General features: G+C 41.9%; 5 protein-coding genes, 1 long non-coding RNA gene and 1 other non-coding gene across 10 annotated transcripts in view; 1 reads left to right on the top strand and 6 right to left on the bottom strand.

Moving 5' to 3' along the window:
• The first annotated feature begins 361 nt into the window (after positions 1-361).
• On the top strand, positions 362-6,993 carry LOC106608597 (ependymin). The gene is made up of 6 exons (XM_014206628.3): positions 362-607; positions 933-967; positions 2,274-2,402; positions 4,097-4,286; positions 4,481-4,574; positions 6,440-6,993. The coding sequence occupies exons 1-6, from the start codon at positions 541-543 to the stop codon at positions 6,576-6,578; spliced, it is 654 nt and encodes a 217-aa protein (XP_014062103.1). The 5' UTR covers positions 362-540; the 3' UTR covers positions 6,579-6,993.
• A 5,069-nt stretch (positions 6,994-12,062) lies between these two features.
• Positions 12,063-17,122, bottom strand: LOC106608596 (ubiquitin thioesterase OTUB1). Its single transcript, XM_014206627.3, has 7 exons — positions 16,886-17,122; positions 16,193-16,260; positions 15,706-15,804; positions 13,549-13,667; positions 13,326-13,410; positions 12,984-13,178; positions 12,063-12,634 (listed from the first exon to the last, which is right to left on the bottom strand). The coding sequence occupies exons 1-7, from the start codon at positions 17,040-17,042 to the stop codon at positions 12,437-12,439; spliced, it is 921 nt and encodes a 306-aa protein (XP_014062102.1). The 5' UTR covers positions 17,043-17,122; the 3' UTR covers positions 12,063-12,436.
• Positions 17,123-18,964: 1,842 nt separating this feature from the next.
• On the bottom strand, positions 18,965-19,642 carry LOC145879998 (uncharacterized). The gene is made up of 2 exons (XR_014392873.1): positions 19,437-19,642; positions 18,965-19,190 (listed from the first exon to the last, which is right to left on the bottom strand). It is a non-coding gene; the product is annotated as an uncharacterized LOC145879998 (long non-coding RNA).
• A 152-nt stretch (positions 19,643-19,794) lies between these two features.
• On the bottom strand, positions 19,795-32,123 carry LOC106608595 (glycogen phosphorylase, muscle form). Its single transcript, XM_014206626.3, has 20 exons — positions 31,639-32,123; positions 29,404-29,505; positions 28,972-29,050; positions 28,723-28,826; positions 28,382-28,513; positions 28,182-28,293; positions 27,841-27,923; positions 27,422-27,565; positions 27,012-27,104; positions 26,713-26,859; positions 24,907-25,070; positions 24,652-24,766; positions 24,427-24,528; positions 24,166-24,313; positions 24,024-24,082; positions 23,067-23,208; positions 22,702-22,909; positions 22,223-22,357; positions 22,051-22,117; positions 19,795-21,388 (listed from the first exon to the last, which is right to left on the bottom strand). Exons 1-20 carry the CDS (start codon positions 31,879-31,881, stop codon positions 21,236-21,238), a joined length of 2,532 nt encoding a protein of 843 aa, XP_014062101.1. The 5' UTR covers positions 31,882-32,123; the 3' UTR covers positions 19,795-21,235.
• A 6,084-nt stretch (positions 32,124-38,207) lies between these two features.
• On the bottom strand, positions 38,208-50,685 carry LOC106608594 (splicing factor 1). Of its 2 annotated transcripts, XM_014206625.3 has the most exons (12): positions 50,294-50,685; positions 49,718-49,849; positions 47,557-47,632; positions 45,023-45,175; positions 44,451-44,540; positions 43,269-43,452; positions 42,819-42,934; positions 42,601-42,708; positions 42,058-42,238; positions 41,576-41,834; positions 39,730-39,888; positions 38,208-39,652 (listed from the first exon to the last, which is right to left on the bottom strand). In XM_014206625.3, exons 1-12 carry the CDS (start codon positions 50,547-50,549, stop codon positions 39,321-39,323), a joined length of 2,046 nt encoding a protein of 681 aa, XP_014062100.2. In that variant the 5' UTR covers positions 50,550-50,685; the 3' UTR covers positions 38,208-39,320. The 2 variants fall into 2 exon arrangements, with proteins under 2 accessions (XP_014062100.2, XP_045577518.1); XM_045721562.2 differs by lacking the exons at positions 47,557-47,632; positions 50,294-50,685 and having other exon boundaries at positions 49,718-49,848.
• LOC123743888 (small nucleolar RNA SNORA17) lies at positions 42,308-42,439 on the bottom strand. The gene has a single exon (XR_006770740.1). It is a non-coding gene; the product is annotated as a small nucleolar RNA SNORA17 (small nucleolar RNA).
• A 7,413-nt stretch (positions 50,686-58,098) lies between the features above and the next one.
• The window catches only part of LOC106608592 (RNA-binding protein 4.1), a 3,561-nt gene continuing 711 nt past the window's right edge, over positions 58,099-60,948 (bottom strand). The window contains exons 2-4 of one of the 3 annotated variants that reach the window (XM_014206621.3): positions 60,324-60,748; positions 59,067-59,931; positions 58,099-58,823 (exon numbers count right to left, since the gene is read on the bottom strand). In XM_014206621.3, the coding sequence (XP_014062096.1) occupies positions 59,087-59,931; positions 60,324-60,735 (1,257 nt within the window). In that variant the 5' untranslated portion in view covers positions 60,736-60,748 and the 3' untranslated portion in view covers positions 58,099-58,823; positions 59,067-59,086. Of the gene's footprint in view, positions 59,932-60,323; positions 60,749-60,948 lie in introns of all 3 variants that reach the window. The other 2 variants (XM_082977389.1, XM_014206622.3) reach the window with 2 other exon arrangements.

Below are 60,948 nucleotides of genomic sequence, written 5' to 3'. Positions count from 1 at the left end.
CTGTGATACAAACAAGTATTCATAGGAACGTCTTTTTGTAGAAACGTACCTATCACAACATAAAAGCCATATAAAATGCCATCTTTACCAGTTGTGAAGTTGTAAATACCATGCTTTTGTTTTATTTTACCGTGCTTTTGAACTCGTTGAGAAACGCTGATTCCACAAGCTGCGTAAACCATAAAATAAAAGTACAGCTATCATGCTTGTAAACTAATTTTAGTGTCCAAAAACCATATTCATATATTTATTTTATAAATACTTCTTTGTTGTTGCATTTTTCTCAGTTGTATGTGGTAAATTCCCACTTCCCACATGGTTATGAACACAGCATTAGCCTGGCCCATGGAAACATATTATTCTTTGGTCTCATAGGACAGGGGATTCTGGGCCTCTCTCGTGAAAAGGAAAACCTGAATCCAGTGCTGGCGCAAGGATCTGGAGCCTCAGTATCGTACTGTTTATAAGGAAGTGACTAAGCGCTCCTGCAGCAGTCAGTCTGCTTATTGGTGTGTGTGAGTGTGTGGAACATTTGGAAGCATGAGGACCTTCGTGTTGTTGATGTGCCTTGCAGTGGGCTGCCTGGCTCAGGTACCTCATACGTGCAGTAAGTAAAAGAAAGAGTGTGTGTATGTGTGTGTGTGTGTGAGAGAGAGAGAGCAATTGTGTTGTAAATTGAGTAGTAAACCTAAGAGCTGCAGTGTTATGAATGCCAGCCTCCAGTCAAAGATTAGTCACTGCGTACAGTATTTCTCTGATTTAACACCTGTACTGTACAGTACTTGTACTGTAGGCAGAGCAGAGCTGGAAAAGTTGGTAGATGTTTTCTTCTATGTTTATACTGTATAGGTCCACCTTTACGGCTAAATTGTGCATTTAACACAAGAAAATTGATAAATAATTCACTTATAAAACACCTCTCCCTCTCTCAGGGTCTCCCCCTCTTCTGACCGGAGCCCTCTCCGTGGTAAGTCTGTGGTTTGTTTCTCCACAGTAGGTGGGAATACATGGCTATGGAGTTTCCATGATGATAATACCAGAAGGAATATTTTGACATATAAATATAGCTGTAAATATAAAAATATATATATTGATATCCTGTCTTGTAAAATTACAAAATCAAAAATACTAATTTGGTCACAAAAAAAGCTAAGCAAATAAAAAAGGAAAGCAAATGCTGTATTGATATGGCAATTACTACATAATTTGCTATAATAATGATATACTCTGCTATAATAATGATATAATCTGCTATAATAATGATATACTCTGCTATAATAATGATATAATCTGCTATAATAATTATATAATCTGCTATAATAATGATATAATCTGCTATAATAATGATATAATCTGCTATAATAATTATATAATCTGCTATAATAATTATATAATCTGCTATAATAATGATAAACTCTGCTATAATAATGATATAATCTGCTATAATAATGATATACTCTGCTATAATAATGATATACTCTGCTATAATGATGATATACTCTGCTATAATAATGATATAATCTGCTATAATAATGATATACTCTGCTATAATAATGATATACTCTGCTATAATAATGATATAATCTGCTATAATAATGATATACTCTGCTATAATAATGATATAATCTGCTATAATAATGATATAATCTGCTATAATAATGATATTATCTGCTATAATAATGATATACTCTGCTATAATAATGATATAATCTGCTATAATAATGATATAATCTGCTATAATAATGATATTATCTGCTATAATAATGATATACTCTGCTATAATAATGATATAATCTGCTATAATAATGATATACTCTGCTATAATAATGATATAATCTGCTATAATAATGATATACTCTGCTATAATAATGATATACTCTGCTATAATAATGATATAATCTGCTATAATAATGATATACTCTGCTATAATAATGATATAATCTGCTATAATAATGATATAATCTGCTATAATAATGATATAATCTGCTATAATAATGATATACTCTGCTATAATAATGATATAATCTGCTATAATAATGATATACTCTGCTATAATAATGATATAATCTGCTATAATAATGATATACTCTGCTATAATAATGATATACTCTGCTATAATAATGATATAATCTGCTATAATAATGATATACTCAGCTATAATAATTTTATACTCTGCTATAATAATGATATAATCTGCTATAATAATGATATACTCAGCTATAATAATTTTATACTTTGCTATAATAATCCCTGTCACACTCCTGTCCTTTCAGGCAAATGAGAAGTTTTATGCAAATGCAAAATACACCTATGATGCAATGCTGAAGCGTATCCGCTTCAAGGAGATCGGCTCTTATGAGAACAAGACATTCGGCGTTGATGCCCTTCTGCTCTTCAGAGAGGTAACAAACACTTATTCCCAACAATAACCATGTATTCACAATAACAACCATTTATTCAACATACCGGTACACAGAAATCCCAGTCATGCTAGGGCTGTCAAACCATAAAATGTTTTTAATCGAGTTAATTGCAAATTCCAAAATTTGCTCAAAGTGAGCTGTAATTTACGATTTTCATACAAAAACGTCTTAATTTTGTCTAATGTAACGGTTCGCAGAATTAGTTTTTTTGTTAGTTTTTTTTTTGGGGGGGGGGGTTAGGGCAGCTTTAGTATTGCAAATAGATTGTGGCTTCAATCAATGTAATTGTCTGCATCATTTTCAATCCCTCATATATTTCTTTAGTAAATATATGTATATAAAATATATATTTAATATATTTTCCTTTATTATTTTCACCTAACCCTACCACCCCTCCCCTAATTGGAGTAAACTATTGGACAACAACACTCAGGCTTCTACTTCCAGTTTATACATACTGTATTTTACGGACACAGTATATTTTACAATAGTTGTCTTTTGTTTGTTTTTAGTCCCACACTTCAGCTAACTTCAACCCCTCCCATCTATCTCTGAAGAACATCCAGTTTTGATTTCTATTTGTCATTTATTTTTCAACTGTGCTGTGATGTTTCACAAAAGTTCTGAATCTTTCTATTCTCATAGTTTCCAAAACAGCATGGAATACAATTAAGTATGGGAGGAGTACTAATTGAAGAAGTGGCAGAAACCAAACTATTGGGAGTGCAGCTAGACAACTGCTTATCATGGTCGTCTCAAATAACTCATCTATGTAAAAAAAAAAAACATATTAAAACAGCATGCATAATCAGAAGGATAGCTAAATATTTACCAGGAAAAATTCTTAAGCAAATAACACAAGTATTAATTGAGAGTCAAGTGAACTACTGTTCTGTGGTCTGGGGAAATGCATCATCAAGTGAAGTTAGGAAGCTGCAGATTGCACAGAACAAAGCAGCAAGGATTGTTTTACGGTGGAGATATGGTTCTTCTGTTGCAGTCATGCGCAATGTTCTTGGTTGGTCATCATCAAAAACATGCTTATTTTATTTCATAATATACATAATTTAAAACGGCCAAGTTCTATTCACAACGGTATTCAGTTGGTAAGAGACAGACATTCCGTAAATACTAGGCATAGATTGTCCACCATCTATGCGTTATCCAGACAGAAAAGAGAAATTTCGATTTAGAGCAATAAAGAAATTGAATAAATTAACTGAGCAAACCAGAAACCTTTCAATATATAAATTTAAACATTATTTTAAAACCATTTAAATATAATACATAGAAATGTTGTGGGACTATAGGAGATTAAGAATCAATATTTTTTAGATTGAGTATTCATTGGGTTATTATGTTAGTATATTATGTATGTTTGTAATAGTGTGTTATATGTGAAAATGTGTTCGTATTATAAATTGTATTTTAATGTTTAAGGACTCTTGGAAGATTAATCCAAATGGGGACTAAAAGAGATTCAAATCAAATCAAATCAAATCTACAGATTGTAAATTAAAGATAAAACATTTTTGCTAAGAGTATTATTATATTATTGTTCGATTGATTATGACTTTTTAAATCACCCAGCAATGCTATTTGCAGAGTTAGCTCCAGGTAAATGTTGCAATTCTAACATCATATAAACCAGCTTTTCCTCCGACTTCTTCCAGGGTGTCATGTATACGATTAACCACAGGAACAAAACCTGTAAGAAGGAGAGGCTGAAGAGGGAGGACTTCCACCCTATGGAGATCCCTGCCGATGCTGCTCTGCTGGGCCAGGTGATCTTAGGGAGCTCCTCTGGTCCAGGACAAGGTCTGCTGGTCAACACCTGGTATGGAGAAGTTGCAACCCCAAGTGGTAAGGAAATGGACAAGGCATGCAGTTTGTTAAATGTTTGCCTTTTATTTGTGGCCTTCCTCTCTCCGAGGAATACCAAGAAACATTCCTAACAACAATTTGTTGCATGGCAATTCAGTTTTGTGATTCTGTTATCAATCACATTTCTACTCACTGATTGTGGCTTTCTGACTGTGGATCAATTTTATCTCCAGGTGAAGACAAGTGGATGAGTACCTTCACTGAGTTTGGGTGCATACCTGTCAGCTCTACATACTACACGGACAAGACCGGCTGGATACTTACAACGTTAGTGTGTCTATTATTGGGCAGTGAATTAAATATGACAGTTTTTGTATATATAGTACCAGTCAAAGATTTGGACACACCTACTCATTCAAGGGTTTTCTTTATTTGTACTATTTTCTACATTGTAGAATAATAGTGAAGACATCAAAACTATGAAATAACACATTTGGAATCATGTAGTAACCAAAAAAGTGTTAAACAAATGAACATATATTTTATATTTGAGATTCTTCAAAGTAGCCACCCTTTGCCTTGATGACAGCTTTGCACACTCTTGGTATTCTCTCAACCAGCTTCATGAGGTAGTCACCTGGAATGCATTTCACTTAACAGGTGTGCATTGTTAAAAGTTAATTTGTGGAATTTCTTTCCTTCTTAATGCGTTTGAGCCAATAAGTTGTGTTGTGACAAGGTAGGGGTGGTATACAGAAGATAGCCCTATTTGGTAAAGGACCAAGTCCATATTATGACAAGAACAACTCAAATAAGCAAAGAGAAACGACAGTTCATCATCACTTTAAGACATGAAGGTAAGTCAATATGGAAAATTTCAACAACTTTGAAAGTTTCTTCGAGTGCAGCAAAAACCATCAAGGGCTATGATGAAACAGGCTCTCATGAGGACCGCCAAAGGAAACGAAGACCCAGAGTTACCTCTGCTGCAGAGAAGTTCATTAGAGTTACCAGCCTCAGAAATTGCAGCCCAAATAAATGCTTCACAGAGTTCAAGGAATAGACACATCTCAACTGTTCAGAAGAGACTGCATGAATCAGGCCATTATGGTCGAATTGCTGTTGAGAAACCACTACTAAAGGACACCAATAATAAGAAGAGACTGGCTTGGGCCAAGAAACACGAGTAATGGACATTAGACCGGTGGAAATCTGTCCTTTGGTCTGATGAGTCAAAATGTGAGATTTTTGATTCCAACCGCCATGTCTTTGTGAGACGCAGAGTAGGTGAACGGAGGATCTCCGCATGTGTGGTTTCCACCGTGAAGCATGGAGGAAGAGGTCTGATGGTGTGGGGTGCTGTGCTGGTGACACTGTATGATTTATTTTGAATTAAAGGCACACTCAACCAGCATAGGTACCACAGCATTCTGCAGCGATACGCCATCCCATCTGGTTTGCGCTTAGTGGGACTATCATTTGTTTTTCAACAGGACAATGACCCATAACACACCTCCAGGCTGTGTAAGGGCTATTTGACCAAGGAGAGTGATGGTGCTGCATCAGATGACCTGGCCTCCACAATCACCCGACCTCAACCCAATTGAGATGGTTAGGGATGAGTTGGACCGCAGAGTAAAGGAAAAGCAGCCAGCAAGTGTTCAGCATATGTGGGAACTTGATTTGTTTAACACTTTTTTTGGTTACTACATGATTCCATATGTGTTATTTTATAGTTTCAATGTCTTCACTATTATTCTGCAATGTAGAAAATAGTAAAACTAAAGAAAAACCCTTCAATGAGTGGTGTGGTCTGTCCAAACTTCTGTCTGGTACTATATATATATATATATATATATATATATATATATATATATATATATATATATATATATTCACATATGTGTGTATTGTCATATTTGACATCAATACGTGGTCTATGTAGTCTTTGTTTCATATCCTCATTCTGAGAAACTTCCTCAGTCCATTATGTGTTCCTGAAAGCAATCAAAAGAATGTCTTAATTCGCTTGTGTGATACTTATGGAAACATAGAATCCATCATTTCATAATAATAAAAGTGTTATGAATTATTAACACTTAACTACCCTCAAGCATGGATTTGACTGTTGTTAAATCTACAGATATCCATTATGTTATAATTATATAATCTTTTCATTTTTTTACTCACAGCTTCTTCAACATTGTTGTTGGGATCACGGACCCCCAGGAGTTCTTCCCTCCTAAATTCTGTCAGGACGCTAAACTGGATGAGACTGCAGAGGCTGCCAACTTCTACAGCATTTTCAAAAACCTTACAAAATATTCCTGAAGGACATTGTCTTTCATTCTCTTATGAGAATTTTACACAACTATTGCTTCTTTTTAGCCTGAGATAAAAAGCTTATTTTTTTGAATTAATTCATAAATATAAAAACGGACTGTGTTAGTGTAGGAAAAAGGGGTAAAACACAAGTTACAAAAAAAATCTAGTACTGACCATGTTACAAGTCAGTTGCACTGAGCATTATATGTAAACATTACCATCGCAAACGTTAATTTCTTTCCTTACTACATATGGGCCTTGGAAATGTGTACTTGCATTGTGAACTGTCCTTCTGAATAACCTATTTTCAAAGGCAAGTCTACAGTCCGGGTTAGGGTTTGGCCGGGGTAGACCGTCATTGTAAATAAGAATTTGTTCTTAACTGAATTGCCTAGTTAAATAAAGGTAAAATCAAATCAAATACCGTAATTGTTTCATAGTATAGTGGACAGCTAGCACTTCACAAGACCTCTTCATATTACGTAGACATAGAAGTAAAAGTCCAGATAAGAGACTCGGTCAGTTGTTTCAAGAAATGACTTATTTATTACGTTCACATCTCATTCATGTCAAAACTATACTCACTCCCTGACTAAGGTGCAATATGGAACAACAGACAGACTTCAACAATCAACCAGCTACTGTGCTACAGGACGGGTTAACGTGGTAGCAGTAATATGTCACTCCCCTTAGCTCCTCCACCTCCTGCACTCCCACATTGGCAGCCATCCACCGTGGCTCCCAGCCTTCTTTTTCCAACCACAACATCCTGGCATCAGGGTCATCGTCTGAAAACCGGAGGTGAGACCCAGAGTTCCTCAACGCTTCCATGTACTGCTTTAGCACCTGGCTGGCCTTGGCTCCCCATTCCCTAGACTGTAGCAAGGTATCTATGGTGCACTTGTCTAGAATGAGGTCCAGGCTCTCAGAACCAAGTCCAGCTTAGAGGAAGGGTTCTGAGGTTGCATGGCTTTGGTTGCTCTGTGTTCCTCCATTAGGCGCACAGCAATAGGGGAGATGTCAGCACAGGTCATCTGCACTGGCCAGGGAGAGTCTTTGTGTATGCAGGGTCGTAGGCCAGAGGAACCACAGCCCATGTCGAGGACGCTTAGTAAGGCATCCGAGTTGGGAATGTGGCATGGGCAGGATGAAGTGCCGGATTGAGTCAAAATCAAAGAACCATTCAAAGGTCTAGCTTTTGTTTTCTGTAGAATCGGTCCCATGTTGCTTTTTCGTCCATGTTGTTGATAAGTTAGTAGGGACAGAAAGGTGAATGTCAGGGAGAAACCCAAAACATACTGGCGGTATTATATAATTCTCATAATGTCAGTTTATAAACCCTTAAAGCAGGGTTTCCCTACCACTACACAGCCGATTCAAATAACCAACTCATCATCGAGCTTTGATTATTTGAATCAGCTGTGTAGTGCTAGGGCAAAAAACAAAATGTGCATTGGGGGCAGGACCGGGTTTGGGAAACACTGCCTTAAAGGGGCAATCTAAGTTGCTTCATCCATTGTTGGACTTTTGAATTAATGAAATGTGCCCATTGATTCTTGAAGGATCATTTATAAATGCCTCATGAGCTTAGTTCAACTGTTGTACCCCATCAGAACCCAAAATATAAGCTTGTTTCACTCCAATGTTTGTAAAGTAAATGTAAACAAACACTATATAGCCTCAAAACATGGTTAAAACTATTGTCACGAATTCCCTGCAGGTAACTATTATCTCACAACCCTTTCAAGTTGCACACTTCTCTCCCTACCAGAGCAGGAAAGTCTAGGGAAGGGGTGTCAAACTCATTCGATGGTGGGCCAAGTGACTGCAGGTTTTTTGTTTTTCCTTTCAATTAAGACCTAGACAACCAGGTGAGGGGAGTTCCTTACTAATTAGTAACCTTAATTAATCAATCAAGTACAAAGGTGGTGCGAAAACCTGTAGACACTCAGCCCTCCTGTGGAATACATTTGGCACGTGGTCTAGGGGTAACATAAACCAGCCTCTCAAACACTCTCTGGCCTGTGTGACCTGGGCCCTGATTGGTTGCTAAGAGGCACATTGTTTGGGGGCAGGTCACCTGACAGCTCTTCTGACTGTGCAGCTCTTCTGACTGACTTTCTCAACAGAAATAGCTGAATAGATAGCAGGTAAGCTAGATAACAGTATTTAGCTAGTAGCCAGAGGTCAAATGGAATGTGTTAGTGTCTAGGTTGCATCAACTTATTTTACGAAACAGAAAGAAATGGAGACATACTTGTTAGACTGGGTTGGTGTCTCACGTGATGTTATGATTCATTTCCCTAACCTCCTTGGCTAGATTGTCAGTATGTTTAAAATCTCACTGCTCCTGTAGCTACATACTGTGTGCGCAGTGGTGGACGGCTGCGCATGCGTCAACCAATGAAAACAAGTATGCAGTACTGTGGAGGCACTTCTATATACGCTGTTTTCGATACACACACACACACATATATATATATATATATATATATATATATATATAGTTGAAGTCAGAAGTTTACATACACCTTAGCCAAATACATTTAAACTCAGTTCTTCACAATTCCTGACATTTAACCCTAGTAAAAATTCCCTGTCGTAGGTCAGTTAGGATCACCATTTTATTTTAAGAATGTGAAATGTCAGAGCACTAGTGGAGAGAATTATTTCTTTCAGCTTTTATTTCTTTCATCACATTCCCAGTGGGTCAGAAGTTTACATACACTCAATTAGTATTTGGTAGCATTGCCTTTAAATTGTTTAACTTGGGTCAAACATTTCAGGTAGCCTTCCACAAGGTTCCCACAAAAAGTTGGGTGAATTTTGGCCCATTCCTCCTGACAGAGCTGGTGTAACTGAGTCATGTTTGTAAGCCTCCTTGCTCACACACGCTTTTTCAGTTCTACCCACAAATTTTCTATGGGACTGATGTCAGGGCTTTGTGATGGCCACTCTAATACCTTGACTTTGCTGTCCTTAAGCCATTTTGCCACAACTTTGGAAGTATGCTTGGGGTCATTGTCCATTTGGAAGACCCATTTGCGACCAAGCTTTAACTTCCTGACTGATGTCTTGAGATGTTGCTTCAATATATCCACATCGTTTTCCTTCTTCATGACACCATCTATTTGGTGAAGTGCACCAGTCCCTCCTGCAGCAAAGCACCCCCACAACATGATGCTGCCACCCCGGTGCTTCACGTTTGGGATGGTGTTCTTCGGCTTGCAAGCCTCCCCCTTTTTCCACCAAACATAACGATGGTCATTATGGCCAAACAGTTCTATTTTTGTTTCATCAGACCAGAGGACATTTCTCCAAAAAGTATGATCTTTGTCCCCATGTGCAGTTGCAAACCGTAGTCTGGCTTTTTATGGCGGTTGTGGAGCAGTGGCTTCTTCCTTGCTGAGCGTCCTTTCCGGTTATGTCGATATAGGACTCATTTTACTGTGGATATAGATACTTTTGTACCTGTTTCCTCCAGCATCTTCACAAGGTCCTTTGCTGTTGTTCTGTGATTGATTTGCACTTTTCGCACCAAAGTACATTCATCTCTAGGAGACAGAACGCGTCTCCTTCCTGAGCGGTATGACGGCTGTGTTGTCCCATGGTGTTTATACTTACCTTCAGTCATTTGGAAATTGCTCCCAAGGATGAACCAGACTTGTGGAGGGTTTTTTTTTCTCCTGAGGTCATGGCTGATTTTTTTATTTATTTTTTCCATGATGTCAAGCAAAGAGGCACTGAGTTTGAAGGTAGGCTTTGAAATACATCCATAGGTACACCTCCAATTGACTGAAATTATGTCAATTAACCTATCAGAAGCTTCTAAAGCCATGACATCATTTTCTGGAATTTTCCAAGCTGTTTAAAGGCACAGTCAACTAATTGTATTGTACACTTCTGAGCCACTTGAATTGTGATAGTGAATTATAAGTGAAATAATCTGTCTGTAAACAATTGTTGAAAAACTGACTTGTGTCATGCACAAAGTAGATATCCTAACCGACTTGCCAAAACTATAGTTTGTTAAGAACAAATTTGCGGAGTGGTTGAAAAACTAGTTTTAATGACTCCAACCTAAGTGTATGTAAACTTCCAACTTCAAATGTACAGTACCAGTCAAAAGTTTGGACACACCTACTTATTGAAGGGTTTTTCTTTAGTGTTACTACATTGTAGAATAATAGTGAATACATAAAAACTATGAAACACATGGAATCATGTAGTAACCAAAAAGTGTTAAACAAATCAAGTTCCCACATATGCTAAGCACTTGTTGGCTGCTTTTCCTTCACTCTGCGGTCCAACTCATCCCAAACCATCTCAATTGGGTTGAAGTCGGGTGATTGTGGAGGCCAGGTCAGCTGATGCAGCATCATCACTCTCCTACTTGGTCAAATAGTCCTTACACAGCCTGGAGGTGTGTTATGGGTCATTGTCCTGTTGAAAAACAAATGATAGTCCCACTATGCGCGAACCAGATGGGATAGTGTATCACTGCAGAATGCTGTGGTACCAATGCTGGTTGAGTGTGCCTTTAATTCTAAATAAATCAGTGTCACCAGCACAGCACACCACACCATCAGACCTCTTCCTCCATGCTTCACGGTGGAAACCACACATGCAGAGATCCTCCGTTCACCTGCTCTGCATCTCTCAAAGACATGGCGGTTGGAACCAAAAATCTCACATTTTAACTCATCAGACCAAAGGACAGATTTCCACCAGTTTAATGTCCATTACTCGTGTTTCTTGGCCCAAGCCAATCTCTTTGTAATGGTGTCCTTTAGTGGTGGTTTCTTTGCAGCAATTCAACCATGAAGGCCTGATTCACTCAGTCTCCTTTGAACAGTTGATGTTGAAATGTTTGTTACTTGAACTCCGTGAAGCATTTATTTGGGCTGCAATTTCTGAGGCTGGTAACTCTAATGAACTTCTCTGCAGCAGAGGTAACTCTGGGTCTTCCTTTCCTAACCCGTACGACGCTGGGCCAATTGTGCGCCGCCCTCTGGGACTCCCAATCACTGCCGGATGTGATACAGCCTGGATTCGAACCAGGGACTGTAGCAACACCTCTTGCACTGGGATGCATTTCCTTAGACCGCTGCGCCACTCGGGAGGTAGCCTGAGGTGAGAGAATTCCAAGAATGTGCAAAGCTGTCATCAAGGCAAAGGGTGGCTACTTTGAACATCTAAAATAGAAAAATATATTGATTTGTCTAACACTTTTGGTTACTACATGATTCCATGTGTTATTTAATAGTTGATGTCTTCACTATTAAATTCTACAATGTAGAAAATGGTTAAAAAAATTAAATACAATTTGAGTAGGTGTGTCCAAACTTTTGAATGGTACTGTGTGTCACACACACACAGATAAGGACATTACACGGAAGTTATTCAAATACTACATTTCCGATTGCTGCTATGCCCGCTGAAATGTGACGATACCAGACGAGTGACAAATACATTAACATACAAGTCAAATAAGATGTAATCCCTTTAATAAAACTCATGAAACGCAGTGGACCAAAGCAAAATAATCAAACAAAAAAAGCAAGTTGATAACATTTACAACCAAAAAAGAAAAAAAAAAACTGTACAACTCTACACTCCTGCAGTCACTGCTATTTTTTTGAAAATCTTTTTTTATTCATTCACTTTTCTGTGATGAGGGGAAACTCTGGAGTGAAGGGGAGGGCGAAGAGGGCTGTATAATGTGATTGTTTTTTTCCCCTCAGATACAATAGTGTAACCTTCGTACACACGTATGCATCAACGTGGCAGTTGAAGTATTTCTCCACTGCCACTACAGCAGTGGAAAGGGGGGGGGGGGGGGAATCTCTCTAAACAGCAGATTGTTATTTGTACAAGATGTCATAGTGGCCGGGTCTATAGAGGAGGAAGACACGAGGCTCGCTGCCTTCAGGGAAGACGTGGTGGTTGACGGAGCCTCCCTCACCCCGGTCCATGTACTCCACTAGGATGGACACGTTCAGGGCCTGGGCCAAGGCAATGATGTGGATATGGTCACTTTCTTTAGACATGGGCTCCACCTCCTGGACAAGAGAAACACAGAGGACAATTGAAGTGTTTTGACTTGTTATTGCTGTTACGCAAGACAGAAAAAGTCATGAAGACATTGGAATGTGCATGCTTCGTACCCAAGAGTACCATGTAGAAACACTAGTTCTGACTCATTGCACACAACCAGACAAAATTCAAGCCATATGTAAACAAATCCTCAATCTAGCTTATTGTGTTTATTAAAACACTATCAAAACAAACATAAAAATTTGCACAAGAATAACAAGTGTTTCTTATTGGGCGAGTAGAAATAGTTTCACCCCGTTTCAGAGCGTTTTCATCCGCTTCATATCTACTGAACACAACCCAATAGGAACCCACCTGCTGGCAGAACTCCTTGACGGAGCGTCCACCCTCGATGAAGTGCTGGAAGAAGCCGTGCTCCCTCTGCAAGTAGCCTGAGGTGAGCAGCCGCAAGTACACCACGATGTAGTCCGACACGCTCTGGTCTCTGAAGGAGCCCAGCAGCTCACGGAGGCCCGGCTGCTTCTCACACAGCTCCAACAGGTCCATGAACTAGGGGAAGAATTAACAATAATATGGTCAGTTAGGTGATGATTTTACGTGACGTCACTAACAGCTGTTAACATGTTCAGTATATGTGTAATGTGTGTGTGCTGTCACTGTTGTTCAAATGTGTGTAATAATAAAACAGCAACTCACAGTATTGTGGAAGTCTTCGATGGTGAACTCTGTAAAACCCTGGTTGACCAGGTCCAGTTTGCTCTTTGCTGCCACTGCTTTGAACCTACAGAGACATACATTGCATCATCGGTATTCAGTAGCTATTAATGCAGCAACACTAACCAGATGACATCTATCGTATTACAGAGTCGGCTTTACTGAACATCGAGGATCTAGATGCACTATGGAAGTGCTACGTTACCTCTGCAGCTCTTTGCTGTCTTCTAGCAGTGATTCGAGATGTGAAAAGCCAAAAGCTCTGTAGAAACAGTTCCCATCTGGCCGCGTCTTGCGGATATACGAGTATTTTTTGTGTAAATCCTAAGGGGGAAAAAACAGGGACAGAGTATACACAGTAAATACAATCGTAATGTGACTATTTCAAACCTTCATTAGATGTGGTCATAAGGAACTCTTTAGCGTTAAACCAGTAATATAATAATAAATAACAAGCCATTTAATAGACACTGGTCATGTGTGCATGCATTTTACATATGGGTGGTCCAGGGAATCAAACCCACTATCCTGGCATTGCAAGCACCTTGCTCTACCAACTGAGCTACAGAGAACCAATGTTCCCTGCCAAGTAGAGTGCAAAATACATTTCATCCCATGGAGAGAAGCACGAGACTGAACTTCATGCAACTTTCTAGAGTTTTCCCCGTTAACAAACACTATCAACGTTTCCCAATTGTGATTGAATCAATGCAATATTAGCCACTTTCAATGCAACATTCTGAAACAAAACGAACTATGCAAGATATTTTGTTGTATGCAGAACACATCAGAGTATGGTTCTATTGCGCACGACTCAGCCCATACAGAGAACAGCGCGGCATAACCAATCAAAGCTGCAGTAGGCCTATATGCAAATAGACCATTGCCATATATGGATCTGTGCCATTTACTTTGAACTGGAGTGTTCACAGCATGAGCGGTCATGAGTAGATGGGCTTGTTTAGAGATCAAAGCAAAAGATGCATGTAGCCACATGTGCACATTTTGATCATATCCTTTGCTAGTTAGTGAGTTATAAGTCCAGTTATTGATAATTTGTAGTCAGCAATAGGGGAGTGATTTCTTCCAACAAGAGCACAAAATGTGTACATTTCTAGACATCTTTGAAAAGCCAGTCATGTAAAGAGCTTTTTTTGTCTTAAAGGGGCAGTGTTGTATTTTGAGACAAATTGAATAAGCTAAGTAGCCAATAGGCAGAGTGTAGCATAATTTGTCTGATTCTCTGTAATAATGGTATGGGAATAATGTATTTTTGTAAAGTGGTTTCTTGCATCAAACAACATTTCCAGTCACCTCCTTGTCTGAAGGACAGGTGGATAAACAGGTTCATGTCAAACCCGTCATGGTTTTTTTTCTTCAAAGGAGACTGAAAAACATCTCTCAAGGCCATCAGACTTAAATAGCCATCACTAGCACATTAGAGGCTGCTGCCCTATATACATTGACTTCATCTCTAGCCACTTTAATAATTGAACACTAGTTACTTTTATAATGTTTACATACTTTGCATTACTCATCTCATATGTATATAATGTATTCTATCCTACTGTATCTTCGTCTATGCCACTCCGACATTGCTCATCCAAATATTTATATCTTCTTAATTCCATTCCTTTACTTAGATTTGTATGTATTGTGAAGTTGTTAGATATTACTTGTTGATATTACTGCACTGTCGGAGCTAGAAACACAAGCATTTCGCTACACACGTGTCTTCCCTGTGGCTCAGTTGGTAGAGCATGGTGTTTGCAACGCCAGCATGGTGTGTGCAACGCCAGGGTTGTGGGTTCGATTCCCACGGGGGGCCAGTACAATTATTATTTTTTTAATTAAAAATAAATGCATGAAATGAAACGTATGCATTCACTACTGTAAGTCGCTCTGGATAAGAGCGTCTGCTAAATGACTAAAATGTAAATGTAGAATGCAATAACATCTGCTAAACACGTGTATGTGACCAAGAAAATTTGATTTGACTATAGGCATTGAACACCACACATTGGCTGCTACTGTAGGCTGAATGATGGAACAGCTATTTCCATGTTAAAATGTTATGAGATGCATTTTCTCCCTTGTTTTTTTATGATAGCCTACATTATGATCAAACAGCCACATTAGCCTACTTGGCCACTGTTATAACAGTAATTTAAAGCAGCTACAGACTCAGTGTTCACAGTAAAAGCACACTGGGAGTTGCACAGAATTTTCAATGTTCACGTTTGCACTCAGCAGACTGGAAATTTGCTCAGTGGCCAAAATTTTGAGGGAACATTGCAGAGGACCTGTATAAAGTCATGCAGATTCACATCCTGTAATATAAGAATCTTGTGGTTTTACTTACCTTGATCTTGAGCTGATAAATGGTGTCTTCCACGGCATACTCTCTCTGCAACACTGACAGTTCCTGTCTGTCTGACACTAAAGGGATGCTAGTTGCGATCTAGTATGGCAGACAGACAGAGACAGACAGACAGACAGAGACAGACAGACAGACAGGAGTTAAGGCACAGATGTTGTATACTCACAGATTTATAGAAACCAATATAAAACAACAGGGTCTGCATTTAGACAGGCAGCCCAAATCTAATATTCAGATCAGCTCTGAAAAAGGTCTGATGGGAAAAGATCTAATGTGATTGGTCAAATGCCCAATTAGTGGGAGAAAAAAATATCAGAATTGGGCTGCCTGTCTAAACAGCCTGGGTGATCCAAAACATGTGATGCAAAGGCATGCAGTTCAACCTTTTCCACATCAGACTTATGTCAGTCTAATTAAAAAACATTAGCCTGCACATTATCAATGTTTATTCAAGTGTAAAATCTCTCACCTCCTGCTGGATTCGATCCTGCTGAGCCATAATAGCCTCATCATAAGCGAGGCAGTTTACTCCTCCCGCTAGAGAAGAAAAAAACAACACCATAGAAGTTTGTAAACATTTTAAAAAGGCCAGTTCTGGTTATGTAATTTATACCACAACAACATGAGATTGATGACAGTAGGCATGTATTTTAAGCAAATTCTGTAATCACATATCAGTCTATTGATAAATATAAGTATTGAAGCTGGTTCACGTGGGGTGCAAGTGCAACAATGTGGTCGGCGTCTGGCCATATTTTTGGAACAACTAGAATTGATTAACTAACAAAGCTTGCGAACGTTAGTGCTAGCCAGCTAACTATCCAATTTCAGTTATGGCGTCAATAAACATTTGACAACCAATTGAAAGTCGGCAAAAATATACTGTGAGTGAGATCCTACATTATGTCGCATAAAAAAACTTAATGGTATTTACTCCATCCTCCCGAAAAATATAGCTATGTCAAAAATGCGTTTCTTTGTGTGTGTGACTTGAATGCTATGGCCTCCCCCATTCCCTTCTCATATTCATGCAAGCAGCTTGTCCCTCAACTGCCATCACTAGATAACCTAACAACCACATTACACCTCCATAAAAAATAATGCATTAATAGCCGAAGCCGGTTATATTAGACATCTTTCGTTTTGATGTTGTTTCACTCACCCTCCATCTCTCCCTGTGTTGTTTCCTGCTGCTGTTCCTCCGCCATTTTAGCTGTAGAATTCTGTTTCCTTCGTCTCTCTGACCTCATTCTAAACTTCCGGGTTACACTAGTAGTCCAGGGGTGCAATCTATATCTATATGTAAATCCTGTAATCATTATTCCAAACAGACGGAAAACTACAGTTTCTATTGGACAAATTCAGGTAGGTCCAGCCCCGTTTCGTTCTGTTTGGTTCCCGGGGGATACACCCCCTGTGCCAGCAACTAGTTATTTTCTGGCAAATGCATATGAATACAGATATAACACATATTTAGAACAGGTCATTAGTTTCCTGGCTCAAATAACTATCTGTTATATACTTGCAGCTAATGTGTGCAGATTTAAAACTTTTCAAATTTATATATTTTTAATATGAGTTTTTTTGTCATTTAGCAGACCATCAATTTACAGGACAAATTAGGGTTAAGTGTCTTGCTCAAGGGAACGTGGACAGATTTTTCACTTAGTTGGCTCGGGGATTCGGACCAGCGACTTTTCGGTTACTGGCCCAACGCCCTTAACCACAAGGCTACCCTAGTTTTTTTTGTAGGTCCTCATTCTCAAACACTTGGGTCAGCTCATGTGCAAATGGGTTATACAGTGCATTCGGAAAGTATTCAGACTCCTTGTCTTTTTCCACATTTTGTTACGTTACAGTCTTATTCTAAAATGGATTCAGCCTCCAAGTTTGGAACCACCAAGACTCTTCCTAGTGCTGGCCACCCAGCCAAACTGAGCAATTGGGAGAGAAGGGCATTGGTCAGGGAGGTGACCAAGAACCCCATGGTCACTCTGACAGAGTTCCAGAATACCTTTGTGGAGATGGGAGAACCTTCCAGAGGACAACCATCTCTGCAGCACTCCACCAATCAGGCCTTTATGGTAGAGTGGCCAGACGAAAGCCACTCCTCAGTAAAAAGCACATGACAGCCCACTTGGAGTTTGCCAAAAGGCACCTAAAGGACTCTCAGACCATGAGAAACAAGATTCTCTAGTCTGATGAAAGCAAGATTGAACTCTTTGGCCTGAATGCCAAGTGTCACATCTGGAGAAAACCTGGCACCATCCCTACAGTGAAGCATGGTGGTGGCAGCATCATGCTGTGGGTATGTTTTTTTAGAGGCAGGGACTAGGAGACTAGTCAGGATTGAGGTAAAGATGAACAGAGCAAAGTACATAGATATCCTTGATGAAAACCTGCTCCAGAGCGCTCAGGACCGGAGCGAAGGTTCACCTTCCAACAGGACAACGACCCTAAGCACACAGCTAAGATAATGCAGGAGTGGCTTCGGGACAAGTCTCTGGCGCTCCCCATCCAACCTGACAGAGCTTGAGGAGCTGCAGAGAAGAATGAGAGAAACTCTCCAAATACAGGTGTGCAAAGCTTGTAGCGCCATACCCAAGAAGACTCAAGGCTGTAATCGCTGCCAAATGTGCTGCAAAAAGTACTGAGTAAAGGGTCTGAATACCTTTGTAAATTAGTTTACACCTGTGTTTGCTTTGTCATTATGGGGTAGTTTGTGTAGATTGATGGGGGGGGGGGGGGGGGGGGACAATTGAATATTTTTTTGAATAATGCTGTAACATAACAAAATGTGGAAAAAGTCAAGGGGTCTGAATACTTAACAAATTCACTGTATAGACACACACGGAGATGACAGCGGCATGATTTTGAAGCCACCTCACATCCATACCATTGTAAAAATGTTGTAAGCTATGAGTCACTACATTTAATTAAGATACAAGTAATTTATTCAAGTATAACTACTAGAAAATTCTGTTCCAGTCCCTACTACACCCCATGTTGTCCTTGAAATGTATAATTTAATTGAAATACTGTGGAATTTCATTCATGCCTATGGAGTACTGCATCAGAGTGCAATTATGGCCGATTGTTGGCTTCAGCAAGCGAGGACTTCAATACATAGTAAGTTATATACGTGTTCCCCACACACACACACCTCGGTTTGATATAGATAAATGGTCAAATCGTTTCACCGTGTATAATGTACACTAAGCCAAAAATGTTGAAACAATGATCAGACACTAGAATTTTTTTTTATTGTGACAAAATATCAAAAAGGTAATTTCGTGACTTCAGTTCAAGCATCATAGGCCAGAAATTGGAATGCAGCAGGTGACTTGAGCCAAGAACCGTGGTAGAGAAACAGTTCAGCGCTTCTGGTAGTTCTGAACATTGGCGAGGATCCAACCAGATGGTCCAAGTATGGCCACCGCAAAAATACTCATGACAAAAGCACTTTCCTGTGAACAGAGGCATGCAAGACTGTCATAATCATACACGTCACCCAAGAACACAGGTTGGCAAGTCATATTATTGCCAATAATAAAAGCATGCTTTATTTTAAAATAGTCAACATAATTTGGATAAGTATATTTTGAAATCAGCTAGCCAACTACTGTCTGAACTAGATGGCTAGCTTCAACGATTTCCAATTCACAGAACATGAAAATAACAAAACGGTTTCTAAATATATTTGGCCTACTCACTGCAGCGCCGATGTTGTCTTTGGGTGGTTTACTGGATAAGTTTGCTCGCTGGTTGATTGCACGTGTCCTCGAAGCCACAGTTGACCGTACTTTCAGCATTCCGCTCAGAAGGCCAGACATGATTCAACAGGATCCGTTTATAAGTCTAGCTTGTTTGTGAGTTTGTTGCGTGTATTTTGCGTTGGCATTGTTTGAGACTTTATAGTTCTGACCTGCGGAAGCTACGTCATACGATCTTTAAAACTTTTCGCGTGGAAATTTGCTCAGTTTTGATTGGTAGACACAAAACCATCTAGACATACAAGTGATGAGTGAATGTAGCCATTTTGGAAAGTAACAAAATATCACACAAGTGATGTAACTTTGTCTCCTTTATTGACTGTTGTTTCACATTGACAAAAGAATCCAGAGTTTGAAGCTTTAAGTGCTTTTCAGAGTCTCTCTAATGGAAGAAAACTACTGGACGTTGTGCAATCTTTATCAACCCTACACACTCAATTACTAGTGATTCAGTAGTGTTAACATTAAGTCCAAGACTTCCAAACAGTGACAAATACTATTGTACCAGAAATGCTTATTTATCTGAACATCAAAAAAGACTTGCAGATAACAGTGAGAAGTCAATGTGGGGTCACTTTAGGCTGAACGACAGACACAGCTTAGTTAAGGCAGCATTATAGTCACTCAGAGAGGTATTAGGCAGAGAAGGTGGAGGAGAGAAGGCTTAGTTTGTTGCACTATATGAAGGATCATTTTCCAACACTGGAACAACGTTTTGAGGATATACTGATGGGATCATTCTAAACAAAACAAAGCTTATAGCAGAAAGTATTTTAGCAATAAGGATTGTGTGTGGGCTACCCAAAACACAAGGATTAATAACACGCACAAATGACTACATTCGACATACAGACATACATTGAGCAAACAGTTTTATAACATCAAGGAGCACGCATGTTAACCTAGTCCCTTCAACTTGAGTGGTTATTTGGTGCAGATATGAATATAGAGGTGGTCCTTGGCAGGCCGAATTAGTAGTGTAGAATCACAGTGTCTATGTGAGAAGAACATGCTTATTTTGAATACTTTATTTTGATAAGTCTCTATGCCCCATCATGTCTCATTCTTGGAAGACATGGTTTTGGTACCATTAGACAGTGGTGAGGTTTCCAGCTACTTGTTGACCCCACTGACTGTTAAAGGGTGTATTCTCTGACCATGTTAGCTTAAATGATGGTGAACAGTGTTATTGATGTTATTAATGTTGCACAAGCCAGTTGACTATGCATTGCTGGTGCATGTGAGAAGGTGAATGCTGATTTGAATTAGCCCATTGAGAAGGTGAATGCTGATTTTGAATTAGCCCATTGAGAAGGTGAATGCTGATTTTGAATTAGCCCATTGAGAAGGTGAATGCTGATTTGAATTAGCCCATTGAGAAGGTGAATACTGATTTGAATTAGCCCATTGAGAAGGTAAATGCTGATTTTGAATTAGCCCATTGAGAAGGTGAATGCTGATTTTGTATTAGCCCATTGAGAAAATGCCGAATGTCGAGGTTGAAAGTGGTATCAGGTTATTGGCCATCATGTAGCCGGACAGGGGTTGCTACATGTATAGTCAATCATCAACTAATACTGACCACAATGAAATGACACAATGTAAATGTACTAGTTACAGGGAGCTTTCAGGTTTCTAAACTATTTCTCAAGTTAAAATGGTTTTCTTGTGGAATAGCCAGAGGTAAAACCAGAAGCTGGGGCTGTGGAAAAACCAGACGATGGTTTTAGGGCTGGGGTTTATTGGCGAGGATCGTCTGGGGCAGGGATCCTTTCCAGGCTGGGCTCCATGCCCCAGATCTCCCGGGCGTACTGGGAGATAGTGCGGTCGCTAGAAAATTTACCACAACCAGCGATGTTGTGGATCACCATCTTGGTCCATTCTTTAGGGTTCTGTTGGGATGGATGGGAAGAGAGATGAAATTAAAACCCTTGCAGAAGGAAGGAATACTGTTATCTGTAAAAATTCTCATAACTGACAGGGGAATAGTCAAGTCACAATTTATTTATAGAGCATTTAACAAGTCTCGATACACTTTACAAAAAATAAAGAAAACAGGGCCTCCCGAGTGGTGCAGCGGTCTAAGGCACTGTATCGCTATGCTAGAGGCGTCACTACAGACCCAAGTTCAATCCCGGGCTGTATCACAGCTGGCCGTGATTGGGAGTCCCATAGGGCGGCGCACAACTGGCCCAGCGTTGTCCGAGTTAAGGGAGGGTTTGGCCGGTGAGGCTTTACTTGGCTCATCGCGCTCTAGCGACTCCTTGTGGCGGGCCGGGCACATGTAGGCTGACCCCGGTCGTCAGTTGAACAGCGTTTCCTCCGACACATTGGTGCGGCTGGCTTCCGGGTTAAGCGGGCGGGTGTTAAGAAGCACAGTTTGGCGGGTCGTGTTTCTGAGGACGCATAACTCGACTTTCGTCTCTCCTGAGACAGTTGGGGAATTGCAGCGATGAGACAAGATCGAAATTGGGGGTAAAATACAAACAAAAGAAGAAAAAAAAGAAAGAAAACAATAGATATTAAAAAGATTTTCAGTCTATGAAACACTCACCTTGTAGAGAGCACTGACTTTCTCTTGGCATTTGATGTAAGCTTCGTAGTCAGCGAACACCTTGAATCTGCAACACAAACATCATGCTCGGTTAGACATTGTGTGGCTGCGTGTATGACGGTAGAGTACAGTGTCCGCATTTGGGTGTTGGTGACTCAGCGTTTTCCCCAACCTGTCATGGTGCAGCAGCATGTTGACAATGTCCTTGAAGAGGTCGTGCTGGTCGGGGCTAAAGAATCCACCAGCGATCTGGTCCATGGCCTGCTTCAGCTCAGGAATGCGGTTGTAGTAGTCCATGGCATCATATCTGGGAAGATGGATACATTCATAAAGAAGAGGATATATTTATAAAGAAGAGGATACACTTATAAAGAAGATTTTTTAAAATCCATTATGGGATGCATGCCAGTTATCATCCTTCCAAGTCATCCAAAAAGCTGTCTCTTTCGCTTCTATCCTTTACCATGCAAATCGTCTTGGCTTCTCCACCAACGTTTACCCAGTAAGCATCCTTCCATGTCATCCGAAATGTTCTCTCCTTAGCTATCATCCAATGCCAATCCTCATGTCTTCTTCTCCACCATCTCTGATCAGAACCCTTCGTCCGTCCATCCATTCACCCCCCCCCCCCCCACACACACACTGTCTTACCCACTCTTGTCCATGGCGTCCACGTCGTCCACCCTCATGCCGAAGATGAAGAGGTTCTCTTCTCCGGCCTCCTCGGCCATCTCTACATTGGCTCCGTCCATGGTGCCGATGGTGAGCGCTCCGTTCAGCATGAACTTCATGTTGCCAGTGCCAGACGCCTCAGTGCCAGCTGTGGAGATCTGCTCAGACAGGTCGGACGCAGGGATGACTGGCGAGAGAGAGACAGAGAGAGAGAGGGAGAAGGAGAGAAACCGAAACAGAGAGATGAGAGAAAATGTACGTGGAAGAAGTGGGAAGCCCCTTAGCTACACTCCAATGGGAACCTAAACAAAACCAAGAAAGCAGCAAGTATGTGAATGATTTACTTTTTTCGGCCAGAGTGACCTTGTAGTTCTCCAGGAAGATGACTTTGAGGCGGTCTCCCACCACAGTGTCGTGGTTGACAATCTCTCCGATGGCAGTGATCAGCCTAATGATCAGCTTCGCCGTGTGGTACCCAGGGGCAGCCTGGGAAATAATTGAGAATATGGAATCACATGGATGCAAAAATCTTATACAGAGGGCACAGATCTGTTTGTGCTGTCTTGCCAACTTTGGTCGTTGTCTCCATAGCAGTTGGTAAAACAGCTCAAACTGATGTGGGACAGGCTAATATCTTGGAAATATTCGCTCAATCATATTTCTCTATCATATTTCTTTATTTGTGAATTCAAATAGACTTTATTACAAAGTAACAAGCCGAGCTGGCCCATGGACCAACTGACTTTCCAGCCTCGGCACATACCTTTTATACAGTTTTCCTCCTTACGTCACACATATAGTAACTCCTCTTTTTGTTAATGATTCATCCCCTTTGGCATTTAGCCACCAATATCTTTTTGCCTTGCACTCATTTTAGCTTGGTTTCCATTTTCTTATTGGCACAGACATTAGGCCATAGATTCCATTGGTGGTGTAACCATAGCAATGATACAAAAATAAACATTAGGGCATAGAGTCCATTGGTGGCGTAACTATAGCAATGATACAAAAATAAACAGCCACGCACACTCCTAATGCAGGTGCATGTCTAATGGTGCTGGAGTAATACAAACCCATGCTCATAATGCACGTCTAATGAACCTCACGGGACTAGGTAATGGCTTCCCTTAGCCTAATGACCTAAACACATATATAAAGTGCATTGATTCTGCTTACTTCTCTAAGATGTATAATGTGCACACATGTACTGGAAAATTCCCAATACTAACAAAATATATCTAATGAGTTTTGCAGTACAACCTGTATCCTAATGACTTGATCAAACTTCTATTGTGGCTCACCTTTCCTCCAATCATGATAGTCCTGGGGGTCCAATTCTTGTTGGGCTCCTTCTTGATGCCTGATTGAAAAAGACGACAGGTTAACTTGGTTGACAGGATAATGTTTCTCACTAAAGCTGTAAAAGCACAGAGGACCACTCACGGTTGTAGAGAGTGATGATGTGCAGGCAGTTGAGCAGCTGCCTCTTGTACTCGTGGATCCTCTTGACTTGAACGTCGAACATGGAGTTGGGGTTGATCTTCACCTTGTAGTGCTCCTCAAGATAGGCAGAAAACTTAAGCTTGTTCTCCTACAGACAGACACAGTAAAGTGTTAGGAGTTGTAGTACGGACCTTGGCTCAGACTGAGATGGTGACTCGAATTACAATGACAACATATTTCAAGAGATCGTTATGTTCTGACCTGTTTGACCTTGGCGATGTCATGAATCAAAGAGTCGTCATCCACAAACGTCAGCAACTTCTTCAGTTGGTCCAGATCGCGGATGTAATCCTCACCGATCCTCTGAACATTCAAACATACAGAAATAACCATTTTTAGGATCATCATTTCTCAGACACTACTGCGACACTAGCACCAACTGTCACTCCACGTTGGTTATGATTTCAGCTACACTCCACCACACACCTCTGCAATGACTTCAGCCAGCCCCGGGTTGCACATGACCAGCCAGCGTCGGGGCGTGATCCCGTTGGTCTTGTTCTGGAACTTGTGGGGGTCCACCTCGTAGAAGTCCTTGAACCTAGTGGGCTCAATGAACGATTGATAGATCAAATACCATTTAACATATGGGGCCAGTGGGAAAACAGGTTACAATATTGGCTAGAGATAGCATCATAAGTAGCTAGAGATGAAACAAACTAAAACAACGTTTCTTCGTACAGAGTTGCTTTGAGAATGTCTGAGTGGATGCGGGCCACTCCGTTGACGGCGTGGGAGCCCACGATGCACAGGTGGGCCATGTTGATCTTCTTCTGGTCGCCCTCCTCCACTAGGGACATGCGGCGCAGACGATCATGGTCCCCGGGGTAGAGCTTAGCGATGCGCTGAGGGAAGGAGGAGAAAGAGGATTGGAAACAATTACCTTCACACCCATTTGATTGTATCACATTAAAGAAGCAAATATTGAGGGATATGTTGTTGCTTTTTACAGTAGCTAACTCCTAATCCTCTCAGGCACGTGAATATATGTTTACAGTATATTCTCTTATATACAGTGCATTCGGAAAGTATTCATACCCCTTCACTTTTTCCACATTTTGTTACGTTACAGCCTTATTCTAAAATCGATTAAATAGTTTTTTCCCCCCATATCAATCTACACACAATACCCCATAATGACAAAGTAAAAAAACATTTTTAAATAAAGTTTTGCAAATGTATAAAGCTCAGGTGCATCCTGTTTCCATTGATCATCCTTGAGATGTTTCTATAAATTGATTGGAGTCCACCTGTGGTAAATTCAATTGATTGGACATGATTTGGAGTGGCACACACCTGTCTTTATAAGGTTCCACAGTTGACAGTGCATGTCAGAGCAAAAATGAAGCCATGAAGTTGAAGGAATTGTCTGTAGAGCTCCGAGACAGGATTGTGTCGAGGCAGAGATCTGGTGAAGTGTACCAAAACATTTCTACAGCATTGAAGGTCCCCAACAACACAGTGGCCTCCATCATTCTTAAATGGAAGAAGTTTGGAACCACCAAGACTTCCTAGAGCTTGCCGCCCAGCCAAACTGAGCAATCAGAGGAGAAGGGCCTTGTTCAGGGAGGTGACCAAGAACCCGATGGTCACTCTGACAGAGCTCCAGAGATCCTCTGTGGAGATGGGAGAACCTTCCAGAAGGACAACCATCTCTGCAGCACTCCACCAAACAGGCCTTTATGGTAGAGGGGCCAGACGAAGGAGACTAGTCAGGATCAAGGGAAAGATGAACTGAGAATAAGTACAGAGAGCTCCTTGATGAAAACCTGCTCCAGTGTGCTCAGGACCTCAGACTGGGGCGAAGGTTCACCTTCCAACAGGACAACGATCCTAAGCACACAGCCAAGACAATGCAAAAATGGCTTCGGGACAAGTCTCTGAATGTCTTTGAGTGGCCCAGCCAGAGCCCGGACTTGAACGCGATTGAACATCTCTGGAGAGACCTGAAAATAGCCGTGCAGTGACGCTCCCCATTCAACCTGACAGAGCTTGAGAGGATCTGCAGAGAAGAATGGGAGAAACTCCCCAAATACAGGTGTGCCAAGCTTGTAGCTTCATACCCAAGAAGACTCGAGGCTGTAATCGCTGCCAAAGGTGCATCAACAAAGTACTGAGTAAAGGGTCTGAACACTTATATAAATGTGACATTTCCATTTTTATTTTTAATACATTTGCCAACACTTCTAAAAACCTGTTTTTGCTTTGTCATTATGGAGTATTGTGTGTAGATTTGATGAGGGGAAAAAACGATTTAATCCATTTAGAATAAGGATGTAACAACAAAATGTGGAAAAAGTGAAGGGGTCTGAATACTTTCCGAATGCTCTGTATACGTACACTCGTACGGCTGTAATACTGTATGTTACAGGAGTGCCCTGTATACGTACACTCGTACGGCTGTAATACTGTATGTTACAGGAGTGCCCTGTATACGTACACTCGTACGGCTGTAATACTGTATGTTACAGGAGTGTTTGGCTCTACCTCCAGGTGACGTCGGTTGATCTCGTAGATGATCTCCAGGTGTCTGGGCAGAAGGTTCTGGAGCAGGTCGGTGGGCCAGCGCTCCAGAGCCTCAGGCAGGACGGTGTGGTTGGTGTAAGCACAGGTACGTGTACAGATGTCCCAGGCCTGAGAGATGGGGGGAAATACAATGATACATGTAGAAGGAAATTGTCTTGGTTAATGTTTGGTGAATCCATTTAGGAGCATTCCCCCATTTGTGGTAAGTATTCTTTACACTTGTATGTATCATTGCTTTAGCAGGGGGACCAGCACTATACCTTCTCCCATGTCTGGTGCTCCGTGTCCAACAAGATCCTCATCAGCTCAGGGATAGCCATGGCAGGGTGGGTGTCGTTCAGCTGGATGGCCACCTACAATACAGGCAGGGGAGAGGACATCAGACAATACAGTTGGAAGACACAGTTAGGGGAGGAAACTGTTGCATGTGAACACATAGTCTCACATTCAAATGTATTTATCAGCCGATGTCACAAAGTGCTTATACAGACACCCAGGCTAAAACCCCAAACAGGAAGCAATGCAGAAGTAGAAGCACATTGTGTCTTTGACATATACCGGAGTGTGCTCAGTGAACAAAGCCATTTGGAGACTATATGGTACTTTGATAGATATAATTCAGTTAGAACATACACTTAGCGTCCTAGACTATCTATCGTATCCATCTTACCTTGTCAGGCAGGGTGGACAGGTCAACGCGCACAACCTCAGTGGAGCCGAACTTGGAGGACTTGAAGCGACGGACGATGTCCTGCAGAGTGGCCGCCACCACAAAGTACTCCTGCTTCAGACGAAGCTCCTTCCCCTCGAAGAACTGGGGTCAGAAACAGGACCACAGTCCATCACACTTGATTATTATTATTATGATGTTCTCAGAGAAGTGCTTTGATGACTCAGCTTAAATGCATTCTTCCAGGAACCTGTGTCTATATTGTGCAGGAGACATAATACTTTAAATGGATAAAATGGTTTGACAGCATTAGGAAAACTCATTGATTCGTTACAATGAATCGTCATTGTTGATAAGAATTTGTTCTTAGAACTCGTCTGGCTAAATAAAGGTTCAAATCAACACTGGGTTCTACTCACGTTGTCATTGGGGTACAGAACACGGGAGATGTTCTCAGCCAAGTTTCTGTCCAGCACAGCTTGAATATAGCCACCCACATTGACTGCAGAACAAACAAAAACGCTGTGGTCACATCTAACATTTCAAATGTCTTGCCTAGTACCGTTTTCCAGCTCCCATCAGGACAATCAACATCATGATCGTTGAATTAGATTACGGATAATAAAACCGATGGTTGAATTTGATTACTGATAATAATATTACAAAAGTTGTAAACATTTTCATTAATACATAATTTAATCAGTAGGTTTAAACAATAGAGCAGACACAGACAAGCCCAAACAGTCCAAAAGTAACTCACAGTCTTTCAGGTTGAAATCACAGGGAGCCTTGGCAGACCACAGTCTCATGGTGTTCACAACATTGTTCCTGTAGCCAGGAACTGGGGTGTCATAAGGAAGGGCCAACACTACCTGTTAATGTAGAAGGGCCATGTAATGTTTAGTTACGTCCACAATGATTATTATTTCTATGTTGTATCGTCTTTATGTAGTCTCTCACCTGTGTGTCGACCCATTTCACACCCTCGGGGGTGTGCTCCACTCTGCCGTAGAAGTGGACGGGTCGCATGTACTCAGGGCGGGCCTTCTCCCAGGGGTTGCCGTAGCGCAGCCAATCGTCAGCCTCCTCTACCTGTCGATTATCATGATTATACAGCATCATGAGTTTACTATGACTAGTTTACAAATATGTGCAAATGTGAGAAATGATTCATAAAATAATTTGACCATCTAAAGCACATGACTCCAACAAGCACCGAAAATGACTATTTACACTGACTAACATGTAATCAAACACACAGACATGTACATACATATAGTCAACTTTGCCAGTTAAACTACCTGCCAGCCATTCACAATTTTCTGGTTGAAGATGCCGAACTCATAGCGGATGCCGTAGCCGTAAGCTGCCAGTCCCAGAGACGCCATGGAATCTAGGAAGCAGGCTGAGAGCACAGGGGGAGGGAGGGGTGAGAGAGATGGGGTGAGGCAGGGTTGTCCTGACCACTGAGCATCACTGTCGTTGGCAACACTATTTTTAGGGGGGAAGCAGCGAGGTGACCAATAGAGAGCCAAGGAGGAGGAACTCACCGGCGAGCCGTCCAAGGCCACCATTTCCCAGGCCGGCATCTTCCTCAATGTCCTGCAGCTCCTCCATGTCCAGGCCCAACTGATGAAGATGAAGATAAATTGTTAAGATTCATAGTACTTCATTAGTCTATCATACATTATAAAATGGAGGATGGAGCTACATTCATGTATTAGGAAAAGTTTTTTCTTCTGAATACATGGAAATGGGGCAGTGTTCAATCTCAGAGCAGGACAATGTACCTGCTCTGAGAAAGTATCCTTGAATCTTGAATGAAGTGTGAGAAAAAGCACTTATTTTCAGTTGCATAAATGTTCAATGTGCCAGTTCCATACCCTCTGCAGTGTATGTCAGACACAATGTTCTAGGTTGAGGTAACTATGACGGTCCACTGTCAGGGTCCAGGAGTGGCCTAAGGCCTATCCATCTCTCACCTGATAGGTAGCCTCGTCACATGCGTTCTCCAGAGCCAGGTTCACCATTGTATTCTGCAGGGTGCGCCCCATGTAGAACTCAAGGGACAGGTAATACACACGCTAGAGAGGAACAGCAGGGGAAGGTTCATCAAGCAGAGTTAATGCAGTACAGTGTCAATATTCAACACCTTCAGCCACCCAACAGTAGTGTGCCCACATGTGGTTGCCCTGCGAAAATGCCACGTCGTCTATGACCCTCTTATTGGAATGGAGAGGCAGCGGCTGTGGCCAGGGGGAGAGAGCAGGTGCTGCCAACAACAGGAGTGCTATTCTTGGCGACCAGTCAAGCAACAGCTCTTTGTGAGTGTGTTTGGATTCACTTGAAACTCCCTGCCAGTGGAGTCTGGGTTTACTTTCTTTAAGGCACGCTCGGTACACCCCAAGGCCTCATAATAACCTATATAAAGAGTGCTGAAAACAGTGCCAGCGTTATGTTATTGGCCTGAAAGCCTAACGGATTAATCAACACTGTACTTACTGTATGTCCGTTTAATATTTCTCTGCAGCCTGTCTCCACCCATTACAACATTATACAGAGGAAATGTACATTGTACATCATATAATCGTTCACGTTCCAATTCATGTATGGGGTATGTTACTCACACTGAAGCTATGAAATGAAATGACTCTTCTGCTTGATTATTTCTAAGGTCACTACAGTACTATAACAGCATTGAGCAGGGTGGCGTGATCCTAAATGAAGAGTTGGGAGGGGTTGACACCTGAACCTTTGATTGACCTTTGACATTTCAAATGTTGTTCTTCGACAATCGGGGGAATGCAAATGAGGGCATGGAAAACAGAGCGCACCAGTGTCGCATTAAGTGTGAGTAAGATAAAGTGACAAAGGCATCCAGTCCCTGGATATAAATATAGCAGCATTGGTGACCAGTTCCGAAATGTTCCAGCGACTAGGGAGATTGGTGCAGGTGGGGTTGCATAAACACACAAAACAACAGGACGGATATTATTACTGTGGGTTGTACATTTGATGACTTTAGGGAGCATGGACTGTTCTTCTGCTTATGAAGCCTACATAGCCATATTTATATGTGGAATGTACAAATACCAAAAATGTAGTTGAACCTGAGCTCGATGACTAGGTGTTATCAACTAAGGACTAGTGGACACAAATTATAATATATTTCTTAGGAGGCATTGGGCAAATATGTTCTCAGGGACTTTGGCTTTCTAAAGGTTGACCTCCGGACACTAATAAAATGAACGTCATTCAAGGCCTGTGGCTCAGGGCCAGGAGTTAGGAGGCTAATGACACTGCAGACCTTTTCATTTACATTTCTGTTATAAGTTAGCATATCATACAATCATCATGATATGTCTGCTCTTCTGCACACAAAAATAGCTGTTATTTTGTTCCCATGCCAACCATAATAATGAATGTGGCTATACTGGCACGATGCTGACTGTGTGATGCACAATGTTCTATCAGCTTTATTGGATCAGGCAGAGAGAGCCTCTGGTGCTTTCTGGTTCAATTCATTGATAAATCATTGTTTCTGTGCCACTGATATGTATGAGATAGAGAATAGGAATAATTCTAACAGCTAAAATCCGTCTCCAAAAGAATTTAACACATATAATGTGTCTTGACAGTATTTAGGCTACTATGTAAACATATTGGTTTGGGTTACAGCAACTTCTAGGCTATCCTATTACGCAATACGTGTTTAGCAACCAGTTGACTGAGTCCCATTAAACAGTGCGCTGATTTAGTGTCATTCTACAAGTGTCAAGCACTAGCTTGAAAATATTGACACTTCCATTTCAGCTATCAATGCATCGTCAGATGCATTCTATGTTAAAATAGAGAGAGACAAACGTTTACTGAATCGTGTTCTCATCCAGAGATGCACAACATGGTTATGTAACTTGTATGGGGCTTTGGGGCGCTCAATACAGAATTCGGCATTCCCATGTTCACCGCCTAATTACATTGAAGATTAAATAGGTAGGCTACTTAAAGACATGTTATAAACATAACATTTCTGTAACTGTAGCGTCTGAAGCGCATCCCTAGTCTAGACTTCAGCATCAGTGCACATACTGCGCAGTAATATTTCCCTGGGAAGCCATCCCTCCCAGTTTCCGGAGTCTGACAGAGGCGTACGTGCCGAGCAACGTGCGACCGGACTGGATCACTCTGACACTGCGGCAACAATGTTGCTTGCTTACTTTGGGGTCTTTCTCATAGTAGTGCTGCTGCGTCCTGATCCATCTGCCCACCAGGTGGTCGCGGACAGTATTGGCCAAGGCGAAGTAGTAGTCCCTTTTGGTCGCCACATTTCGGTCCTTTACCAGCGTAAAGTGGAGATGGCGATTAAAATTGGTCTTAAGGTCTGAAACATTTTCCACTCCTGCAAGCCCCCGCACCGATATCTGCTTCCTCTTATCCTGGTCTGTCAGTGGCTTGGGCATCTTGGTAAATGCGTATTTTCTATTGTGCGACTGTAGATCCAAAAGGCAAATATCAACCGAGGATGATGAGAGATGGCTTCGCGTGTCACACTGTGTGTCCTTCCTCCCTCTGTCTCTTCAAAGTATGGACACCAGAGTTGGTATGCCAGTCCTGCACTGTTATATATAAACGCACATACAAAATGTCGAGCATATAGGGCGGGTCTTACAGAACCTCCAGCCCAATTGACAGTTGATCCTCTTCGTGACAATAATGGTTAGTGCTATACGGTATTCTTAGGACGTCCGTAACCTAACCTCTACCCTTATCCTAACCTTAACCCTTACCTTAACCATTTGCCATTTCAATTCCAATGGCCTTTGATCCCGGGCGTCCCAAGGATTCCAGATAGCACAGACCATGACAATATGCAGGGTTATTCACTATTAACGAGACCCCCCCCCCCCCCCCCCCCCAAAAAAAACCTCCCTCGAACAGCTGAGAAGGGATGATGGCATTGAGGAGTGTACATGAGGGGTGTAAGCCATGTAGCCTATCAGCTGTTGGGACTTCTGTGATGTATAGCCTATTATTTGGGTAGAATATTCTGTCTGCCTGGATACATGCATAAGTACAGTGAAATGCCTTTCGTACTGGACAATGAAATATTCGCTGAGCTCTATCACATGTCTATTCCGCAGAAAACACAAATATTATATTTAATCAATACAAAATTATTGTATACATTGTACAGTGTTAGAGGATCCTTTATCCACGATATTTTATAGGGTGGTGGTGGACAGTCTTGGTGCAGAATACATGCAACAGGTCCTCAAAGAACTATGTGCATTGACTGTCCTAGCCTTATTATTGAGGATATAACTTTATTTTCCTCTCCAGGACAAATGATCCACACTTTAGGAATGTGATCATGAAATCTATTAATAGCCACGTTGTATATAAGCGAAATAAAAGGGCGTTTGTTTGACCCACGCGAACGTGACCAAATACGTGACTGAAACAGGAACTAACTTGGCCGCGATTCATACGAAGCCTATGGTGCGAAGCCAGTGGTGGGAAAAGTACCCAATTTTAATACTTGAGTAAAAGTAAAGATACCTTAATAGAAAATGACTCAAGTAAAAGTGAAAGTCCCCCTGTAAAATACTACATGAGTAAAAGTCTAAAAGTATTTGGTTTTAAATATACAGTACCAGTCATACGTTTGGACACACCTACCCATTCCAGGGGTTTCTTTATTTTGACTATTTTCTACTTTGTACAATAATAGTGAAGACATCAAAACTATGAAATAACATATGGAATCACATAGTGACCAAAAATGTGTTAAACAAATCAAAATATATTTTAGAATCTTCAAAGTAGCCACCCTTTGCCTTGATGACAGCTATGCACACTCTTGGCATTCTCTCAACCAGCTTCATGAGCTAGTCAACTGGAATGCATTTCAATTAACAGGTGTGACTTGTTAAAAGTTAATTTGTGGAATTTCTTTCCTTCTTAATGCGATTGAGCCAATCAGTTGTGTTATGACAAGGTAGGGGTGGTATACAGAAGATAGCCCTATCTTGAAAAGACCAAGTCCATATTATGGCAAGAAAAGCTCAAATAAGCAAAGAGAAATTACATGAAGGTCAGTCAATCTGGAAAATTTCTAAAACTTTGAATGTTTCTTCAAGTGCAGTCGCAAAAACTATCACGCGCTAACATGAAACTGGCTCTCATGAGGACCGCCACAGGAAAGGAAGACCCAGAGTTACCTCTGCTGCAGAGGATAAGTTCATTAGAGTTAACTGCACCTTAGATTGCAGCCCAAATAAATGCTTCACAGAGTTCAAGGAACAGACACATCGCAACATCAACTGTTCAGAGGAGACTGCATGAATCAGGCCTTCATGGTCGAATTGCTGTAAAGAAACCACTACTAAAGGACACCAATAAGAAGAAGGGACTTGCTTGGGCCGAGAAACACGAGCAATGGACATTAGACCAATGGAAATCTGTCCTTTGGTCTGATGAGTCCAAATTTGAGATTTTTGGTTCCAACCGCTGTGTCTTTGTGAGACACAGAGTAGGTGAATGGATGATCTCCGCATGTGTGATTCCCACCGTGAAGCTTGGAGGAGGTGCTTTGCTGGTGACACTTTGATTTATTTAGAATTCAAGGCACACTTAACCAGCATGGCTACCACAGCATTCTGCAGCGATACACCATCCCATCTGGTTTGCACATAGTGGGACTATCATTTGTTTTTCAACAGGACAATGACCCAACACACCTCCAGGCTGTGTAAGGATTATTTTACCAAGAAGGAGAGTGATGGAGTGCCGTATCAGATGACCTGGCCTCCACAATCACTGACCTCAACCCAATTGAGATGGTTTGGGATGAGTTGGACCGCAGATTGAAGGAAATGCAGCCAACAAGTGCTTAGCATATGTTGGAACTCCTTCAAGACTGTTGGAAAAGCATCCCAGGGGAAGCTTGTTGAGAGATTGTCAAGAGCGTGCAAAGCTGTCATCAAGGCAAAGGGTGGCTACTTTGAAGAATCTAAAATATATACTTTGAGTTGTTCAACACTTTTTTGGTTACATGATTCCATATGTGTTATTCTATAGTTTTGATGTCTTCACTATAAAATACTAAAAATAAAGAAAAACTCTTGAATGAGTAGGTGTGTCAAAACTTTTGACTGGTACTGTACTTAAGTATCAAAAGTAAATGTAATTGCTAAAATATACTTAAGTGTCTAAAGTGAAAGTCTCTGAAATGTTCCTGTCCAGCTAAGCATTCAAAATGTAACGAGTACTTTTGTGTGTCGGGGAAAATGTATGGAGTAAAAAATACATAATTTTCTTCAGGAATGTTGTGGAGTAAAAGTAGTCAAAAATGTCAATAGTAAAGTACAGATACCCCAAGAAACGACTTAAGTAGTACTTAAGTACTTTACACCACTGGATTTAGCCTATACTGTACAAATTAATGTGATATTTGATGCTCTCTCACTAATTGATTGTACAATGTGTACACATTTCAGTTTGTGAGTGTCTGATATCGGCTTTGGAGACGTGTTAATTTCGACATTAGAAATTGTCACGGGTGTCGTATGAACGAGACCAAGGCGCAGCGTGTGTATCGTTCCACATATTTATTTATCTGTGAAACTATACAAGACATACAATAAACTATAAACAAAGAAACAACAAACCGTGACGAAGAACTGCCAACATACACTAACTCAAAATAATCTCCCACAAACACTAAGTGGGAAAAACAACAACTTAAATATGATCCCCAATTAGAGACAACGATGACCAGCTGCCTCTAATTGGGAATCATACGAAAACCCCAACCTAGAAAAAAGAACCTAGAACACATAGAAAATTTAAACTAGACAAAAACCCCAACATAGAAAAAAAGAAACTAGAACCAAACATAGAAATAAATAAACTAGACAAAAAACCCCAGTCACGCCCTGACCTACTCTACCATAGAAAAACACAAGCTCTCTATGGTCAGGACGTGACAGAAATATATTTCTTATTAACAATGGCAACACTGCCATGCTGATCTGAGCTTTGCTTTTGAAAAACTACATCCCAGAAACCCCTCCAATTTGCATACCGCCCAAACAGATCCACAGATGATGCAATCTCTATTGCACTCCACACTGCCCTTTCCCACCTGTACAAAAGGAACACTTATGTGAGAATGCTATTCATTGACTACAGCTCAGCGTTCAACACCATAGTACCCTCAAAGCTCATCACTAAGCTAAGGATCCTGGGACTAAACACCTCCCTCTGCAACTGGATCCTGGACTTCTTGACGGGCCGTCCCCAGGTGGTGAGGGTAGGTAGCAACACATCTGCCACGCTGATCCTCAACACTGGAGCCCCCCAGGGGTGCGTGCTCAGTCCCCTCCTGTACTCCCTGTTCACCCACGACTGCATGGCCAGGCACGACTCCAACACCTACATTAAGTTAGCAGACGACACAACAGTGGTAGACCTGATCACCGACGAGACAGCCTATAGGGAGGAGGTCAGAGACCTGGCTGGGTGGTGCCAGAATAACAACCTATCCCTCAACGTAACCAAGACTAAGGACATGATTGTGGACTACAGGAAAAGTAGGACCGAGTACGCCCCCATTCTCATCAACGGGGCTGTAGTGGAGCAGGTTGAGAGCTTCAAGTTCCTTGGTGTCCACATCACCAACAAACTAGAATGGTCCAAACACACCAAGACAGTCGTGAAGAGGGCACGACAAAGCCTATTCCCCCTCAGGAAACTAAAAAGATTTGGCATGGGTCCTGAGATCCCCAAAAGGTTCTACAGCTGCAACATCGAGAGCATCCTGACTGGCTACATCACTGCCTGGTACGGCAATTGCTCGGCCTCTGACCGCAAGGCACTACAGAGGGTAGTGCGTACGGCCCAGTACATCACTGGGGCTAAGCTGCCTGCCATCCAGGACCTCTACACCAGGCAGTGTCAGAGGAAGGCCCTAAAAATTGTCAAAGACCCCAGCCACCCCAGTCATAGACTGTTCTCTCTACTACCACATGGCAAGTGATACCAGAGTGCCAAGTCTAGGACAAAAAGGCTTCTCAACAGTTTTTATCCCCAAGCCATAAGACTCCTGAACAGTTTGAACAGTTAATCAAATGGCTACCCGGACTATTTGCATTGTGCCCCCCAACCCCTCTTTTACACTGCTGCTACTCTCTGTTTATCATATATGCAGTCACTTTAACTATACATTCATGTACATACTACCTCACTCGGCCCGACCAACCAGTGCTCCCGCATATTGGCTAACCGGGCTATCTGCATTGTGTCCCACCACCCGCCAACCCTTCTTTTACGCTGCTGCTACTCTCTGTTCATCATATATGCATAGTCACTTTAAACCATATAAACAAGTACATACTATCTCAATCAGCTACTGTTTTTCACTGTCTTTTTACTGTGGTTTTTATTTCTTATCTTACCCATTGTTCACCTAATACCTTTTTTGCACTATTGGGTGGATCAGCTTAATATTGCGGAAAGAATATTGCTTCCATCAATGTAATTGTCTGCATCATTTCCAATCCCCCATATATTTTTTGGGTAAATATATATATCCATACACGCATGCATACAGATACACATATAGACATACATACTTTTTTTTTAAAGAATATACCTTTATTATTCAAACCCTACCACCGATCCCCCAATTGGAGAAAACACTTTGGCTGTTACCTTCAATTTATTCATCTTATACACATTTGACAGACATTCTATTTTACAAGTTATTTGTTTTTAGACATTCCTCTAGTTCTGATGTCCATCCAGTTTGATTTCCATTTGTAATTGTGCTATATCACAAAAGTTCTGAACCTATATACATTTCACTATTGGTTAGAGCCTGTATGTAAGCATTTCACTGTAAGGTCTACACCTGTTGTATTCAGCACACATGACAAATAAACTTTGATTTGATTAGTGTCCGACTTTCAACTGTTGCAAATGCACCTCCCCACCGACAGTCTACAGTTGGTTGCTTTCGCCTTACCACAGCCGAAAGTCTGTGATAGAGCATAGGAGACAAAACAGTAAAACAAAACTTATTGGACGCAGGACTGCAGATACAGCGTAGTACACAGAAAACAGTCCCATACCAAAGACTTTTTTATAAGTAAACCAAGACAAACCACAGCCTGTCGTTTCCAATGGGAACAAATGAGCCATAGTGGGCAGAACAAGCAAGGAGGGGGGCAGAGCCAAGCACTAGCTAGCGAGATCTAATTGGAGCGTTCTAGTATTATCTGCATGTTTTCATTTTGGAACACCTACTCTGAAGTGTGTGTGTGCAGTAACTCAATTTGCCTTTGCACTCCTAAACAACGCAATTTAAAACTTTTGCAAAGGGAAAGTCACAAACCTTAGTCCACTCTGTTCATAACAGATTCTAGTTTTGGGAACAGAAAACTGTATTGAGATGAAATGTTCCAATGAAATAATTGAGAATATCTGCCAAAATCCATCCATCCAACTTCTCCCACTGCCCACCAATGGGCTTCCTCTCACTAGCATATTTGGTAGTGAGTGGAAACGCCAAGCAGATGCTTTGCATTAACATCCAGTGAAATATCTGGGTCTTTGTTCCATCTGTGCTCATACCACTGGGCTTTTATCTAAAGTGAGGCTGAGCCAGCAAGCCTTCTGTCTGGACTACAGGTCAAAACAATCGTCTGTGGAAGCTGTATTCAAGTGTCATTGAGGAAATAAGACAGTTTACAAGGTAGAGAAAAGCAAAACACAGCCTGCAAAATTAGTTAAAGATGAGTTTAATAACAATCAAGCAACATTGCAAGGACTATTAATTCAGGCTAGACCGAACACAAGGCTGACAAACCATTTCCAAAAATAGAGTAAAAATTACAATTGTATGTCGTCATCTAACATATTATTTATTTTTTTCCTCATTAACTCAAGTAACTAAAGGGAACTGAAATAGGGTTGTGATTTTGCTGGAGCAATACAAGCATGGAGGGGAAAGGTTATTAACAGAACAAGTAGGCATCCAATCAGACTTCCTTAGATTTTAAGTAGCTCAGAGCATCTCTTAAGCCAATCAGCTGTAGGATGCAAAGTCCTATTCCCTGCTGCATCCACATAGACCTAAATTAATTGTGCCTGGGGAAAAAGCTCACCAGAAACTGCTGAAATGCACAGCTTGTTTTCTTTAAAAAAAATCATAATAAACTACAAAGACCCGTTTTTCAGACAAAATAATCAAGAGGGAGATGCGACGTCCAAGAAATTTGAGCAATTACACTTCACATCGGGTTCAATTAGAAAAACGGCAGAAAAATATTCAGCTCAGTGAAACCAATAGCAAGTGAATGGAACATGACGATGAATGAAGGCCAAAGCCATTGGACTACCATGCCTACAAAATTGGCTGGATAATCTGAACAGTAAAATGTCCTGTAGATGACAACAAAATGATGACTAAGCTTGAGCTCGACTTTAATATATCCAATGTATCCAAGGTAAATATCCACCAAACAGTTAATAAGCCTGTTATAACTCAGAAAAACACACTAGTTATACTTTTAGGTAGAACTAAGAGGAATGAGAATAGGACATTCATAGTCCAGTCGGCAAACCAAAGCATATACATGTCTGAGGTGTGTTATTTGGTATGCAAGGTGAGTCATAAACCAATCATGGAGGGAGTAAACCCCGAAAAAAAATAAAAGCCCCAAAACAAAAACAAAAAAAATGGACAGAGAACGTATACCGAGTGATCAAAAACACTAACTTTAACAGAAACATTAAGTTAAGCAAATGTACAAATTCAACCACACCAACTCTCTCTTGTTTGAGGAGTTTCTCTGCATGCTAAGCAGGACTGTGTTTAAGAAGGTTCAGTGGGTGTTTAATTTTGGGGGGGTGGAGGTGGCGGCGCAGGGGGCATACCGAAGGGGGGCATGCCTGGCACCCCCATCCCCATCATGGTGACAAAGTTGGAGGGATCCATGGGCGGAGGGGGAGGTGGAGGGACATACATCATGCCGGCCGAGCCAGGGGGTGGGGGAGGAGGGGGAGGTGGGGCGCCAGGGGGGAGAGGGGGCTGGACTCCGGGCGGAGGGGGGACCATGGAGGGGTTGCCCATGGGGGGAGGGGGCTGGGCAGCCGAGGCAGCGGACTGTTGGGGCTGCTGCCAGGGGGGCAGGTTGCCAGTGCCAGGACTGGACGTTGTGGTGGTATCTGGGGAGGAAAGAACTTTTGTTAGTGGGAGAGACCAGAAATTACATGCTGCACTTATTCAATGCTGGTGTTCTTACTCTGTTGCCATGGCAGTGGTGCACTAGTGGCCATGCTGCTGGTGGGAGGGGGTGGAGGGGCCTGCTGTTGCCATGGTGGCAGGGGACCCGAGGGTGGAGGGGGAGGCTGGTTGTTCGGGGGTGGAGGTGGTGGTGGCATCATGGGTGGAGGCAACAGACCTGAAGATAAAATAAGAGAAAATATAAACCCTTTACACTCGTGGGAATGGGCCTATGGAAATGTTTCTTACAGAAGAGATATGAACAGAATATGCACAGTAGCAATCTAAAAAGGGAACCGTTTTAATTCTTAGACCAAAGACGGACAACATTTCATCCGACAAGACTGAATCCAAACACACTTGATTTTTATGTGCATTTTCCATTTACTGTACTTTTCCCCGCATTTGTTGATAAAGAAATCTGAAAATACTCTGGATACATTCAGTAACGTAAGAAAATACCTGGAAAATGTGGGGAAGCTGCAACATAAGACAAAGGAATTACAAGGGTTTGAGTAAAAGGTTTAATTGGGGGCCTCCTGAGTGGTGCAGCGGTCTAAGGCACTGCGTCGCAGTGATAGAGGCATTACTACAGACCCGGGTTCATTCCCAGGCTGTGCCACAACAGGCCGTGGCCAGTAGTTTCATAGGACGCCGCACAATTGGCCCAGCGTCATCCAGGTTAGGAGAGGGTTTGGCCAGGGGGGCTTTACTTGGCTCCTCGCTCTCTAGCGGGACGGGTGCCTGCAGGCTGACCTTGGTCGTCAGTTGAACGATGTTTTGTAAAACCCAACCTCTCCAAAGTGTACACAGTTCCTGTCATTTCAATGCACTTATGACTCAAATAAGTATTCAATACATTTAAAAAGTAATAAAAACAATTGCAATAATAATAATAATAATAATGAGTCAACTACAAGGTGCTGGTTTGAGCTCTGCTAGCTGTGCCGTTGAGGTTCTTTTGATTAGAACACAGCCCTGCATCGCCGCCATCACACTATTACTGTTGTTTACACAATCCAAAAACAGTCCATTATAAATCTGGGTCTGGTGGACATCATGTAAAAGCCTGTTCTATTGCCAACATGACTAGTTAAGTTCTAAGATAGGATATTACAGTGTTAGGCTTTCACAATGCAATTCAGGGGAACAGAATTGGTGATCATTGACAGGAGCCATGAGTTCATTCAGGTGAGTGTGTCACAGTGAGTTTTCACCACAATAGACAAAGACTGCTTCTGTTCAGAACAACCCAGGGTATGACCACATGTCATCTTTTAACCACACATCTAGCATAGTGATCAAACATGTCGACACTGAATATGACAGGTTTTATGATTTGGAAATGTGAAGAGCACATTTAGACTCACGGGTGTTTGGCTTGGTTGTATGACAGGTATTTATTATAATCTTCAAAGTCTCATCTTTCAAAATACATAGTCGCCACAATTTACAGCCTTTTCCCGGCAACAAAAAAACACCTAAAAGTTGCCCAATTAGCAGGAGGGATGGGGGCAACTTCTTGTTGCGCGCCGTTCTCACGTTTAGAACAGCTGTCAGCCAAAACCCCATAAAGCGCTGTGAAGCAGAGACCCTGGGGTCTGACGCCATGTATAGCATGTAACTGTACAGCTATTGCGTTCCAATTTAGGTGTTTATCAGTGCCCAAATCTGCCCTTTTCAACCCAGGTACGAGTGTAAAGGGTTACAGGATACAATTGTGATGTTATAACTGATTAGACTGCGAAGACCAAACAGACGCCTTCATGTGTACATGACACCACAAACACAGTTTACAAACAGGGAAAACAAAACGGAGACCGGCAAAAAAAACTAAAGATGTCTCTTTTCAGTGTCTCTCTTACCCATATGGTGTCCGTGTCCCTGGCCCATGGGGGGCGGTGGGGGCTGCATCCACGGGGGTGGCATGCCGTTGTTGGGGGGCATGGGGTGTCCTCCCATGTTGGACATGGGGGGTGGGAAGTTGTGGTGGCCTCCGTGACCTCCATGACCCCCGTGGTTACCATGACCACCGTGTTGGTTGCCATGACCACCGTGGCCTCCGTGCATGCTGTGGAAGTTCCTGTTCTCAGATTGGCCGGAGTTCATCCAGGGAGGACGGCTCTGCAGCACAAACATACAGTCAGACAAGAGGCACTTTTTGGGCTTCCATGACTTGCACAGTTTATCGTGTAGTCTTAGCTTGTCTGTTGATGAAACTGAACTCCACAAAGGAACCAATAAAGTCTCCATGAATCTCTGGCATGGAACAGAAGGCCTATTTTGATGTGTAGATTTTTGAAGACAGTTGAAGCTCAGGTCGTGTAGGTCACTACATTCAACTCACCGGTGGTGGCTGGTTGTTGCCTCTGTTGTGGCTGCTGTTCTGGTTGTTGGAGTGTCCCCCACCAGAGGAGGGTACAGGGGCCTCGCCCAGCTCTGCCATGAGGGACAGGTATTCCTTGTCCATACGGGCCTTGTCCTGGGCAGATTGGGGGGGCTCACCGGCCCTGGGCGCAGCAAAGGAGCTGGAGAGAAACGTCCTTTTAATGCATGGTACGTTTTAAGAAATTGTTATAGACATTTTCTTTAGTGTTTATGTCGGAGCTATGATCACTCCAAGTACCCACTGTTCCGGGTCCTCGGCATAGACCTAGCCCCGTCATTCTACACCCCTCACGACACAGGCTCAACACTTCCAGTCGGACTGCAATGCCTCAAGGGGCAGGTTCCTGCATAATCTCTAGTACTAGATTGGGCTAGCAAAAAAACTATTTTGGGTACCTTATAAGAATAATCTGATTTCAAAGTAATTCCACGTGTGCAAGCAAAAATACTTATTTCTGAGCAAGAATAATTTACGTAACAGAGTACGTAGCTGGTAAGTTACCTGGTGAACTTGCAGTCTGAGGAGATGTGGCCTGCACCGCCACACTTGGTACAGAGGGTCGTGTTGGTGACGCTGCGGGGTTCAGTGCTCTGCCACGGACGCAGGATCCTGTGGGGGAAACAGAGATGGGTGAAGCAGTGAGCACAGTTATCCAGGCCAGGCACCTGGGATTATCCAACTTCCACAGAATGGCTGATAACAGAACATGGCAGGCTCACCTGTTGTCGTCCTCTCTCAGGGTTCCATTGAGTCTGGCCAGCTCTCTCAGCTGCATCTTCCTCAAGTCGTTCTGGTCCTCAGGGGTCTCGATGCCCTGCTTGAGGATGGTGCGGATCTACGGGACACACCACAGTGGACAACCCTTAAACATGTATGCAAATCAACATAGAAATGCATAGCACTAGCTAGTTATAGTATTATACGAGTGAACAGTGACAAGAGGTAAGCCAGTAGACCAGCGTTTCCCAAACTCGGTCCTTGGGACCCCAAGGGCTGCAAGTTTTGTTTTTTGCCCCAACACTACACAGCTGATTCAAATGATCAAATATTGATGATTGATTAGGTGATCATTTGAATCAGCTGTGTAGTGCTAGGGCAAAACCCAAAACGTGCACCCCTTGGGGTCCCGAGTTCGGGAAAACCTGCAGTAGACGTTATGATGGGCACACCTGTTCCACAGCCTTCTTGACGTTCTCCATGGTGTTGGCAGTGACCAGGGCGTGCAGCGGCTCGTCCTCCCCTGGCAGCATTTGGCCGTCCTTACGGCCCACCTTGCCCTCCTTTACCGAGCCCTTGCCACGGATCATGATCTTGGCACAGCACTCCTTCTCTATGTTCTTCAGGGTGTTGCCACTGCAAGGACACAAGTAACATCCTCAGCATGTGTGTGAGATGTAGTAAGGAATCAGCACCACCTACTGAACTACCACCCAAGACTGTCCCCGCACAGCAGGCGGTACCGGTGCATCAAGTCTGACACCAACAGGCTCCTGAACAGCTTCTATCTCTATGCCATAAGGCTAACTAAATGGCTCCACAGACTATCTGGGTTGACTGTTGTGTTATTCATATTTTGCACTGTCTCTATGCACACACAGGGCCCTACACGCTATGCACTGATACTCCAACACACATACAAACACTTAATACATCATTTGCACACACATTTAATATACACTGCTGCTACTGTTTATCATATATCCTGATACCTAGTCACCTCACCCCTAGACATATCTACCTCTATCGATTCAGTATCCCCCTGCACATTGGAAATATGGTACTGGAACTGACCCTGTGTACAGTAGGCTTACTTTGTGTTCTTCTATATCGTGTTTATTTGTAGTATTACATTGTTATTGATTACTGCATTGTTGGGGTCTAAGGCATTTCAATGTACTTGTGCCATTGAAACTTCTAGGCAAAACCCCAGACATTGTAACCCAAAGTGCCAATAGATCCACAACACAGGAACATTATATAGAACCATCATTAGTGGTGTGGGGGGGGGGGGGGGGGGGGGGGGGGGGATAGATACGGTTACATATTGGGATATTTATTTGAGGATATATCATATTGTTTTCATAATACCGCAATATTATTGTTGCGCTAGTTGGCTGTACCTTCATAAAAACTCCAGTATTTTTCCTTCATATCTTGTTCCCCATATCCTTTTTAAAATATAGAGCCAATGTGGTGTTAGCACTTCTATTTCTATGACTGATCAAAACTCGTTTTCTCATGGCTCTCTTGACATGTGTTGAGCAATATGTTTGGAACATCAAATCGCAAGAATATCATATTGTGAGGTCCCTGGCAAACTCCCACCCCTATGTTAAAGGCCTGCAACTCACCGTGGCCCAATCAGCAGGCCAACAAAGTTGATCTCTGGGTACTCGTCCTGCGGAATCATCACCTTGTCGTTGACTCTGGTGGCTGGGGGCCTGTGGGGGATATTCGTGTTTAGTATAGTGAAGGATATAACCCAGTCTCTACACATTCAAGCCAAAGGGAAGAGTTTCTCATATCATATGCATATACTGTATTCTAGTCAAAGCCACTCCAACATTGCTCATCCTAATATTTATATATTTGTTAATTCCATTCTTTAACTTTTAGATTTGGGAGTATTGTTAGATACTACCATACTGTTGGAGCTAGGAATACAAGCACTTCGCGACACCCGCAATAACATCTGCTAAATAAAATTTGATTTGAAGCATGGCTGTTCTCAGAAGCCACATGAAAACCAGCAGAGACATAGCAATAGTTCTGAAACTCAGACCAACCATGAAGTGTAATTTAAACAGGGAATAAATAAGAAAGAAAATTCTGGGGGAGTGGGAAGAAACTAGACTATAGTAACAGCTAATGGGGATCCAAATAAACAAGACTATGTTAGTAGATAGGGGAATAGGGCACATACTTGTAGTCAGCCGGGGGCTTGAACTCAGGGTTGAGTGCCACCATATCGGTGATGAGGGAATGACGCTCCTCCTCGATCTTCTTGCGCGTGCGGTACTCCCTGGTGTTCAGCCTCTTGCCCTCGCTGTTATAGATGGGCTCTGGAGACGGGGATCTAGGGGAGGGGGAGAGAGTACAAACAGACCACCATTAATATCTCCAACTGGAGGGAGAACTAAGACCATTGACAATCATACACAAGTTTCCCTATGTCTAAGCCTTGAATAACATTGTTACCAAGAAAGCTCTTTTTAAAGGTACACTTGATAATATCATGGTCATGTCCCCGTGCCACTTCTCAGTGAAGGGGAGACAAGAGAAACAATGGTTACGGTAAGCAGTTGGTCACACTGGGAAAAAACAAATAGTCATCTCTCATAGGAATGGCTATATGATCGCTATTTGGCTTTAGTTCCTGCATTCTCAAAGGGACATTTGTTGCTACTAGGCTGTAGCATTTGACTGGCCAAATGGTTTCTGGGATTTTATATACATCTGAAAAATGGGGACATATCACCTTGCGATACGTAATAAAGACTATTCTGAAAGGGCAACCACCACTTCAACAACTAAATCTATCTAGACAAAATGGACAGAATTAATCCTGCATACACGATGTAAAGTAAAAGGGGTGGGCAATAAAAAATAAAAAAGTTTTTTAAAAAGCGTTGCATTCCTAAAGGAACCGCTGGCTTTGGGAGTAAGACTGCCATAATGGATGCCGAGGTGGAGAGGGTGTTAAAGCCAGGTCCATACCTTCCCCTTGGACGGAACACCTGAAAACCTGTTTCGCTGCGTTAAAGAGGCTCTGTGCTTGAAAAAGGTTAAGGTGACAAGGGGTAATTTGGGGTTAGAGAAAATGAATTATGATTAGACGTTAACCCTTTTCATTGTGCACTCTCCCACAAGTGAGGTCTGGTCGATGAACAATTCAGGAGGAAAAGTATAGGAAAGGTTTCTTTTTATACATCTTGAAATTTCCACTGCTGACAACCTGAAACACTCCCGTTATTTGTTGGGAGTGGAGGAGTGACGTTATTAGCGTCCTGGGATGAGCTTTTTGCTGTCGCTGTGGAAACGTCTGATTAAGATAATGAAACTATGTCAAGTACAGACAACAGGGACTGTGGCCAACAAAGAGATATCAATCTCACACTCATAAAAACAACATGACATTTCCTGCTGGAATAATAATAGATGCTTATGCAAACTAAAGTGTCAGAGCCGGTCTGTGTCATTCCGGAATAGTCAGGATCAGAGGAGTTCTCCTCCAGAGCCCTAGAGTTCCACCTGGAATACTGTGGAACCCCCCCATGGGCGGAACGTCCAGAAGCCTCATTATGGAAAACCCATTAATGACGATGGAAAAACACCCAACGGTTAAGAGTTAATTTGTCAGGATTCAGGTGGAGTCTGACAATGGTTGGACCACTTGAACTGACGAGTCAAGACCAGAGTAACACATCAGGATTTTTTTTGTCATGTCAAGCACTGGCAGAAGCAGGTTATTCTAAAGAAACCCATTACTGAAAACTAAACTTGACCTAGTTGTTCAAATTGCAAACAGTATATGATTATATAACTATTTAAGATGCTAGACTCCCTTTACCTTACAGCTACACGACTAGTCAAGGAGACTGAAATATGCATTCTGACAATCACTAAAACCTACAAATATTATCAACCATAAGCTGCTAAATGAACGATAAGACTCACTTAGATTCATAAGTATTGACCCAAACCTGCAGTGTTGAAGAAAATGTCTCCGTCAATAATCAAAATGTCACACACACAGTCAACATCTGAGTTGACAGAATGGATAAATCAGGATGCATATACAATAAAAATAAGACACTGCACATCATTAAGATAGATGTTACAGCTAATGCAGTGGGATATATTATATAAAATATATATTCAGAATGAGGGTAATTGTTTTTTGACTTATGATTAGTAATAATACCATCTGTCAGGAGACAATGATGCCATTTAAGAAAATCATTGAGGAATATAAGAACAATATAAACTTATGAGGCTAATTTAGATGGGTATAAACATAAGCTGGAAATACTTGAACACCAAGTCACACCGTATCTTAACTAAAGAGCCCATAAGGTTTCTATCCATCGTCACGTTTTCAAAATTACAATTTAGATTGAAGATATATATCTAATATGGTTGGATGTCACACTGAAATGTAATATTGTATTCAGAGCCAAAGCTTTAGTCTTCAGTCACCCTGGAAGTTATGACTATAAGAGTCTAGATGTAGGACATCCCTGTGTACTTACTTTGAAGAAAATAGAAACTGAGACAATTAAGCTACTATGTCACAATATGCCTCTACCACTAGTGGATGGATACTAAATCTACTACACTTCAAGACCTAAAGCATCTTCTGAAAATTATGTATAATTTTCCAAAGACCAACATTTGGCGTCAAAAGAACAAGGTAGAGAAAATGTTACTGTTCGTGGGTTTAAAACTTTTCCCGACCTGTCCTCAGGGTTAACAGGGATTCCCAGGTCTCCTGTACGCAGTTTACGAGTCAGGTCTTCAATCTGCAGTTGGACTGGAAGAATTCAGGTTAGGAAAGAAAAACAAGAAGGATGGAGAGAATTGCAGTTACCACCATAACATTAATCTGGAAACAGTGCATTCTAAATTAGAGCACCGTCTCATTTGTTTATAGAGGCAAAAAAAAACACGATTACAATGAATGATTAAACATTTACATTAAAACACAAGGGGAATAAAGTGTACTTCTGAATTCCAGCAAATATTCTACAACAGTAAAACCCTTCCTCATTTCCAGGGGAAATGGATGTACCAAAATGGCCATGCAAAACTCTATAGAGCCAATTCATTGAACGGAAAGTGAACTGTCATCAGGAAATAACAAGCCCCAGGATGTGTTTCACATATGCAAGGATGTTATGTACATATGCAAAATTTGGCATCCCATTAATGAAGGAAGGGTTTATATGTACAGCAACATTTCAGAGGATCATTAGAGCAGGGTTCCGTGCCTGCCAGCATAAATTAACCACATTCCAAACGCTATTATATGCATTTAGATTCATTTCAATTTGTAATATTATTATAAAAAATTATAATAATAATAATAATAATAATAATAATAAATGTGACCTTTGTTATACGATCGTAGTTAATTGTGGCTTTAGTAGAATAGGGAAACTCGATCCACAATTCGTCCTAACACAATATAACATTAATAAAGTTCAATGAGCCAATAGAGAGTCACTGTCTGCACACCTGTGGCTCTACTGCCAAGGAGCTATTGGTTATGTAAAATAGGAAGGAACAAAAATAGTCACTCATCACATGCACATTTCTATATAGGAGTCATGACCAAATGTAACCCAGTCCCCCGCAACCTCCAAAAACTCCCACCCCTTCCTGACAAGATTCAAATGAGATGAACACAGCCCCTGTGAATTGATATTTCACTGCCATGTCATCTTACACCCTTCCAACAAATCCTTTTGAACTTCTTGTGTGGTTATTGTGGTGAATGAACAAAGGAAAAATAAAAAGTAAGAACAGAAGGCAGGCACAAATGAATGTTTACATACCAAGGAAGACCAACCATTAACAATGACTCAACATCAATAACCCATTCTGTTATTGACATGTAGACAGACTCAACCGAAATCTGACTTCCACTTTATCCAAACGACACACATACAATACAGGTTGGAGAGGTTGGATCAGGGGGCGCCGGTGGAGAAGTTGTTGTGAGGGGTTAAGTGCCTTGCGCAAGGGCACAACGGCAGGCAAAGGCATCTAGGATTAAATACCAGCCGCTCTAAGGCCTGTTTGGTGGTGTTACACTGCTGTTGGAATGCATTTAGAGTCAAGATGACCATTTCTTAAACTAACTGGGTCTTAAAACATCCAAATTAGTGCCTATTCTAAAGGATGCACAGGAAATTAGTCTTTTGCTTTTTGCCATTGAAGTAGCATTGCTCATACACTAAACTCACATGTATGATATCAAGGAAAATGTTAGCATGTCACAAGGACAACATTGGTCAATTCCTTCATGCCAAGGGGCAGTGACACCTTTCTTTTTTGCTAATGGATGTCCAGTGGTATGCAAACCTTGATGCCACAAAAAAAAATAGCAAAATTGCTATGGGAGAACCACATTACTGTACCTCCTTAGGATAAAGGCCTTCTTTTGCACTCCCCATCCACAAGTTAGTATACTCAGTTGTTTAAAAATACTGAATTTCGTTAGGTAGAGCAATACAGTTTCACACTATAGCTTGAGTTGCTACATTTTTGTCTATGTATTGGCAAATACTGTACTTGAATCACCTTCAATGCAAATCAACCCTTTCATGGTTATGCACTAGTCAGGACATTGCTCTCCCAAAGTGGGTATATGTGCGGTGAGTGACTCAACACGGACGGTTTCAATATGCTCTAACTGATGAAATTCAGCAAACATGTCATTAACTATACATAACATTTCAATACTCAGAAAGCGAGGGGAAAAAACACTAGGCAACTGGATCTCACAGGGACATGTAAAGAACCAGGCAGTTAATCCTGTAAATCTAAACACTAGCTAGTAAATTCATGTACAGTACAGTTCTGTTATATAGTAGTGGACAAGTTAGCTAGTTACCTATATAGGCCTTCTCCTGATCCCGAGTCAGTCCTGGCGGGATGACGGTGGGCATACCAGGAATGACTGTCTTCTGGTCGGGTGTTTCACTATTCCAGCGGCTCCTTTTCCTGGCTTTTTTCTGACCAAAGTCTGACAGATGAGAAAAAGGGAACTCTCAACGTGGTTCTTATACATGTTGACTGATCATGTACAATTTACGAATTCCTAAACAGACACCTAAGTAACGTTAGTTATTAGGCCATCATCTTTTTAACTACCGTGCATTGTTTCTTTTTTGCTAACTACACGTTTTCAACTGCTAAATGGCCAGTTAACGTTGAACCAGTTATAACAAATATTGTGTTTAACGTTAGCTAGAATCCTGTTCACTTCACTTGGCACATATTACTAATGTACGAAGTGTATTTCGCATTGCAATGATTAGTTAGATACATTTCAGCATCTGAAACATCGATAATGTTGGCTAGGAAATATGGGGTGTTAGCAAGCTACTTTAGCTGCTCAACCCACAATAGCCTAACACTGTGAAGGACTTTCTCCACGCTGTTTAGCTCGCTAGCTAGCCTAGCTTACCTGACTGAGACTGCATTCCGGCACCTTGGGGTGGTTGTGGTGGGGTGGGAAAAGCAGCCACCGCAGTAAACACCGGGTGAGCTTGCGGGAAAGACACGTTTGGAATTGGTGGCTGAAAATTCGGTAGTGAAGGAAAGGCCACAGGAGGCCCGGGTGGAGGCATTAACCCCGCACCAGGCCCAGCATCAAAGCCTCGTTTAGCGCCGATACTCGGGTGCAGCTTCCCTAGAGGGGTTGCATTCGCTCCCGTAGCCATTTCCAAAGGTGCTCTGTTGTATCAAATTAAAGTAGGTTACCAAAGCTTGTAAATAGATGAAAGACATCCACAACCTTCTCCACTCGAACTGGGGAACATAAAATGGCGCACAGCGAAATATCTCAAAGGAGGATACCGAGAACCTTTTACAGCGAAACTCTACTATTGGTATAGACCAGTGCCAGCCTAAACGTTCCCGCGTTTCATTGGATAAAACAAATAGGGTCAGTCTGCCATTCCTTAACTTCCTCGAAAAACGATTGGACGTTCACCATGACAATCATTGGGCCACACTCTTTGATTGGGTCTTGAATGTTGACGTCTGCCTACCATTACATTCTTTTGCTTCTTGATCCACCATAACTGTTGAGAGCTGAAAAAATAAACAATGACCAAAGAATGTTACAACATTTTTGTTTTTTAATATCTGCAGTTCTACATTTTGCAATGGCAGAGACTGAAAATGTGGCCGTTTTATAGCATCATTTCACGCAATTCTACGCATTTTGACATGGCTAATGCTGTGTTCTTATGCTCAAACATACAATCAATGGGGGTCTGATTTTCTAGCTTTTATTTTGATTATTGTAAATTCTCAAAGATTATAGGCTGTATATATATATATATATATATATATATATATATATATATATATATACAGTTGAACAGTTGATGTTGAGATGTGTCTGTTACTTGAACTCTGTGAATATATATACACACACATATATACACACAATACCAGTCAGAAGTTTGGACACAGTTTCTTTATTTTAACTATTTTCTAGAATGTAGAATAATAGTTAAGAAATCAAAACTATGAAATAACACATATGGAATCCTGTAGTCACCAAAAAAGTGTTAAATCGAAATATATTTTATATTTGAGATTCTTCAAAGTAGCCCTTTGCCTTGATGACAGCTTTGCACACTTTTGGGATTCTCTCAACCAGCTTCATGAGGAATGCTGTTCCAACAGTCTTGAAGGAGTTCCCACATATGTTGAGAACCTGTTGGCTGCTTTTCCTTCACTTTGAGGTCCAACTCATCCCAAACCATCTCAATTGGGTTGAGGTTAGGTGATTGTGGAGGCCAGGTCATCTAATGCAGCACTCCATCACACTCCTTGGTCAAATAGCCCTTACACAGCCTGGAGGTATGTTTTGGGTCATTTTCCTGTTGAAAAACAAATGATAGTCCCACTATGGGCAAACAAAATGGGATGGCGTATCGCTGCAGAATTCTGTGGTAGCCATGCTGGTTCAGTATGCCTTGAATTCTAAATAAATCAGACACTGTCACCAGCAAAGAACCCTCACACCTCCTCCTCCATGCTTCACAGTGGGAGCCATACATAAAGAGATCCTCTGTTCACCTACTCTGTTTCTCACAAAGACACAGCAGTTGTAACAAAAAGTCTTACATTTGGACTCATCAGACTAAAGGACAGATTTCAATGGGTCAAATGTCCATTCCTCGTGTTTCTTGGCCCAAGCAAGTCTCTTCTTCTTATTGGTGTCCTTTAGCAGTGGTTTCTTTACAGCAATTTGATCATGAAGGCCTGATTCATGCAGTCTCCTCTGAACAGTTGATGTTGAGATGTGTCTGTTACTTGAACTCTGTGAAGCATTTATTTGGGCTGCAATCTGAGGTGCAGTTAAGTCTAATGAACATGTCGTCTGCAGCAGAGGTAACTCTGGGTCTTCCATTCCTGTGGCGGTCCTCATGAGAGCCAGTTTCATGTTAGTGCTTGATAGTTATTGCGACTGCACTTGAAGAAACATTCAAAGTTCTTGAAATGTTCCGTATTGACCGACCTTCATGTCTTAAAGTGATGATGAAGTGTTGTTTCTCTTTGCTTATTTGAGCTGATCTTGCCATAATATAGACTTGGTCTTTTACCAAATAGGGCTATCTTCTGTATACCACCCCAACCTTGTCACAACACAACTGATTGGCTCAATCGCATTAAGTAGGAAATAAATTCCACAAATTAACTTCTAACAAGGCACAGCTGTTTATTGAAATGCATTCCAGTTGACTACCTCATGAAGCTGGTTGAGAGAATGCCAAGAGTGTGCAATGCTGTCATCAAGGCAAAGGGTGGCAACTTTGAAGAATCTCAAATATGAAATATATTTTGATTTGTTTAACACTTTTTGGATTACTACATGATTCCATATGTGTTATTTCATAGTTTTGATGTCTTCACTACTATTCTACAATTTAGAAAATATAAAAAAATAAAGAAAAACCCTTGAATGAGCAGGTGTGTCCAAACGTTTGACGGGTACTTTATTTGTACACCAAATAAAAATCTAAAAGCAACATAAGACAATTTCAATGAATTTACTGAGTTACAGTTCATATAAGGAAATCAGTCAAGTGAAATAAATTGATTAGGCCCTCATCTACTGATTTCACAAGACTGGGCAGGGGCACAGCCACGAGTGGGAGTAAGCCCACTAACTTGGGAGCCAGGTCCAGCCAATCAGGAGGAGTTTCCCCCACAAAAAGGGTTTTATTACATACAGAAATACTCATCAATTTCATCAGCTGTTTGGGTGGCTGGTCTCAGACAATCCCGCAGGTGAAGAAGCTGGATGTGGATGTCCTGGGCTGGCGTGGTTACACGTGGCCTGTGGTTGTGAGGCCGGTTGGACGTACTGCCAAATTCTCAACAACGTTGGAGGCGGCTTATGGTGGAGAGATTAACATTAAATTATCTGGCAATAGCTCTGGTGGACATTCCTGCAGTCAGCATGCCAATTGCCTGCTCCTTGAACTTGGCACATTTGTGGCATTGTGTTGTGTGACAAAACTGCACATTTTAGAGTGTCTTTTCTCCCCAACACAAGGTGCACCTGTGTAATCATCATGCTATTTAATCAGCTTCTTGACATGTCACACCTGTCAGGTGGATGGATTATCTTGGCAAAGGAGAAATGCTCACTAATAGGGATGTAAATAAGTGTGTGCACAAAATTAGAGAATTAAGCTTTTTGTGCATATGGAACATTTCTGGGATCTTTTATTTCAGCTCATCAACATGGTACCAACACTTTACATGTTGCGTTTATATTTTTGTTCAGTATATACAGTTGAAGTCGGAAGTTTACATACACTTAGGTTGGAGTCATTAAAACTCGTTTTTCAACCACTCCACAAATTTCTTGTCAATAAACTATAGTTTTGGCAAGTCGGTTAGGATATCTACTTTGTGCATGACACAAGTCATTTTCCCAACAATTGTTTACAGACAGATTACTTCACTTATAGGCTACCCAAAACGTTTAACCCAAGTTAAATACCGTCTTTCAAAGATAATTCATAAAAATCCAAATAACTTCACAGATCTTCATTGTACAGGGTTTGAAGGCCTGTTGTAAGGCAGGTCCTCACCAGACATCACCAGCAACAACATCACCTATGGGCACAAACCCACCATCGCTGGACCAGACAGGACTGGCAAAAAGTGCTCTTCACTGACGAGTCGCGGTTTTGTCTCACCAGGGGTGATGGTCGGATTTGCGTTTATCGTCGAAGGAATGAGCGTTACACCGAGGCCTGTACTCTGGAGCGGGATCAATTTGGAGGTGGAGGGTTCGTCATGGTCTGGGGCATGGTGTTACAGCATCATCGGACTGAGCTTGTTGTCATTGCAGTAAATTTCAATGCCGTACGTTACAGGGAAGACATCCTCCTCCCTCATGTGGTACCCTTCCTGCAGGCTCATCCTGACATGACCCTCCAGTATGACAATGCCACCAGCCATACTGCTCGTTCTGTGCGTGATTTCCTGCAAGACAGGAATGTCAGTGTTCTGCCATGGCCAGCGAAGAGCCCGGATCTCCATCCCATTGAGCACGTCTGGAACCTGTTGGATCAGATTGTGAGGACTAGGGCCATTCCCCCCAGAAATGTCCAGGAACTTGCAGGTGCCTTGGTGGAAGAATGGGGTAACATCTCACAGCAAGAACTGTCAAATCTGGTGCAGTCCATGAGGAGATGCACTGCAGTACTTAATCCAGCTGGTGCCCACACCAGATACTGTTACTTTTGATTTTGACCCCACTTTGTTCAGGGACACATTAATCCATTTCTGTTAGTCACATGTCTGTGGAACTTGTTCAGTTTATGTCTCAGTTGTTGAATCTTATGTTCATACAAATATTTACACATGTTAAGTTTGATAAAAATAAACGCAGTTGACAATGAGAGGACATTTCTTTTTTTGCTGAGTTTGTGCCTTTTCAAATCATGTCCAATCAATTGAATTTACCACGTGGACTCCAATAAAGTTGTAGAAACATCTCAAGGATGATCAATGGAAACAGGATGCACATGAGCTCAATTTCGAGTCTCATAGCAAAGGGTCTTACAGTTTTTCTCAGTCGCTTTGGTGCATTTCTTAGATCAAAAGTGTCATTCTTGATACTACTTGTACAAATTCCAAATCATCTAGTCACTTGTGCACATCATTAAAGCAATTTCTTATTCCTTTGAACAAATTGCAATTGCTTTTGTACATATTGCAATTGATAATGTACAAGTGTCAGCTTTTTTCCACATTTTCAATTGCTCATGTCATGTTGATCAAAATATAGTAGATGGTTCTCTGTTGAATAGTCTTACCCCTCAAAACATCTAGGCATTAGTTCCTTGCATAAGCCATTACATGCAAAATTGTTGAACTATTTGTCATAAACTGTCAAGCATAGTTTTACACATTTCTATTAGACCTTTTGTACAAAAACGTGAATTGATGAATGGTGCAGGTGAAATTGACCCTCACTCATGAAGGAATGTAAAGTGTTAGTTCAACCAACAATCAACCAGTTGTCTAAATTGCTCAAAGGTGTATCTCATGAAGAATCAATTGGCAAGCATATATAGACAGACCACAACACAGAGTTGCAATTTTCCAATAATGGATGGACCAGGAAACGAACAGGGTCAACAGCCAAGAGGAGGAAGAGGAAGAAGAGGAGCAAGGATGCGTGGTGGAAGGCAAAACAGAGGAAGAGGCAGAAGAGGACATAGGCGCATATCTGATGACAAAAGGGCCACTATTGTAGACCATGTTGTCAATCATGGCCTTACAATGGCTGAGGCGGGTTGAAGGGTGCAGCCGAATATTGGCAGATCAACCGTGTCCTCAATAGTTCAAACGTTTCGAAGAGAGAACAGGTATGTCCACCAATGTACAGTGCACAGTTGCTGTATATAAGCAGTATACTGTATACTTCCTACAATGCTTCATATTACAGTAGTCCACTTGTATTTCACAGCATACAGAAATATACTCTATACAGATACATACTGCACCTTACATGCACCCACCTGTATGTTTTACAGTAAAATGTGTGTTTGCATAGTTTTTGTCTATGTGAAAGTGTGCGATGCATCACTGCATTTTTCCCCACGTAGGACTGCAAGATTACCTCAAACCGGTGGCAGAGGACGCCTTTTCACACCTCAACAGGAGGAGGCTATTTGCACCATGGTCCGAGCAAACAATGCCATGAGACTCAGGGAAATACAAAGGACCATTATAGAAGACAACGATGTCTTTGAAAACATCCATACGGTTAGCATCTCAACCATCGACAGGGTGCTGCATAGAAACCAGATGAGTATGAAACAGCTGTACCGTGTACCATTCCAAAGGAATGAGGACAGAGTTAAGGAGCTACGGTACCAGTATATACAGGTAAAACATATATCTATGTAACTACTTTACAGCAACATTTTATAGTGATGCATAAACTGCACACATTTCCATTGCTGTGGAAGGAACATGCAATATATGTACATTTTATGTCACTCTTCCTTACCAAAACAAATTCAACTGTGTGTTCTGGGATATAGCGTATAATGGAGTTGGAATCAAGTGAACCCTCTCACAACTTTGTATACGTGGATGAGGCTGGCTTCAACCTGACCAAAAGCAGAAGGCGGGGTCGGAATATCATCGGTCACAGAGCTACTGTGGATTTGCCAGGCCAACGGGGAGGAAATATCACCATGTGTGCTGCTATTTCGGAGCATGGTGTCCTAACCCATATCCCCCTTATAGGGCCATACAACACCCAACATCTACTCAACTTTTTAGAGACTCTCTACAGGGCTCTCATCCCTGATGATGAGAGGGGTCTGTTTAGAGAGGATTTGCCAAAGTATGTGGTCATTTGTGATAATGTGAGTTTCCATCGATCAAACATCATAAGGCAATGGTTTGTGACCCACCCGAGGATGCTCATAGAATTCCTCCCACCTTATTCACCATTCCTTAACCCAATTGAGTTCCTTTCAGCATGGAGGTGGAAGGTGTACGATCGTCAGCCACACACACAGATGACCCTGCTGGCTGCAATGGATGCAGCATGTGAGGATATCACAGTAGACGCCTGCAGAGGATGGATAAGGCATTCCAAAAGATTCTTTCCACGTTGCATTGGAAGGGAAAATATCCAGTGTGATGTGGATGAGAATGTGGGCCGACAGACAGGAACGTCTGGATGTGTAGAGACAGCACTAGAACAGCGCTGCGGGCAAAGTTGTGCCTTAGGGGAGGTTTCCTGTGTTTCTTTCTAATTTAGTTTTTTTCCCTTTGTGCCCCTTGGGTTGTCCAGTCTCTTTCAATCTATAACCCACATACAGTAATATGTAAATAGTACTGATGAAATTGATATATGCCATAGAAGTGCAGCCTTGTGCATTTTCAATACAGTCACTGTCATCCAAACTGTAGCCTAAGTTTAAATCAGGTAATACTGTTAAAGTACACAGTTCCATTAACAACATGCTTAAACATTTTGACGACCTTGTTCGTGAACAATGACTCAATGACTTATCATTCTGATGACACTGACATGATCATTGGCATGAATATTTACTTTTCTTGATTTTATATGCATTATAATTATTTACATAGCCAGCATCTCAAGTCATCAAACCCATGTGTATACTTAACCAAATGGTATGTAATAACACGATTTACCCATGAGGCACAAACACTGAAGGAACCTTTTCAGAAACCAATTTGTGGATTATAAACTGGGTGGTTCGAGCACTGAATGCTGATTGGGTGATAGCCGTGGTATATCAGACTGTATACCACGGCTATGACAAAACATTTATTTTTTACTGCTCTAATGTTAGTAACCAGTTTATAATAGCAATAAGGCACCTCGGAGGTTAGTGGCATATTGCCAATATACCATGGCTAAGGGCTGTATCCAGGCACTTCGCATTGCGTTGTGCGTAATAACAGCTCTTATCCGTGGTATATTGGCCATATACCACACCTTCTCGTGCCTTTGCTTAATTAACCACCTATAAGGTGTGCTAACTAGTGTACAGGACACTATTACCAATATCATGCATGAGTAACTAAGGAGCAATAAACTAAAATGTGAGCATTTGTGTTCATTCTGCTGCTGGCATTCTAGTGGGAAAACAACGATCTTCCAAGCTCACCCACTACCATCCAAAAGAAGAATGGGGTGGTGAACAAAACATGGTAAGAAATCATGAATCAAAAGACAAATAACTTTTCAGACAGTGACTTTATTGAGAAACAGATGAACAGAAATATTTCTCATATCATCATTCAGGACAAATGGTGCCAAATCCACTTCTAAAATACTGATTTTGTCAAGATGGAATGGGTTCATGGGGCCGGCCCATGGTGATATTTCATCCTACACAACAGTTTAGAAATGTTCGAAAACTAAGAATCTATTCAAAGTGTAATATTTCATTCACACACAATTTGAATAATACTGTAACATTTGAAGTGAAACATTTTCTTTGATCCAGGTGCAATTCAGCCAAAAACCAGGATTTGGTCATTTGTCCATTGAGGCCCCTATCTTAGGTGTATAGTACAATTAGATTTGTATTATTTACACATTCATTCTCAATACCTATGTATTTTGATGGTTTTAAAATGAATTAGAACATAATTAGCAAATGATTGCATTCATCACAATAATGCATACAACTGCTACCTAAAGTCAACTGCATTGGAGGATTCAACTGGTGCTACTTCTCTTATCACTGCAGCACTCACATTCAAATCAAAACAACGTGTACTTTCTGCTTTTATGGGGAAATACAAACTTTACTAAGCCATCAGTTGACGCACGAGACAGATACCGAACAGGGAAGATAAATGTCTGCACTTTCACAGTCCCACGATCGTGGCCAAAGCCCAAATGCATTGTGAGTGGAAACAAAGACGGTCAACCGAGCACGAGACTGTCGCGATACCTGAAAAGAGAGCATACCAAATAGTAACATGGTCACCCACAAGATGCATTTAAGTTCTACGGCACGCATTCTCTTCTATTTGATCAACAAGCTTGATGGGCATCAGACTTATCAATCTACGTCAAGACAGAAAACCTGACATTTACCTAGGAAATAAACTATCAAAACACCCAGTGTTTACATTAATACTAGTTCCCTGGGAACTTAATCACGCTAACCTGTGAAAGCTAAATCAGGTCTCACCTGGACAGGAGGGAGAAAGGTTAGTAAGCATATCGCGCCCGCTCGGCGTAGGGGTCCCGCGGGATGTCGTAAGCCGAGCTTCTGGGGAGGGAGGGCACCGGGGAGAGGCGCACGCGCTCGTATGCCTCGGTAGGTATTCGCCGGAATGGGCTCCGGTCGCGGGAGTAGTATGAGGAGAGGGGGGCTGGTGGAGAAGGGAAAGGACGGCGCTCGTATAGGTCGAGGCTAGAGGGTGGCAGGCGCTCCCTCATTATGGCCGAGGAGGAAGGGGACGGTGGGCTGGGCAAAGGGACAGACCGGCGCTCTTCGAAATAACTGGCTGCATACAGGCGAGCCTGGTACTTCTCGCAGAAGTCCACGGCACCATACGGATCCCGGTCCTCGTACGATGACCGGCGCACAGGGTAGGCTGGGACCACGCCGTGGCTCCAGCTGCTGCCTCCGTACGCTGCCTCACAGGCATACACCCGGGCCATGCTATGTTCGGCAGCGCTCATTCCGTAACCCGGCGGAAGCCCGTAACTCAATGTGCTTTCATAGCCTGCGCCCCTGCTGTACCCGGGCACACCTCCAAAGCCGTGCGCGGGAGAATAGCTTCCACTGTAAATTGGATCACTGCCACTGTAACCTGGATTGCCGACACTCAAGCCCCGGTGATAACTGCAGCCACCGCCGAACCTAGGGGCACCGCCATTGAATCCGTCAGAGCTTGGCTCGGCACCCTCTCTGTAGTTGCCCGAAGTGTCGAGCGGGCACTCTTTGGACCAGTGGCCTTCCTGCCCACACCGATAACAACCTGTCCTCTCTCCCATGCCCGGCGTAGTACGCAGGCGGCTAGTCGAAAGCTTCACGCTCATCAGTTTGCCTTAAAAAAGAAAGACGCAATGGTTTACCACGATACAACAAACTGTTCCATCTATGCACATGCTCTACGGAATCAGATAAAAGCCAGGCATGAATTAGAACACCACCCTCATAACATTCATCTTGGAACTCCTCTGAAAGTGAATTCTGACAATTGTTCCACGTTCTATGCAGGCAAATCTAGTCCAAATTCTGGCCTGAAGTTGGGGAAAATGTGTACAACGTGTTGGATGTATTTTGAGATAGCGCTTGACTGTCCCTTACTCTTTCACTACTTACCTTTATCCATGACTTACCCATCAGTTTTGTTTGGTGAATAGATCTCATTCTAATTACCAGGGGGACACCTACATCACACCGGCAACTGACCAACCAAGCCCTGTGTGAGTTCACCTTGGAAGGCTGTGTTGTCCAGCCCACTGATGGCCTCCATGGCATCCTCCACACGCTCCAAGTGGACAAAGGCGTAGTCCTTCACTATGTCACACTCCACCACGGGGCCGTACTCCTCAAACTTAGCCCGCATCTCTTGGTTGGTGCAGCTGCTGTTGATATTGCCCACGTGCAGCTTGGTGGTGGCTTTGGGTCTGCCGCGGCTCATCTCCACGTTCAACTGCTCCCCGTTGAGCTCATAGTGGTGGAGGTTCTTGATGGCCTCCTCCGCTTCAGCTTTGTCCTTCATGTGCACAAAGCCAAAGTTCTTGACGATGTCACACTCAGAGACCTTTCCATACTGGGAGAAGAGGGAGCGCAGCTCCTCTGCCGTGGTGTCTGGAGACAAGTTCCCAATGAAGATTTTCACCATGGTGATGCTCCCACTTCAGTATATGAACAATGGAAGAGGATTAGACATAGGAAATATTTTGCTATATATATACATACATACATATATATAAAATCTCTTGGCTCAGGGAGTCTTATAAACCTAAAAGTATATTGAGTAACCTATTAAAATATCAAATGTTTGATCAATAACGCTAGTCTTAGGACTGTCGATATGCATTGTTGTCGAGTCGCT

The sequence above is a fragment of the Salmo salar genome, chromosome 07 (assembly GCF_965601325.2).
Source record: "Salmo salar chromosome 07, fSalSal1, whole genome shotgun sequence".
Taxonomy (NCBI): domain Eukaryota; kingdom Metazoa; phylum Chordata; class Actinopteri; order Salmoniformes; family Salmonidae; genus Salmo; species Salmo salar.
The sequence above is the reverse complement of the archived record's forward strand: the minus strand, read 5'-3'. Positions and strand labels throughout refer to the sequence as shown.

Bases quoted from the DNA above. Each gene is read 5' to 3' on its own strand.
- LOC106608594 (XM_014206625.3), bottom strand. From the start codon at position 50,549: ATGGCTACGGGAGCGAATGCAACCCCTCTAGGGAAGCTGCACCCGAGT. The intron at 42,709-42,818 runs GTGAGCCTGCCA...TTTCCCCCACAG, and splicing joins CTGAGAGAGGACGACAACAG to GATCCTGCGTCCGTGGCAGA. The intron at 42,239-42,600 runs GTAACTTACCAG...GTTTCTCTCCAG, and splicing joins TCAGACTGCAAGTTCACCAG to CTCCTTTGCTGCGCCCAGGG.
- LOC106608596 (XM_014206627.3), bottom strand. From the start codon at position 17,042: ATGATTACAGGATTTACATATAGATATAGATTGCACCCCTGGACTACT. The intron at 15,805-16,192 runs GTGAGAGATTTT...CTGCCATACTAG, and splicing joins AGGATCGAATCCAGCAGGAG to ATCGCAACTAGCATCCCTTT. The intron at 13,668-15,705 runs GTAAGTAAAACC...TTTCCCCCTTAG, and splicing joins TTTATCAGCTCAAGATCAAG to GATTTACACAAAAAATACTC.
- LOC106608597 (XM_014206628.3), top strand. From the start codon at position 541: ATGAGGACCTTCGTGTTGTTGATGTGCCTTGCAGTGGGCTGCCTGGCT. The intron at 968-2,273 runs GTAAGTCTGTGG...CTGTCCTTTCAG, and splicing joins TGACCGGAGCCCTCTCCGTG to GCAAATGAGAAGTTTTATGC. The intron at 4,575-6,439 runs GTTAGTGTGTCT...TTTTACTCACAG, and splicing joins ACCGGCTGGATACTTACAAC to CTTCTTCAACATTGTTGTTG.
- LOC106608595 (XM_014206626.3), bottom strand. From the start codon at position 31,881: ATGCCCAAGCCACTGACAGACCAGGATAAGAGGAAGCAGATATCGGTG. The intron at 25,071-26,712 runs GTAGAGCCAAAC...TCCTTCCCTCAG, and splicing joins TCAACCGACGTCACCTGGAG to CGCATCGCTAAGCTCTACCC. The intron at 22,358-22,701 runs GTAAGACAGTGT...CCATCTTCCCAG, and splicing joins GACGCCATGGACAAGAGTGG to ATATGATGCCATGGACTACT.